This window comes from Microplitis mediator, chromosome 9 (assembly GCF_029852145.1).
Source record: "Microplitis mediator isolate UGA2020A chromosome 9, iyMicMedi2.1, whole genome shotgun sequence".
Classification (NCBI taxonomy): domain Eukaryota; kingdom Metazoa; phylum Arthropoda; class Insecta; order Hymenoptera; family Braconidae; genus Microplitis; species Microplitis mediator.
Window position 1 is genome coordinate 11,613,448 of NC_079977.1, and position 65,660 is coordinate 11,679,107.

General features: G+C 32.6%; 5 protein-coding genes across 6 annotated transcripts; 2 read left to right on the forward strand and 3 right to left on the reverse strand.

Annotated features, from left to right (window-relative positions):
- Positions 1–6,812: 6,812 nt before the first annotated feature.
- On the forward strand, positions 6,813–37,253 carry LOC130675166 (uncharacterized). 2 transcript variants are annotated; one of them, XM_057480698.1, is made up of 2 exons: positions 6,813–6,943; positions 36,334–37,253. In XM_057480698.1, the coding sequence occupies exons 1-2, from the start codon at positions 6,823–6,825 to the stop codon at positions 36,624–36,626; spliced, it is 414 nt and encodes a 137-aa protein (XP_057336681.1). In that variant the 5' UTR covers positions 6,813–6,822; the 3' UTR covers positions 36,627–37,253. The 2 variants fall into 2 exon arrangements, 1 of the variants encoding a protein (XP_057336681.1); XR_008991224.1 differs by lacking the exon at positions 6,813–6,943 and adding an exon at positions 20,628–20,684.
- LOC130675161 (uncharacterized) lies at positions 21,503–24,012 on the reverse strand. Its single transcript, XM_057480692.1, has one exon. It carries the CDS (start codon positions 23,960–23,962, stop codon positions 23,300–23,302), a length of 663 nt encoding a protein of 220 aa, XP_057336675.1. The 5' UTR covers positions 23,963–24,012; the 3' UTR covers positions 21,503–23,299.
- On the reverse strand, positions 30,995–33,590 carry LOC130675162 (uncharacterized). Its single transcript, XM_057480693.1, has 2 exons — positions 32,519–33,590; positions 30,995–32,443 (listed from the first exon to the last, which is right to left on the reverse strand). Exons 1-2 carry the CDS (start codon positions 32,688–32,690, stop codon positions 31,965–31,967), a joined length of 651 nt encoding a protein of 216 aa, XP_057336676.1. The 5' UTR covers positions 32,691–33,590; the 3' UTR covers positions 30,995–31,964.
- An 8,960-nt stretch (positions 37,254–46,213) lies between the features above and the next one.
- On the reverse strand, positions 46,214–48,423 carry LOC130675165 (glycosyltransferase-like protein gnt13). Its single transcript, XM_057480697.1, has 2 exons — positions 48,094–48,423; positions 46,214–46,849 (listed from the first exon to the last, which is right to left on the reverse strand). Exons 1-2 carry the CDS (start codon positions 48,238–48,240, stop codon positions 46,454–46,456), a joined length of 543 nt encoding a protein of 180 aa, XP_057336680.1. The 5' UTR covers positions 48,241–48,423; the 3' UTR covers positions 46,214–46,453.
- Positions 48,424–52,267: 3,844 nt separating this feature from the next.
- On the forward strand, positions 52,268–54,014 carry LOC130675159 (uncharacterized). Its single transcript, XM_057480691.1, has 3 exons — positions 52,268–52,599; positions 52,691–52,974; positions 53,068–54,014. Exon 3 carries the CDS (start codon positions 53,068–53,070, stop codon positions 53,884–53,886), a length of 819 nt encoding a protein of 272 aa, XP_057336674.1. The 5' UTR covers positions 52,268–52,599; positions 52,691–52,974; the 3' UTR covers positions 53,887–54,014.
- The last annotated feature ends 11,646 nt before the right edge of the window (positions 54,015–65,660 follow it).

A 65,660-nucleotide genomic window follows, 5' to 3' on the forward strand; every position in this document is an offset into this window, starting at 1 on the left:
CCGTGTCTTTCACCGAAAAGGTGATCTATTACTTCGCAATAAAAGATATGCCGATGAATTTCTACCTTGCATTGTCTCACGTGGATTTTCCGAAATTCGGCTACCTGGAGTAGTTGAATTTCTGTTTCTTTTATAGTAGGGTTGGAGTCCGGAACGGTACACTCTTTTATATCTAGTAAAGAGAGTGAAGTCATATTCATGGTGGGCAGGCCGCAGTCGTAGGCTAAGAAGCCGGTTGTAAATTGTAGGGTTTGTAGTATAGCTGACAGTATCGGTATGAGATACCCAAGAGCCATGGTGTTTTCCTGGTGTAGTCACTATTGATTGACTGATTGGCTGTAGTCCTACGCAATTGGAATAATTATACTGAAATCATAAATATATTTTAATGATGGAAAGGAGGTTAGTCAGAATCGGTGTCTCGAGTGTTACAAATTTTTAATTTGTCTACATGCTTTAGAGACCGTTTACCCTCTGAATCTTCTATTATAGCCGTATTGTTTTCTAGTAATTTAATAATTGTGTATGGCCCTTTATATTGAGCGTCAAATTTACCCTTTTTAGGTTCTTTTAAAAGATAGACCAAATCTCCAGGTGTGAATGTGCATGGGTTAATTTTTGTGTCGTAGTATCTTTTTGATCGGTACTTAGATCGGATGAGGTTTCTAGCGGCAAGGTTCTTCATATCGGTCATGCGTTTGATAAGATCTTCTAAGTAAACACCGTATGTTTCGGCGTGATCAGGGAAAGGAAACGAACTCGGTATTCGAGCCTTTCTTCCATATATTAATTCAAATGGCGTGAAGTTAGTGGATTCATGAGTAGATATGTTATACGAGAACATTGCGAATGGAACTAGCTTGTCCCAATCTTCATATTTGTCAATATAATGTTTGATGAATTCTGCAAGCACTATATGGCTTCTCTCAAGGGAAACATTGGTTTGTGGGTGATAGCCAGATGTAGTACGATGTTTTATTTTAAAAGTCTTGGCAATAAGATAGAATACTTTACCCATAAATGATCTATCCTGATCACTTAAGATAATGCGTGGTGAGCCATACTGTAAAATAACGTTACGGACCAAGGCGTCAGCAATCGTCTCTGCTTTAATGTCAGGTATTGGTACGGCAATACAATACTTTGTTAAGTTGTCTTGAATGGTCAGTATGTGTTTGTTACCAGAGGGGGTAGTAGGTAGTGGCCCGACGGTGTCTATAGAGATCTTATCGAAGGGCTCAGTAGGTGTGTCCGTAATTATCATTGGTTCTCGAGTTTTGACCCTGACCAGTTTTTGTTCTTGACAACTTGAGCATGTCCGTATGTACTCTGCGATGTCATCTTTCATATTTGTCCAATAAAATCTTTTTCTTATTCGTTTATAAGTTTTAGTTACGCCCTTGTGACCACCAGTTAAGCTTTCATGATATTCTGATATAATGTCTCGACGAATTTCGTCACTGGGTATCGTTATATTACCCCGACAAATTGTAATTGAACAATCACATTCGCCTAATGATTGTAAGAGTACATCAGATATTGTCGATTGGCTCAAATTTTCCAGCATGTCTCCTGATTTAGAAATTCTAAGATTTTTGAGTCCATATATGTTTATGATGTCTTTTACTGTTTCTAACACATTTTTAATGTCGTGAGTAGAATGATCTTCATAATGTTTCGCTTTCAATACTGCGCTAAGTATTTTGTGATTTCCGTGTGTTGTAACTAATACTTGTTTTACTCTAGGTCGTTTGATTTTGAGATCCTGTGGATCAATTTGATTCAGATCAATTAGTAATTGAGAGATAGGAGTTGTAAAATCACAGTCGGCTGAGATAAAGTGAAGATAGTTATCTTTGAAATAAGTCAAATTTTCATTAGTATATCGAGTAATGAGTTTTATTGGGTGATTTTCAATGTCTGGATAGTAGAGTTCTGATGGTATGGTTGATGATACTTTCCTGGGTATCTGTGGTACAGGTCGTGGCTCAAGTTCCTCGTCTTCAGCGTTGTTTTCATCCTGACCTTCTGGTATAGGTGGTAAATGCTCCGAACGTCTATTCTGGTGTTTATAAACAGGCTCAGCTTCTTCTTCACTTGATTCTTCTGTAGTGCTGCCGTACGGTGTTGACATTCTGACTGGATGTCTAAACGTTATAGATTCGCGATTTGCAGATTTATCGGGTCCTTTACTCGTAGTAGGCCGTTGAATTCCCTTTGGGTCCCACCAAAATTCATTTAGGTCTTCTGTATCTGTAGTTGGAGGTGGGGAAATGTCCACAATATTTTTATTATTTATCTCAGGTGGCGGAGCAACTGATTCTAGGTCTTCTTCTGAAGATTGAGTTCCGTCATTGAATACAAATCTTAGAGTTTTGGTGTAATTAGTTATGGGGGGTGGAGAATGAACTACAGGTTTCCTAGGAGGTAATTTTGGAACGAGACTGGGGAAACCACTGTTTCTACCTCTCGGTACTGGAGGGGGTTCAGCTGGGGGTTTTAAAGGAGGCCGTCCCCTTTTTTTTTGCGGGAGCGTTTGCAGTAGTAGTTGCAGCTGGCTTAGTTACAGCCTTGGATTTCATATCTACTGGCCTCTTGTGCGCCGCAGGGGTCGGGTCAGGTATCCCGTGGTGTATACGTTTTACTCGGTCTGCTATTGTTTCCGTTTTTTCTTGGGTTCTTTGACGAGTAGATGAAGCGATAGATGATGCTGTCCTTGGGTTTTCCTTTTTATTTGCTTCATACGACATGGGTAGTAGTACGGGAAGTACCTGTGCTTCTATTGGGTTGCGAGATAATGCGTCGGCATTGGTATTAAGTCTTCCCGGTTTGTAGAAAAAGTCGTACTCGTATTCACGTAGGCGCGTTCTCCATCGTATTAGCCTTTGTACTGGAGGTTTTACTGAATCTATCCATTTAAGTGGCTCGTGGTCGCAAACAAGAGTAAATTTCCGACCATACAGATAAGGGTGAAAATGAAGTATACTGTAAATCACGGCTAGACACTCCTCCTCGGTAGTTGTATAATTTTTCTCAGCTGGTTTAAGAAGTCTGGATAGATATGCTATAGGCTTATCTTCTCCAATCTTTCCTTGGCTAAGGATAGAACCAATAGCGTAATCAGATGCGTCGGTAGTGAGGATAAATGGTTGAGTGCCTTTCGTAAATCGTCAAAACTTTGTTGTTGATTATCAGTCCATAAGAATGTCTGAGACTTGCGTAGTAAGTCTGATAGTGGTTTTGCACGCTTTGAAATGTTTTCAATGAATCTACGGTAGTAGCCGGCTAGGCTTAAAAATTGTCTGATATTCGTAACACTTTTGGGAGTTGGAAATTTCTCTATTGCTTCAGTTTTACTGGGATCAGGGCGAACGCCATTATTACTAATGATGTGTCCCAAATAGGAAACTTCTGTACTTAAACATTCGCACTTGTCTGGTTGTAGTGAAAGACCGGCATCAGATAGTCGTTAGAAGAGACTTCGCACTCTTGCTCCGTGATCTGCGAGAGTTGCCGCAAATATGACAATGTCGTCGAGATATACGAATAGCTCTGTATCTATCAAGCCTAGTAGGATCAAATTCATTACCCTTTGGAAGGTTGCTGGGGCGTTTTTTAAACTAAAAGGCATTCTTATAAATTCATAATGACCGCTAATAATTGTTATTGTTTTTGTTAGCATAGTTGTTGTTACGATTGCCTCTACCAAAGTAATTGTTAGTGCCCTGGAAATGCGGAGGTTGATATGCATAATATGGTGGATACATTCCAGGTGGATTGGGTGGTAGTTAGGTGAAGGTTGAAGGTAATCACCGGGTTGTCGGTTCTGTGGTGAATTTCTTCCACTATAATTATAACCATCTCTAGTTGGGGTTGTATCACGCCGCTTAAAAAGAAATCTATTATCTTTGCGTGTTTCATCAGAGAACCTAACCGTATGTGGAGGTCGTCTGTCCTCGTCATCGAGTTGATTAGTTTGTGTATATCTTAAGTAATTTGAATTTCTATGAACCGTTCCTTTTAGGTCTTCTTCTAAGCGTAATGATATTTTATATGCATCTTCCAAAGATGTTGGATTCTGCACGCTTACACCGTAAATAAGATCATCGGGTAACCCACGTTTAAAAGATTCGAGGGCTAAACCGTTCAACATCTTTTCCATAGCGGTTGCTTCTGCTGCGACATTAAAACTTTCTTTTAATGAAGCTAGCGCGTTAGCGCGAATTTGTTGAATGCGGTTATAATAACTTGAAACTGATTCGCCTCTTCTAAGCCGGATGGCTTGTATTTCGGCACAATATTGAGGATATGTTTTTCTTACTGAGAAGTATTCTCTAAGAGTTGCTTTTAATTCATCCATTGATGCTATTGTTTTATCTGCTACTGCGTCCCGTGCAGTATCTTTCAATTTACTACATACACCTTTGAAGAAGGCGTCTCTTAATCCTTCAGGTATGTATGCATAACCATTTTCGACGTCTTCAAAAAATGATTTTAATGGCATATTTTTGCCATCGAAACTAGGCACTTGAAGCATAGCTTGTTGAAGTGCCATTGTTTCACCCATACTTGTAAGTATGGCTTCCGTAATATTTTGATGATGAGTTAAGTTCTCCATTTTTAATAATTTATATAAATTTTAACAATCAAATAAAATCCTTTCCCTTTTTAAAAAATGAAAGTAGAGAATGCACCAGCGGATCCCACCGCTGTCACCAAATTTTTAACTGTCACGTCCGGGGTGGGTATTTTAATACTTAAATTAGATAATTCGCGGTTATCGATGCACAATAAAGAAATCAAAGAAAATAGCGGGCTACCTTGTTCCCGTTTAATTAATACGCATCAATTTAGACGTTAAAAATATATTAAAGTAACGTACTCAGTATCGAGGGTGGTTGCATACATGTGTCGTAACTCGCGCTTATTATGATTAGTATTTTATTTGCCTACCTTGATGGACGTGATTAGTTTGATAGTAATTCGCCGAGCGGATGCGAATTCTATCGGGTTCCCAATTTCTTTACCCTGCGTGGCTATTAGGGTATTAGGAATGAAAGAGAGGTGGGCTGCCGGATAGACCTCGAGAAGTCTTATTCTCTACGATTTGGGAAAGTGAAAGGTTTTGTGGAAATGATGAAACTTGTTTTAGAGAAAGAGAAGAATATATTCTGTTACCAGTGTGTTTACAATGCTTATTAATTCCTGTTACAATCTAGTGTTAGTAATGCGGTAGGTTTTTAAATAGTGCGTTTGCTTACCCTTTTGGGTGTGACCCGTGAATCTTCTAGTCACTTGCAATGAACAATTCTATTCGCGACTCGAATCAGATTCGGAACGTACTCACAAGTTGAGCGTAATTCCTTTTAGCGAATCGACTCCCGCACCGTACTCACAAGTTGAGCGTTGTGTGCGGAAATACTACTCACACGGAGCGTTAATTCGCCACAGAGTCCAAATGGGGTACACATCAGTGTTTTGATCACCGAAGAACGTACTCACAAGTTGAGCGTAATTCTTTTATTAGCGAATCAATCGCAGGGTACTCACAAGTTGAGCGTTGCTGCTGCCACCATGGGGCTCAATTCGCTTGGTGAATCAACTTCTCTGTGCCAATTAGACCTGGATGATGGTATTATTCGAGCGTAGAACAGACTTGCTTGCACTACTGAGTTTAGTCTTTACTTGGTTACAACTGAAGCGACTGACTGTCTTTGGAAGATTCTCGGGGGTTTATATACAACTTTTAGGAGTCTACTGCGCACCCTGAGTCTCTGGAAAAGATGTTTTAGAAGGTAAAGTGAATGTATGGTACCAAATGGGGTAGGTTACCCTTGGACATTCACTTCGTGACGCCACCAGATCTCTCCAATGCTTTCACCATAAGTGGGACATCCGAGAGATCTGGGTCCCAGGGTTGTTTTTCGTTAGAGATCTCAGTGTTGCGATATCAAACACTCAATGATTTTAATATTTACGTAGCAAACGTCACATTATTTAAATGGGAAATCAAAAATCACAATGAGCGACCTCTTAATATTAATATTAAGGGCTGAAACTTTATCAGGATTTTTTTTTTCGTCATTTTAAACAATATTTTCGTAGTAGCTAAAAAAAAAAAAAAATTAAAAGTTTTTTTTGGCCCACCCTAATATATATTTATGGGATAGAACCGACTTCTGTGGACACGATTGCGTCTACGATTCTTATCCGATCTTAATGAAATTTTTTACACTTATCTTATGTGTAATTATTACGGTTGATTTCGAACATGGGCTGAATCGGTCGATTAGTTTAGAACTTATGGCTATTTGAAATTTTAACGATTTTTCGAAAAAAAATCATTTTTTAGTCACTTTTAAAGTCCCTATAACTTTAAAACTAAAACTCATAGATGATTTTTGTAAAAAGTATTTTAAAGCTTAATTAATTAGCTTTAATTTATGACCTTTGACTTTATATTTTAACCATTTCTTAAAATAATTTGATAGCCTTGAAAATTTTAATGGATTAAAAAAATGTTGAAAATATGGTTTTTATTCCACATAACTTATGCTTGTCCCATTATAATACAATTTTATCTGTTGTATTTTATTGCAAACAATATAACCTGTGATTTTCACAGCTATTTTATATTTTAAAAGTATTTCTTTTATTGTTTATGATGATTCAATCAAACCTGTACGTCCTACTATTATAGCTGGTATTGTCATCGTAGTAGCGATTACAATTATGATCTCATACTTATCAACTCTTCTATTGGCTCCGTGCACGAAAATGCTAATACTATAAAATCATCAGTGTGAGACGTATACATGCATAATGACATCGCCATCAACAAGGAGGATCGGAACTTCTGGAGGGCAATGCGTATACACAATACACATTTACTTCAATAGTAGTATACGTAAGCGTACGGAGCCAATACATTGTTTACGTGAAGGTTAGTTTGATACATTACCTGTATAATGTTTTGTCTAATCAACTATCCGAAGTTTTCTATCGAAAATAGTCATTGTCTTTATTTACTCTCACTCTTAGAAAACGAGCCTATTTTCATATCATCACTATACACTAACATATACACAAGAAATGTATACATGAAACTTTTTATATAGATTAATTGGAAAATCTACATTTCATTTCGGCTGCCGAATGGCCTTTTTATTTTTACTAATAATTTCGCCTGTCCCTTGAAAGCAATAATATAGGTCAAATCTAAACTCTCTCAAAACAGATTTAAATAAACCACCATAAGCTTTGTTTTTTTTTCATCTGTCTCAAATCAAAGATTCGGAAATAAAAGCACAGATGTAAATTTATCACTGTGAGTTAACATAAATCGTTAATATAAAACAATCCTATTTATTTACTTTGTCATCAAAGTAGCTTATCTGATCGGAGAGTCACAATGACATAACTTAATTATCAATGACGTCAATTATTTAATTTTCAGTATAAAGTCCGATAGATTCAAGATTGTGGATAGACCGCAACAAACTAAGTCGATAAAATAGAAAGAAGTATACACTTCGTCAACAAAGTATCAAATCTGGACTAATTTCAAGATGTCATTCGCTTTCTAATAATTTAAGTTATCAATTTGAGGCTATAAACTAGATTGTTAAACCAAAAATTTTTAATTCAGATATACGTCTTTGTCGACAAAGTAACTGATCCTCGATTCGAAGGTCGATATGATGCAATCCTATCTTACATATAAATTCGCCTATCTGTTCTAAGCAATAATATTGTTCAAATTAAAACTCTTTTGGAATTTTGGTTTATATGAAACACTAGAAAATTTTTCGTTTTTCATCCGTCTCAAGCCAAAATATTCGGATATAAAAACATAGGTGTAAATTTATTACTGTGACTTAAATTAATACAATAGAACAATTAAAATTATTTACTTTTTCAGCAAAGTAACTAATCTGATCGGAGAGTTACAATGAGAACTCAGTGCTTTTCGTCAAATATTTATTTAGCAGTATTAAGTGAAATAGATTCAAGAATGTGGATAGACCACAACAAACTAAGCCGATCAAATAAAATGAAGTATACACCTTGTCAACATAATATCAGATCTGGATTAACACTCCAATTTAATATGTCATTCGCTTTTTAATTATTTAAGCTATACACTTTTGGCTCTAAACCAGATTGGTAAAAAAAAAATTTCTAATTCAGATTCATCTACTTGTCGACAAAGGAATTGATCCTCCATGCGGAGGTCAATACGATGCATTTTTTTTACAAATAATTTTCCTTATTCACTCGAAGCAAATATAAAGTTTAAATCTAAACTTTTTCGGAGATTCGATGGATATGAACCACCACAAACTAGATCAATGAATAGACAATTAAAATGATCGATTTTCTCGACGAAGGAGTAGTTCCAATCCAGTGTAGTCGACGACAATTTAATTTTTTTTTAACTTCTCGCGAGGTATATTGTAAAGTGTAAATTTTCCAAAATTCAGGAAGTTATTGATTTCACCCCGATTTTCGAAAATCGAATTTTCATCAAATGTCATCGTTTTGAGGTCCAAGAAAGCTATTTTGACTATTTTCATGATGATGTCCGATTATCTGTGTGTGTGTTTGTGTGTGTGTGTGTGTGTGTGTGTGTGTGTGTGTGTGTGTGTGTGTGTGTGTGTGTGTGTGTGTGTGTGTGTGTGTGTGTGTGTGTGTGTGTGTGTGTATGGATCTAAACTCTCCATATCTTTTTAATGAATTGACCGATTGAAATGTTTGAGGTGGCAATGAAAAGAGTTTATTGTCTGTCAACTTTCCTGAAAATTTTAGATTGATCGATAAGATAGACTCTAAAATATTGAAGAAACACAAAAAAAAAATTTTTTTTTAGTTCTTCTTAAATTTTTCAGAAACGGCTCGATCGATCGATTTCAAAATCTACTCAGGTTTAGAACACAGTAAAGCACATAAATTTCCACCTCAACCATCTTAATCGGTTAATGCCTTCAAGAGATATCGTTGGCGAAAGAAATGGAGGAAAACGGTTTTTTCCATTTTTCTTTGAAGTGACTTATTTGATCAATTCCTAAATCTAGGCAGCTCTAAAATTTAATAAAACGCGTCGATTACCACCTCAACCATCAAAATCAGTCAATTTGTTCGTGAGATATCGTGGGAAAAAGAAATGCTGAAAAACAGATTTTTTTTAAAACAATGGCATACAAAAGTATTTTCGAGCTCGAAGGGCTCGAAAATTTATTCACAACAATGTTTTCGAGCTCAAGGAGTTCGAAAACAGCGGGAAGTTTTGGAACCGGCCCGCAGGGTCAACCGATAGACTGATTTTTAACTTCCCGTTAAGAAAATTGAAAATTTTCAAAAATTCGGGAAGTTATTGGTTTTGGTCCGATTTGCAAAAACCAAATTTCTATCAGATTTTGACGTTTTGAGATTCTAGGAAGCTATCCTGACTAATTTCACGATGATGTCCGAGTGTATGTATGTGTGCACGTACGTACGTTCGCACGTACGTTCGCACGTACGTATGTATGTATGTAAATATTAATAACTCTTGAACGGATTAACCGATTTTGATTTTGAAGCTGTGAAAATTTGAGCTTAATCGGTAGGGTGCGTTCGGCAATATTTCAAAAATAAAATTTTTTCAAAAATGTTTTTTTTGGATAACTTTTAATTTGCTCGATGGATTGATTCCAAAATCTAATCAGCTCTCAAACTTTATAAGCCGCGTCGAATGCCACCACATAAATCAAAATCGGTTGATTCGTTCGAGAGAAACCGTTGACGAAAGAATTCAAAAAAAATTTTTTTTTTTTTAATTTCTCAAAAACGGCTGGATAAATCAATTTCAGAATTTAATCAGCTTTAAAACTTGATAAAACGCGTTGAGTGCCACCTTAACCGTCTCAATCGGTCAATTCGTTTACGAGATATCGTTGATTAAAAAAATAGTGAAAAACGTTTTTTTCGGATATCTACAAAAAAATTCAATCATTTGATTTCAAAATCTGAAAAGCCCTAGAACTTAATAAAATGCGTCGATTGCCGCCTCAACCATCATAATCGGTTAATTCGTTCGCGAGATATCGTGGGAGAAATAAATGCTAAAAAATGTTTTTTTTTAAAACAATGGTATACAAAAGTTTTTTCGAGCTCGAAGAGCTCGAAAATGTATTCACAATAATGTTTTCGAGCTCTTTGAGCTCAAAGAGCTCGAAAACAGTGGGAAGTTTTGGGGGCTGGCCCGCAGGGTCATCCGATAGACCGATTTTTTTTTACTGTCTCAAGTCAAAATATTCCAAAATAAAAGCACAGGCAAGCTTAGTGCAATCCTTACACTATAAATTCGTGTCAGATTATAACTCAATTCTGATAGAAGACTATTGTTGAAAATAGTTGCCTATTGCTTGTTCAAAATCTGCATAAGTATCTGCTGTAACTTACTGGTGCAAGAAATGCGTTAGACACTGTTTTATCGTACCGTGCTTACGATATCTTTAATATTCGTGAGTACGATACTATGAGCAAGACATATACAAACCTTGACATAGGTTTCTTGATACACAATCTTGCAAAAGACACATACGTCAAAAAAAGACAGTAGCAGCTACAGATCTTGCTCAAAATACTTACCTCAGAACCTTGCTCAAACACGTGTTATTAGGGTAATTTTCCTTATTCGTTCTAAGGAAATATGTAGTTTAAATCTAAACTCTCTTGGAGTTTTGATATAAATGAAACACTGCGGACCAGACCAATGATTAGAAGATTAAAATGATCGACTTTGTTGCAGAGGTAGTAGATATAATTGTGTGTGTCTCATCACAGTTTCATTTTTTGTTTCAGCCTTCTCAAGCCAAAATATTCAGAAACAAAAGCACAGGTGTAAATTAATCACTGTGTGTCTAATTGTAAAAAAAAAAAAAAAAAAAATTAATTAATTACTTTGTTCACTAAATAGCTTATCCGATCGAGGAATATCAGATCTAGACTAATAGTAAAATTAAAGATCTTATTCGCGGTCAACTATTCGATTGATTCAAAAAAGTACAACACAGTCACGATCGTTACGAAAAGTTACCGATAAAAAAAGTTTCATGAATAGTTGAAAAAATATAGCAGTGTTCCGTTATGAACCACCCATCAAGTCTATGACTCGGCTTCATTGGATTGAAAATTGAAATTTGATTTTTTGATTTCTTGACAAAGAAACTTATTAAGTCGTTCTATCTATTTGGAGTGACAATCAGGGAACAGCGTATTGTTTATACCTACCCTGCAGAGATTTCATTTTTTACCATCGCAAACATAAGAATGTTCAGTGACGCCAAATTCAATGTAGGAAAAAGCGTGGAAACGATTGAAGAGTAGGGACAGTTGCTAAAACAAGCACAACTGAATAGTAAACTTCGTTATGGCAATAATAGAGAACATCAACTCCAAATTTTTGTTGAAAGCTAGAAAGACAATGGAGTAGAAAAATGACTTAAAACTAATTTATATCTTAATTATTCTGAATTAATAAACTTATTGTGTGGGCAACGCAAATTTAAAATTACATCGACACAATGTTTAGAGTAGCACCGCACTTTGACAATATTTGTCAAGTTATAACGATAATGATTGCAACGTCAAACAAAGCGCTGATATTACCTTTCATAAACTGATGTCATATCAAAAGTCAAGCCGTAACATGGCTTTAGAATATTGACGTAGTGACAATAAAAAAAAAACACAGCTGGACTACAAACATAAATTCTAGATCTGATTTCTTACTTTGTCGACGAAGTGAGTGATTTTAATTTTCTTTGTTGCCATCTTGGTAATTACAATGATGCTTTGTAGATTTATTGATGAACTGCGTAGATACTCTGATTGAAAAACCTATTTGAAATAATTAAAACACGATCCGAAACAAAGTAGGCAAAATTTACTATATATAGATGTACACTTTAGCATGGATTAAATCATTTCAAATGAGATTTCTGAATCAGGGTAAAGTGATCAATCACTATCGTTAAGTTAGTCGAACTAGTACTCATTTTGACTTTTTGCACAAGTGGCTAACAAAAAAACTTCCGGTAACTGACGAAAAAAACAAAAAAAAAATACAAGTAGTCAACAATCGCACATTATGTACATTTGATTGTTAACTTTGTCAATCGAATTCTAAATTATATCTTGTAATATTATGAATTGGTTATTTGATAACTTTGTTAATAAATAAAGTCTTTTGCAGTCAATTCCATGCGTGACTGTACTTATGTCAATTAAAAATTAGAACAGATACACGTTTATATATATGTTTTTTAAAAAAACATTTCAAAACATCCAACCGAGGCATTTCCGAGGTAACTCATTTGTGATGAAAGAGAATTTCTATTACTAAATTCAATTATATATTAGTTACTATAGTATTGTCTGTATTATCTAGGCTCTGATAGTTCTCCGATAGCCCTCCATCAGATAAAAATTCTGGCTTTATTGTCATATTCATTCATAGCCGACGTATATAGAGTGATAAAGGAAAAAGCTATTCAAGAGCAGGCTCAGGGATTTGATTCATTTGGTGAATGCTTTGAAAGCTATTAGCTAGGTAAAAGAAAACCTGAAATCGTATTAGTATTTAAAATGGAAATATCAACAGATATTATACTTTTGGAAGCGATTGAACTCCAAATTTTGTAGTTCAGGAAAAACTCCAGAAGACACATACGATGAAATGAACAACTTTAGTGTAATTCGGTGAATTATCGCAAGAATCGAAGCAACGATAAAAATGATGGAGTCAAAAATGTACACGCAAAAAAATAAATGATAAATTTTATTCGGATTTTCAATGGATTTTTTATTGTTTGAACAATAAACCCGCATCAAAGAAGGTAATTCATAAATAATATGATATTGAAAGCGAAAAAGTATAAAAATGATTCTCTAAAATATATTGATATGAAAAAAAAAAAAAAAAAACAGTCACTCTTGGTATTCGAATGTTATTTTTTGAAATGATAAAATACGTCATCATGACGTATAGATATAGCCGCGCATCAGTAATACTTTACGTTAATTCTTTCACATACATTAAAAACTTACAAACACGAGTAAAATTTTATTGTTTCAAACTCCAAAAACTGATGCGCTTAAGATATACTTTTTGACAATTTGGAGAAAGTGATAATCATATACCGTTGTACATAAAATCAATTATTCGACATTGAAAATTCTATTAAACATACTGAATATTTTTTTACTATTTTACTATAAACTCTAATGTTCCAAACACCGAATGTTGAAGCTAAAACATTAAATAATTATGATTTCATTTTTTTATCTACCAAACAGTAATTTCTATTACTTGTAACATGATTTATTTACATATAAACTTTGAACTTCAATATTTAAATTAAGATTATTGTAATATATTCAATAAAACCACGAAATTACTGTTCGAAATGATATTAAATTGTGTCCACATTCTAAATTTTCAGTTATCAATCACAAATTTTTATAATTCGTTTTTTTGCGTGTACAAACAAAATAAGACTTCTGTGAAATGAACTATAATCGGTTACTTTGTTGACAAAGTAAATAAATTTTTTTTATTGTCGTCATTATTTGGGATAACGTATTTAGCTTCTCTAAACTTCTATTTCTAGCGGATAATGATATTACACTTGTGGAGTAAAAAAAAGGCATCATAACTAAAAAAAACATTTCATCATCACCAAGAACTTGCCTTTTTTCTTCTACTTTGTCAACAAAGTGGTGACATATTTTATTTTTTTACCAATTAAGCGCCCATTGGTGTATCGGAACTTCTATTCTCATCGAATAACGGGGGAAACCCTAGGTTAATAGAGAAAATTACTAAAAAGCCATCATTACCTTAGCGGATCCATAAACATCCTGTAAACTTATTGTAAACTCGATATATACCTAATGTCAGTGTAAATTAGGGGTTTATTTGGTACATACCTGATGCATATTGAGTATACACAAAATACACTCAAAGTTTACACTGCATTTACACGGTGTATATGCGCACGATATACACAGAGTTTACACCGAGTATACACTAAAAAAATTTTTGAAGTCCTCAGAACTAAAGTTGTAAAGAAAATTTTTTTTGAAAAACAATAAAATTAAAAAAAATCAAATTTAAAAAAAAAAAAAAATAACATTTTCAAAAAAATTAACATATTCAGGAAAATTAAAAAAAACACACACATACATACATACAGTCATGCAGGCACCATCGTAAAAACGGTCGGAGAAGCTTCCTAAGACCTCAAAACGTCGAGATCTAATGAAAACTTAATTTTCAAAAAACGGGGTGAAGCCAATAACCCGAGTCGAAAAGTTTCAGCATTATTTCAGACTTAATAAACTGCTAGCCAACGTTTAAAAAAAAATAAAGAGTGGCTATTTAACCCGAGTCGATAAGTTTCAGCATTATTTCAGACTTAATAAACTGCTAGCCAACGTTTGAAAAAAATAAAGAGTGGCTATTTAAAATACATTATAAAATGAGCCTGAACTCACACTGAAAAGTCTTCATATTTCACTTTTCAGGACCTTCAGGTTAAAATTAAGCTCGAAAATAAAATCAATTAGTCAGGCTATTCAGTTTGACCCTAGCGTCAAATCAGGCTCTTCAGCTTGAAAATAGTTTAAAATTAAGGCTTTTCAGGTTGATGTTAAAGAAATAATAATTACCCAGGTAAAGAAATAATAAATTGTTTTTTTGGGCCGACGTTAAGTTGGAGGTGAGGATTTATACTGTTAGTACTATTATTCTATTTGATTAAATAAAATAGAAATCATTGAAATTATTTAATAGTCCAAGAACAACGAATTATGTATGGTCATGTATGGAAATTGGAATTAGATGGTTGTCTATGACCGAATATGACCATATTTAATTAAATTAAAAAAATAAAATAACAGATTTGGTTTACTCTCTTTTAAATTTTTTGTTCAATCATTTTGGTGATGCAGGGACTGTTAGATATGTGAATAATTGAATTTCTAAACGAATTAGAGAATTTTGGATTCAGAGAAAAAACGCTACACTTATCAAGGACTGCACACACATCAGTCGGATTCGAACCCGGGACCCTACGCACGAAAGACCGACGCCTTAACGACTAGGCTACGCAACCGACAGTGACTACTCAATTTAGTTGTATCCTACACAAGATCGAAAGAATACATTCACTTTTACAGTCATATCAAGCTGTTCAGCTTGAATTCATGCTTAAAAAATTATTAAGTAGCAGGTTGTTCAGGTTAGGAATAAGTTCAAAGTGTATGCTAGTTTTAAGCTGAACAACCTAACAGCTTGAATTCAATATTGCATGCCTGAAGCGCGAGCGTAGGTATGCTCTACTCTCGCCTAAAAATATATAAACTGGAGTCCGTCAGAGTTTTATTTAAATCAATAATAATATAGTAGTTAAAGTAAATCGGCCTTTATACCTCAATTAAAGAAAACATCAATGGTCATTTTTCTAAACAATAAACAGCTGGTCCAACACACAATTTGGATAAAAAATGAATTTTTCAGAAAAAATCCTGTAAAATACATGTAACACTCTTCTTGTAATCTCCATAACTTTCGGAAAACAAAACTAATTCTTTTAAATTTTATTTCAATATATCCGTAAATTCGTTCTAACAAACTGATTAAAAAACCACAACTCTATTATTATTCGTTTGATTATAAAATAATAAAATGTGTACTGTCAAAGCTAAAAAATTTACATCTCAGGCTGCCATATATAAAAAAAATATATAAACAGAATTAGTGAAGACCTGCTTCTTCTATCGGAGCGTGCTAGATGGCGTTAGCAAAGATTTCCATTCTATCCGCGCGAATTATTTAATATTTCCTATAATAATTTTCTATTATAATAAATTAGTTTAATAGTTCCTTAAATGTAAGCAAAAAAAAGAAAAAAATAGGAGTCTTTATGAAAAAATTAACAAATCGTAACGTTAACATTTAATCTAAATAATTCGTGTATGACACCACCGCTTAAAGCATGCTCATTTGGATTTTCCAAACTTTCTTTTTCATACTTTAACAGGCTATTCAGTTTCAATTCAAGCTAAAATTTTGTTAAGTAGCAGTTTATTCAGCTTGAAAATAAGCTTAAAAGCTTAAGCTAGTTTTAAACCGAATAACCTACAGGTTATTCAGCTCGAATTCAGTGTCTTTTTAATGCTATAGTAGGCTGTTCAGTTTTGAAACAGCCTGAAAATTCCACGTAAGTTTGAAGCTTAAGCTTGTTCAGTTTGAATCCAGCTTCAATTTAATCCCACTAGCAAGCTGATCAGTTCAATTTGAGGCTCAATTGAGCGCAGTCAGTTTTAATTGAGGTTCAGTTCAGCGCAGTCAGCTTCATTTAATGTCCAGTTCAGCCTAATCAGTTTGAAATAATGCTGAAACTTTTCGACTCGGGTAACTTCCCGATTTTTATAAATGTTCAATTTTCTTAGTGAAAAGATAATAAAAAATAAAATTTTGCAAATAAACTTGAGTAATAACTGTTTTTTTGTTTTTATTCAATAAAAAAATATTTACTCAGTGGGGACTAAATCAACTGAAAATCATCCTCGCATTCACTCCACAAATTTTTTACAGTGGACAAGTGTTTATAATTCATCGTTAATTAATTTTTCGTAATTCAGTGAGTGAAAGTATATTTTATATAAAAAAAAGTCACACTTGAAAAATTTTTGACTTCGCTTACAGCACTCAGAAAATTTTATGAAAATACTCTCTAAACTTGAAATAGTTAAATTTTCACTGTTTTTCTCAGTGATCAACTAATTCACAGGAAAAGAGTAAATTTTATGTATAAATAGTGAAAATTTTACTTTTTACACAGTAGATTCAAAACATTACTTTTCAATAAGTAATTATCATGAGAACTATTTACTACTAATAATTACAGTGAATTTTACTGTTTTCATAAGTACATCATTTCACTGGGTAAATGACTGTATATGCACTGATTCCAAGTGGCCGACTTTTAGCTATGGCAAATGGTGAATATATACTGTGAATTAGTGATAATTCACTATTTAAGGTTTAAAGAGTAGGAGAAAAAAATTTTTGTTGTAAACTTGGTGTTAGTCTGAATGTACCTACATATTTGTTAGACGAAGATAGTTTCATACCGAGGCAATAAAATAATTTTGAAAAAAGTTAGATCATCGTCATGACTTCTGGGACGGGTCTGATACTTTGGTAACAAATTCGATCATTTCATTTCTTATTTTTAACTATTCATCTAACGGTAATTTATTTACATCTGTGCTTTAATTTGATGATATTTTGGCTTAAGACAGCTAAATAAACTAAAAAAGGAAATTAAATCTTCATCACACACACTGGGTCGGATGTACTACTTTGGCGACAAAGTCGATCATTTTAATTGTCTATTCTGCGGTGTTTCATTTACATATAACCTCCAAAAGACTTTGCATCTGATTTATATTGTTTCTCTGAACTGTTCGACAAATTATTTGTAAAGAATGAATGTATCATAGTGACTTACAATGAATAGCTAAAATAATTAAAAAGCGAACAAGATCTTTCATTTGACTATAAATTCGGATCTGGGACTTAGTTGATAAAGTGAATACTTTTTTTTTCTATCAACTTAATTTGCTGTAGTCTATCAACAGTTGTGGTGCTATTGAATGTTATACTGCTGAAAAAATTGATTAATAAAAAGAACTAAGAAATGTCATTTATGAACTTCGGATCAGATCAGCTTCTTTATCAACAAAATGGATAATTTTAACTGTTCCCGTTAATGATTTATATCCCAGGGGTTTATTTATACCGATGCTTCTATTCAATGATATTTTGGCTTAAGCATCGAGATTAAAAATTTGATGATGACTTATTATGTTTGGATCAGATTGGCCATTGCATGGACAGAATGAAAAATTTGGATTTTCATTTTGATCTACCTTGCAGTGGTCTATCTAAATCTTCACCCTTATATAAGCCAGCAGTACAGATTCTGTGTAATAGTAACAAATTAGACAATTGAAATATTAAAAATATTAAAAAATTCGATGATCAACGTTATGTATGCTCCTATTTATGAATGTTTCGACAAAGTTATTGATATTTTCAAGGTTTAATCTGCAGGAATAACAGAAAGTTGGAAAAAAGTTATTCAAAAAATGATTCCTATAAATACGGTATTTAATATTTTACTTTGTTAATAAAGTACCTTACTTGTATTAGTCAACAATTTACGTGGTATTATTCCTAATGATGGTATTTCTGTTTGCCTACAAAATTCATAAATTTGTGTTAGAAAACAGTGGGTCGATCAAATATACGGATCTGTTGAAAAAACCGTTGATATTAAGAAAGACAATTAAGCTACAATTGTAGGTATGCTCGAATGGGTTATTAAAGATATAAGCATCGTTCAATTCGTGGTTGATAGAAAATCAAATGTACACCGTTAAACATCAAACAGCATTTCCCTGTTTAGAGAATCTCATAGGATCCGACAGATTCTCATACATTCCGATAGAGATTTTATAAGAATGAACGAGTTTTATGAGAAGTGCTATAGTTAAGTATAGGGCCTTATACATACGGCTATAAGAATCTATCGGATTTTTTAAGTAGGGTTACCAGACAGTTTACTGGATAACAGCGTGAACATAAAACTTTTCAAAATTGACGGTGACGATTTGAAGTTGTTATTATCGAGATCGAGATTATTATTAGACCATACCGACAAGAATTTATCAATTATAAGTTGAGATATTATTGCTGACAAGAATTAAATTAGTCTGAGATAAGAAAAATAAGTCATTTTATGGCTGAAAAAAATTGTATAGATTTTATGAGAAATATAAATTGGATGTGAAGGTGGTTCTTATACATATTAGATTGTGCCAAAAAAAATCAATAATTTTTATTCGGTATCATAAGGAAATTTTAATGTATGTAACCGAAAAAAAAAAAAAAAAAAAAATACATTGCAGCCACTAGAGCTCTGTATCTCAATAAAAGAGCTTGCGCTCATCTTGATACAATGTCTTATATTGAAATAATATAGAAAACATTTTTTTTTTACTTTCGAACATTATAAGGGAAAAAAAAAATATAGATTTTATTTAACAAAGTCTAACATATAAATATTTTTTCGAGGACACACTCTCAAAGGCTTAGGTAGAATGAAAGAAGATGCCTGTTACAATTGGAGGACTCAGACCAGAGAAACACGTCAATGCTTTTTGGTAAAGAATTTTATTTGCTATAGAAGCCATAACGTTGCTACCTCTGGAAAAAATTTTTTCATCAACTTGATGTTCATACTTAGGTTTTTTTTTTTTTTGATATTTTATTTGTTCACTAAAAAAGTCCTGTAATTTTTTTTAGAAGACTCAGAGAGAATAAACACATCAATGCTTTTTTGTAGGGAATTTTATTTCCGATAAAAGCCATGGCATTGCTACGTCTGGAAAAAATTGTTTCATCGACTTTATAAAAATACTTTGGTTTTTTTTTATGGATATTTTATTTGCTCACTAAAAAAATCCTGTAACTTTTTTTTGGAGGACTCATAGAGAAAAAAAACATGAATGCTTTTTTGTAGGAAATTTCATTTCCGATTAAAGCCATGGCATTGCTACCTCTGGAAAAAATTGTTTCGTCGACTTGATAAAAATACTTTGGTTTTTTTTTATGGATATTGTATTTTCTCACTAAAAAAAGTCCTGTAACTTTTTTTAGAGGACTCAGAGAGAAAAAACACATCAATGATTTTTGGTAGAAAATTCAATTTGCAGTGTATGCTATGCCTTTGTTTCTGTTGAATGCGATGGTATTGTAACCTTGACGAAAGTAGTCAGAATTTTTCTTTAATTTTTATTTCGCTCAACTTAAATTTACAATTTGTACCAGATTTCAATATCCATGAATTTCTTTTTTTTTTAATCCAGTATTTTTCCTTATATTTATGTTGTAGCTTCCTCAATCTTATCTAAGTTCCTATATTTTTTCATCCATCAAAATTGTCACGGTGCTTTTAGAGTTTTCCTCACAATTTTTAATTTCGAGGTTACTGCCTCGTGTTTTATTAGCGAAATTCGAACATAAGGTTATTTACTGTGACAGTTCGATCATATTGAATTTATGGATACCAACTTGAAAGACGCACTGTCCAGTACTGAATGGCAGGAGGTAGTCAAGAAAATGGCGCAGAATATTCTACCGGTTACCAAGCGCACGGTGGCCACGCAAACAATTGAAACCTGGCTAGCAACAGTACCAGAACCAGGGTGTCTCAAATGCAAAGCTACGGACCACGCAGTTCAGAGGGGCCGGTTACTGCACAAACTGCAGGAGATTGGAGATAATAACAACACATGCCCATACCAAACCTGGCGTACCGATGGCTACAGAGCCATGAGGGGATATTGTCGCCGCTGTTTGACACAATATCCATTTATCAACGCGACATGTATAGAGTGCCGACGACGTGCCAATCTGGACAAAGCAGCGAGAGAAGCATACTTGATTTTGTCACCATAACCAGATTAAAACCATAACTCAATCTACGTGTTACTTGCAGAGAGACAAGATAGAAAGCAGACCAACCAATAAAACAATATCAGCAATAGTATACATTTATAACCAGGTTTTTAATTTGTTTAATATTGAGCTTTCAATTTTTGTTCCTAATTTTATTTTTTGTTTTTCTTTATTTATTCTCTACAAAATACAAGCACGTGATTTTCGAGTACCGATTTTGACGTAACTGCTCAGTGAGCTCAATGTGATATTAACTAAGCAAAGTATTTTTAGTTTTTATTTTTCATTTTTATTTCTAGTTCCATTTTTATTTCTATTATTATTATTATTTTCTTTGATTAGTTTTGTACTTAGCAGTCCCAAATATTAGTAGTATCAGTATTTAATAGAAAATGAGCTACCCACACGAAAAAATATATATTTCGGCAAAATAGTATATATCTGGCTTAGATCTTTAGTATTGTCGTATGTATGCTATTTTACTGGCATATATTCCCGGATATATATTTGCTATAGCAGGGTCAGACTCAAGAAAAGCTGCATAACTTCATCTAATTTGCAGGTGTACGTAAACCCAAACGTAACAGTGTGTGTGTGAGTGTGTGTGTGTGAGTGTGTGTGTGTGTGTGTGTGTGTGTGTGTGTGTGTGTGTATGTATGTGTGTGTGTGTGTGTGTGTGTGTGTGTGTGTGTGTGTGTGTGTGTGTGTGTGTGTGTGTGTGTGTGTGTGTGTGTGTGTGTGTGTGTGTGTAAATTTCTTATAACTTTTGACCTAATCAACCAAGCTGGATGGTTCCTACTGCAATCAGAGGAGTTTGTCAGTCATTAACTTTCTCAAATATTTCAGATCATTTGATCCTGTAAGCTCGAACATATTTGCGAATCACGAAAAAAAATTTGTTTTTTTTTTATTTCTACCATTCATAAATCAACCATTTCCAAAATTCAATTAGCCCTAGAACGTAAGAGAGTACGCCACTTGCCACATCGAAAATCAAAATCGGTTTATCAGTTCAAAACCATCGTCGAGGACAAGTTTAATTAATAATAAATGTCATCTTTCCTGAATGAATCATAATGTGACGTACTAAAATGTATTTGAAATCATATCAACTCTTTATTTTCATGGTCTCCCTTGATCACTTCATAATATGATTCGATTCGTTTTAGTTATAGTATTCTTGGAAATCTTATCTATTAACGATTTGATTTTGGTCAAAACTAAATTAAATCTTTATTTCGATCTCTTACATTGTGTAATGGGTGTGCTCATTATATTGGTTTAGGTTGTGGTCCCAATATAATAAGTGTCCAACACATATGCAAAACTTGAGGCGTTCTGCGAGCCTGTCTGACTGTCTCAGTATCTCCAGGTGAGGGTAAACCCCGAGTGGACCACGCAGTGAAAAATGAAATTTACGAGAGAGAGAATTCGCTGAAGCTTACACTTGTAAAGAGAAATGTTCAGAAATAATTAATATGTAATATATAGAAAATGAATGAGTCTGGCATTTATTCAAGACGGGTCGTCTTACAAAATTTTAATATGACAGGTGAACAATAAAATTAGAATGGATGATGAATTTGACTCGACAAATGACTTTGAAAAGATTTTATACTGACTCTACTAGTATAAGATTATAAGTGACTCTATTTTAACAATATTTCTCAATGACTCTATTTTAACAATATTATAATGACTCTATTAACAATTTTATACTCGAGAAAACTCCACTCACTTCAACACTTTTGCTCCAACAACTGTCCCGTGACTTCCGCCGATCTCTCCAACAAGACACCAATAGATTTCTCTGGTCCTCTAGCCTCTTAGAACCCAATCCTCAGGTACCAGGTCCCAAGTCCACTCCCAAGACCCAATCCTCCAATAATCCACAGTAATTTATAATAAACAGAATAAGCTTTCACTCACCAGTGGGCTTATAAGCTCTTGGCAAATGGCGTGTGTGTGAATAAATTTACACTGGATGTTGAATGTGGATTATATAGTCGTATAGATATGTATGAGTGCGGGAAATGCGTCCGTCTCTGATGAATGCCAAAACCAAGAGAACATCTCTCGAAAGTTGCCGAGCCTCGTACCCCTCACTCGCAGGTTGGCCAACGTCTACAAAACAAAACTGCTCTAAAACTCGACAGCAGTGACCCCAGCGACGAGTAGATTGTTTGTTTATCGGCCGTTGTTGTAGAAGGAGGTCGCTCTCGTTTCGGTGCGAGTCGAATTTGAATTTAAATTTGAAAGATATAAATTTCGCCCGTTACAATTGATTCTTGCCTGAATACATTTATGTTTTTGAATATAATCGTGAATAATATTTTAACAAATAATCGTTCAATATTTATTACCGATTTTCAAATTTTTAAACTTCAACATAAAGCGCAACTCGTTTGAGCTTGAAAAGCTCATGAAAAACAATTACATTCAAAAGTATTTTAGAGCTTGACGAGCTCGGACACATCAAGAAGTTTTGGGGCTGGCCTGCAGAGCCAATCGTTGCTTCGATTTTTTTCTGAACTATATTTTTTAAAAATAACTTTCCTGCATAGATTAGTATATAGCAGTTTTTTTTTGGTTTGTTACTCTGAAGACAAGTTATGGTATTTTTCATCACAAATGATTTAAACTATTGAAACCACACACAAACCACAAACAAAAATTCAAATATTTGTTTTTGCTTTCTTGTAAATACAGTTATACATCAATTTATTTGTAAAATGAGTTAGCATTGTTCCAAAGTGCTTCGCTGATTACGTAAGTTTTGTCATCAAGTGATTTACCATTCCTAAAATCAAATCTTAAATGAACGTATGCAACTGAATGGTCAAACAAATCATTAAAATAGTACGCTAATAACGGTGAAAAATACGAGGAAAATCGTTGAATAGTTTTTGTATGACATCGAGGTTGTGTGTGATGAGCTACAATGACCGTAGCCCAGGAGTAAAAATCAGCCAGTATATAGTAAATATTTGGAAAGTCGCTCCATCCATAATAGAATAGCTCTATAGTCACTGCAAAATAAGTGCATTTTGTTCGAAAACAATTATCATTTATTTCATTATCATCAGATATGATTCTAGAACCATTATCCGCATCAACATCAGACACAATGTTAGGATAATCCACTATGTCATATGCAAAGCCGGCTATATTTCGATTATACACTATAAAAGTTGCAGTAGATTCGTGATCATTGTCTTTCCAACGTGATAATATGCTGTCTATAACGTTATGTTCTATTGTTATGCTATACAGCTCTTTGACTGCCTCTACAATTTCTAGCAAAAATTCATTCGTTATTTTGGTCTCAAAATATAGTGAGAATTCATCACTATCACGTTCTTTAAGACTTGTAGAAAACATCATTGATTAGAAGTGTCGTACACAATTATTTGATTATAATAGTCTAAAATATAGAATATAGAATTGATAAAAAATTACGTTTTTTTATAACTGTCGACATAACAGTGCTATTTTTATGGCAAAGACATCAACCGTAATGTATAATATAATTTAAAGAATTTGTTCATATTGCATTTGATGACAAGATCTCAGTATTAATAGAATCGACGCTTACAGTGAAAGTATCTCAGGTTTCCGCTTCTGATTTCACTGCAGCTAAAATATGTTACTTTACGTCGAATTCCAAGAGACCTTTTTTTTCTTTTCTGTCGGCGGAAAAACATTTGTGGCGGGTAAAATTAGCCCCTAAACTTGACTACGTTAGGAAATTCATAGCTACGACCACACTGGGGGTCTGGAGCAGAGCCCCCCAGGACTAATCCCAGTAGCGACGACAGCGGCACCAAATATCCTTATAACGCTAGACTGAGAGTTCGAACCGGCAGTTCTTGCTTAAAGTGCTCACCGCGCTATCAAGGTTGAACATACACCCGGAACATCTTACCCTTTTAACGTAAAAAGCTAGGATACCAGAACTATGACTCTACGATTGTGCCTGAATTTTCTGCAGGTTGTACGGCCATCCGTGCAAAAATAAACGTGAATAAATAATGAGACTTCTATCCCTAAGCGACCCCAGCCCCTAAGAGGTGTCGAAACTTTAACGGGGTAGGACGTAAGATACCTCCTTGATCATTGATCCGTTGATCGAGCTACCTAGTACATTCTCATTGCAAGGGAATAATCACATATACATACAATTTTTCATATAATTTCAGGTACAATTATAAAAGAGCCTTTTAAAGTAGGGTGGGTTGAAAAAAAACTTTTTTTTTGTTTTTCTTAGCATGGGGGTAGAATTTGTACCTTACAAAAAAAAAAAATTTTTCAAGAAAAAAAAAATTTTTTTACTCAACCTTTTGAGGTGGCCCACTCGTTTTTTAAATAAATAATTGATTAAACGGGGTAGTTCTAACGAAAAAAATTTTTTTTTGTCCAAAATCGTGGAAAACATCTAATAATTGTCGAATGTGATTTTTTTTTACTTCACTTTCATTTTAATTCAAAAGAAAATGCTTTTCATTTTTGAATTTTTTACTTAAATTACGAAAATAATAGGAAAAAAAATTTTTCAACTCCTGACTTTCAATTAGCTTTCTAGGGGACACCCTACCGATTCTAGAACACCATGTAATTTTTTTCGTTGGGACTACCCCGTTTGATCAATTATTTATTTTAACAACGAGTGGGCCACCTCAAAATGTTGAGTAAAAAAATTTTTTTTTTCTTGAAAAATTTTTTTTTTTTATAAGGTACAAATTTAACCCCCATGCTAAGAAAAACAACAAAAAAGTTTTTTTTCAACCCACCCTATTTTATAGGTTAAAAAAAAAAACAAAGAGAGAATAAAACATTATAACTGAAAATCAATAGGTATGAGCTACACATTATGATAGGTCATTCAAAAAGAATAAATGCTCTTAGAAAGCAGGCGTTTAGTATAAAATGGTATACTGGTTTTATGTATGGGTAATTGGGGTTTAAGATGTCATGGATTGTAGGCGCTGGTCCGAAGTTGGTGGTGATGTAGTGCTGCCGAAGATTTTTGAGCTGTGGGCATCTTAGGAGCAGATGTTCAATGCTGTCCTTTTCACCAAGATTGCACAGCGGGCAGCTTTGTGGATATTCAAAAGTGTACTTACAGTTGTTTACATTTATTGTACAGTAGTAGCAGCTAGCCAATCTGAGCTGAGCGAAAACTCTTAGTGTCTGGAGATTTGTTCTTCTTCGCAGATAACTGGAATTTGGATCCGTTGGCGTATAGTGGGTTTGGAGATAGTGGGAGTTATTAGAGAGTCTGAGATCTTGCTGAAGTAGTGAGTTTTTGTACATGTTTAAGAACTCTTCTTCTCTTAAGCACAAGGTGTAAAGGTTTAGTCTTTCAGGGCTCTGAGCTATTTCAGGCGAGACACTTTCGATGATCGATAGAAACTTCTTAAACCAGTTTGTTTTCGCTGTGCTGGTGTCAGTTTTAGCAAGATCAGCTAGCCTGTACGAGCATATTCTTGGTAATCTTGAGTCATTCATCATTAGAATTCTAACTACGTACTTCCAAGTGTTTTTAACCACCATATATGCTAAGTGTGTTCTTTTGAACTCTATTCTAAGTAGAGCGTTTGCCGTTGTCCTGGGTAGGCCAAATACTTGCTTAACAAGGTCGCATTGTATTTTTTCGATCAGCTTCAGATTAGATAGTGCCCATATGGGTGAGGCTGTAGTAGCGTCGCAGCAACAATGCTACCAAAAAGTTTAAAGATGCTCTCCACAGAGTCAATCCTGGACGCATAAATAATAGACAAGACCATGCACAGCGCAGATTTGGTCTTCTTGATGGCGTTTATGGCTGTCTGTTGGCTGAATCCACTTGACAAGATGGTTAGACCGAGATACTCGTATTTTGCAGCTATTTCAATAGACTCGTGATTGAAATTAAAGGTTAGTTTGCTCGTGATTCTGCCAGCCTTGCGACAGCAAATGATTTTTGTTTTTTGTTTGTTTACTGTAAGTTTGTTCGTTTGGCAATAATTGTGCAGGAAGTCTAGCTTCCTTCTCAAGTCATTTTCTGAGCTGCCTAGTATAACTAAGTCGTCTGCGTATAATAATACTGGTATATCGGAAGTGCCATTTATATTTATGCCTTCTCAGCCGTTCTCTCTATATATTTGGTTTTAAGGTCTGCGATGTATAATATGAATCATAGAGGGCTCAAAATTTCACCTTGGAGTACTCCTTCTGCTGAACTAAAACCGCGGGTGAATTGATTATTGCTCTTGATGTAGAACGATGCCGAGTCGTATATGGGTCATTCCATGTCAAATTGACAAATTTTTTACCTAACCGCCTTTGATTTCGCTGAAAATTTTCTATCTTTTCTACCCCCCGAAAGTTATTTTTCAGAATTTTTTCAAATTTTTTTTCCCGACTCAAAAAAAGTTATGAATTTTTGAAAAAAAACCGCTCTTTCATTTTTAAAATGCCAGAACTTTTTCAAAAATTGACCGTTTGGGAACTTTTTTTTTTCAAAATTTTTGTTTTTAAATGTAGTTTTCGAAAAATAATATGAAAGAATTTTCAGAATCCCAGATATATGAAATATTTTAGTTTTTTTGAAAAAACCGTAATTTTCTCAAAGTCCGACCGTTTTTTTTTTTTTTTTGCTCTCAAAATACTTCAACTAATTCTGCAATGATCTCCGTTAATCAAAAGATGTGACGACAATCGCTGCTAATTTTTTTTCTTGATTATAAAAAAATTTTTGTTGAATTTTTGCTGATTTTATATAACTTTATTATGAAATTTTTTTTATTTCCTCATGAAACCTCAAAAGTTGAAAAATAAAATTTTATTGGAGAATTTCAAGTGATTATCGTCTCAGAAATTGTTATTTTTTTCAAAAAAGTAAAAAGAAACGACTTTTCATACTTTTAAATAAATTCACCGTCTCTTAACATCTTAAAATAAATTAATAAAAGTGTAGGGCCGGATAGCTCAACTGGTAGAGCAGTCGGCGCGATACCGAATTGGTCTGGGTTCGATTCCCAGTTCGGGCTATCTATATTTTTCTCAATTTATCTATAAATTGTCTTACTGAGAAGGTTATTTGCTTGTTTGCATGTTTAGGTTTCCACTATATTTAAATATAAAAATAACTTTTAAACCCATTGTATTTTTGAACACCGAACTAACACCGAAGTTGTACAATTTGAGCCATAGCAGCTTGTGGTTTATGGAGTCAAATGCTCTTTTAAAATCTACGAACAGAGCGTATAGGTTAGCTTTGTCTTGTCGCGGGCGAGATTGTATGGCTGTTGATAGATTAAAGAGATTGTCCATGCAGCTTTCGTTTTTCTGAAAACCTGCTTGAGTTTCCGGTATGACATTGTTTGACTCGGCCCAAATTTCTAACCTTCTGTTGAGCATGAACGTAAATAATTTAGAGCAGTGGTTTATTAAGGCTATTCCATGATAGTTCGCGGGGTTTAATTTGCATCCTTTTTTATGTAGCAAGGTAATCGTGGACGTGAACCAGCCAACCGGGATCATTTCGGACACAAGTACTTTGTTAAACATGCAAAGTATATATAATTTCCAATTTTGAGGCAGCGGTTTGTAGTATTTATTCTTGATGCAGTCGGGACCTGGGGATTTATTTGGTTTGCTACATTTAACTTCTCCATTGTAAATTTCGTATCAAGTGGTGGGTCAAATGTTCCAAAGAAGGTGTACTGGCCTTGATCATTTGGCACGGTGTGTTCAGCGTAGAAATTTTCCCAGATGTTTATGTCGATTGGATTGTTATTCGGAGTGGATTTGTTTTTAAAGCGTCTCACAGTTCTCCAGAATTCGGCTGGGCTTTTTAAATTGGCTAGACTGTCTAGTGTTCCGTTTATAAACTAAGCCTTTTTTAATTTGACGATAGCTTTGTAGTTCTTTTTCTAAGATTATTTTTTGCAGTTTTGCAGTCGGTGTCATACCAGGGCTGGGTTTTCTTCTTATATCTTTTTGATTTATTTTCTTTAGTCAAGCCGATAAGGCTGGTGGCAGATTTCATAACTTCTTGAAGATTATGGCTGAGATCAGTTGTTGACATATTAGAAAAATCCACGCAAATTATATGGGAGTTTCGCACATATGACTTGAAGTCCTCCTTTTTGTCTTGTTGTCAGGTATATTACTCTTCCCGGTTCATCGTAATTATCTGAGCTTATGTCGCATTCAAGCGTACTCGACAAGTAGATTCGTAGTAGCAGCGGGAAGTGATCTGAATCATTTTTATATTGGAGTACCTCTAAGTCGACAATTTGTTCAAACGCTTGTACATTTGTGATTACGTAGTAGATAGTGCTGCATCCCTTACTGATATGCGTGATTTTACCTGGTGAATCGCTAATTGTTCTTCTGTTTATGAAGTGCATCGAGTTGTTTTGGTGAAAAGAGTATAATTTATGTCCCCTGGTGTCGATTGATGTTCTAAGCTCCGTTAAATCTGTGCCTATAATGAGGTCTTCAGAAATGTCATCTAGGTTACCAACATGAGCGTTAAAGTCTCCGGTGAGTATAATTGGTGGATATCCAGTGGTTTCATTTATCTCGTCTAATGCCTGCTGGAGTATGTCAAGTGAGGCAGCCATGTTGCGAGATGGTCTAATGTAGACACAGGCTAAAACAAAGGAAGACAGACCGGCTATAATTGCGATACCACCACTTGTATGTCCCATGCTTTTTTCCTTGACAGCTGGAGATGTAACTATGGTGAATTTATCCTAGGTATCACGCCTGGTAGAGTGATTTCGCTGGTAGCCCATGTTTCACAAATACAGTAAATATCGCTGTTCATATATAGCTTGTGATTGAAGAAGTTTTGTAGGCCCCTTACGTTCCATGACATGATTTTTAGCTATTGGTTTGGCTGTGACCAATTAGGTCTCTGCAGTTTGGCACTGTGAGTATCAACAATGTTCACCTGTCGCATAGTTTCATTATTTAGGTCCCAACTATACCACTTTTTCTCCACACACATGAGACTTTCACCGTCTTGCCTGTGTTTCTGAGTTCAGCTGCCTTTTCTTGGAGTTTTTTGTTGCACAGAAGAACTTTTTTGGGGAGTTCGTGAGTTGTAGATACAGAAGTGTGTTTTAGAACGCGTGTCTTGGTGGACATTACTGTCTCTTTGGCGCTGAAGCTATTAAATTTCACGCGTGCGATTTTGCGTTCACGGTTAATGTGTGTGACACTTCCAATAACGTTCGAAAAATCAAAATTAATGTTAAAGAAGTTGTTTGGGTTACGTAACAAATCACCCGACGACAATTCACCCGCGACATTTCACCCGAGGACCATTTCACCCGCGACATTAAACCCGAGGACCAGTTCACCCACGACATCTTTTCGACAATTGAATTTACGAATGATAATGGAACTGATAAGGTAAATATCAGGTAAACAATATATATAATGCTGTAATTATACAGTTGAAAAAAGATTTATTTGTATTTTACCTACATAAAATATCACGAGAATTATAGATAGTTTTTATTATTATTTAATTCAGTAATTTAATTTAACATAATTTTCTTAATAAGATTATACCTTCAAAACACGAGCAATATTTTTAAGATACTGCAATTTCTCATCAGCAGTATAAGACATAACGATATTTTTCAAACGATTATTATAATTCTGATATACTCGGCGTTTCTTCGGTAACAATAAACCAGTACGTAATTGCAACAGTTTGAGCTCAACAATATTTTGTTGGGATTTCAATACATTAATAAATTTACTAATATTAGCATGATTGACCCGAATCAAGTCATTAAATGAATGATGCCAACCTTCCATTCCATTATTTGACCTAATTTCATCATTAATCACACTTAAATAACAATTTCAAATTTTAATATCGAATAACGGCGAAGAGCGAGTCTTTCCATTCCGTTTCTTTATTCCAATCCATGTTGATTCATAGTAGTCTAATAATCCTGATAATATTTCATCATTATCAACGAAATATTGACTAGTAACAAGTTCTTCATATGCTAGAATTACATCATCAACTGGGACAAACGATAAAGCCATTAGCATTCGAATATTTTCAGATAGATTAAGCGTGGTATTGTATTGAGCTTGTAGCCCTTGGACTTGAACATGACGCCAAATACATTGCGTATGATGAAATAAGCAGCCGGTTATTTTCACACCAGGAAAAACTTCTTCAAATGCATTCATGTACGCTGACTCAAAGTCAGTTAACATACGTCGCATCTTAATGACACCAGGAAGCAGTTCCTTTATCTTTCGTAAAATCCCTAGATAAACTGATTTAGATTTACTGGATGACAGAACATAAACAAATGGTAATGTATGTTCACCGACAACGCCATGTATAGAATACTGTTGTAATATTAATTAAATAAAGACATGCCAGGACTGATTGGTGGTTGGGATGTTTGAAAAATACGCAAATTTGAAAATATAACAATATTTTTATTTGTCACAGCACAAAATATCACTGGGTTGCAAATTAAATAGTTTATTTAATTTATAAATACTGTTTGAATGTCTGAGCTCATGAATACGTGAATAATTGAATGCAAATTATTGAGTTGAGCTCGAGTAAATAATGAATTAAAAATAATCAAGTTGAGTTTAATTGAACACTGAGTTGAATGCAAAAATGTCATGATAATAAGTAACATGATGTCAGAGGTTACTGAGCGAAGTGAATTATTGAACACATTAATTACTATTTTTAATAGCACTGAATACATAAATATTTTTGTTATTGAGTTTTAATAGTGATGATCACTTAATTGAATTGAATTTAATGAGCTCATGATAAATTACACTGATTTTAATTTATTTGTTGAACACGTGGTAGCATGATAGCAGAGGCTACTGAGCGAAATATAACTTTGAAATTAATTAAGAAATTGAGCATAATGATAATTAAATAAATAATAAAACTGAGTCTTTTAAATTAATTGAGCACTGATAGCAAGTAAATGTTTAATAAATAATGCACCTGTTGCTTTCTCGATGATATAACCTCGTCAGGAACAGGTTGTAGAACGCTGGATTTCTTGAAGTTGTTTTATATTTATTTTTTGAGCTCTGAGCTCGCAATTATAAAAATAATTATATTTTTTGATAGAGTTATGAACCCTTAACGTAGTTTATTGATTACTTTTAATGATTTACTCGAGATGAGCGCAATTTTAATAGATTATACAAGACACGTGGTGACACTTGAAATTGTATAAACGAATAGATAATGGCGTCGGTCTTCTTGCCACGAGGCAGGATAAATTCATGCGCATGCGTCCCACAGTGCAAGTCAAGTTCCCATAGATGGACACTAGGCCCCAGTAGGTGCTGCCTCTATTTGCCGGAAGTTCAACTACATTCAAATTTGAATGTAGTTGTGATTACGCAACAAATACATCTGTTGAAACATGGCCGGAACAGTACGAAATGTCCCATCTCCACACCAAATTTCACATTCACTTAATTTTTTCAAATTAGCGTCAGTTGAAAATATCAAATAGCGATTCCGACGACTCCCGCTTTCATAGAGCAAAAATGGTTCGTTTTTGGAAGTACAGCGTAACTCGTCAGGTACAGTAAAATCAGAAAGCACCGTTTCTTTAACCTTGGGCACTTTTCCTTGTCGAGCGCGTTGTATCGTATGCTGCATAGATGCAACTGAACCCAAACGAGCAATAACAGGTGACTTAATATTTTTGACGACATTATCTATGATAGCAATTGGTCCGACATCATCATTGACGGCACGACGTTTCAAATTTGTTCGAATACGCTTGGCTTTCACATCGACTAAATCGGCGGGATGATCATGTACCGGAGGATCTCCAATAATATTTCCTATTAAATTAAATTATATTTTATAATCTATCGAAATATAAAACGTTAATAAAATATCGGAAAATATTAATTTACCATTTTTATCATCGGTTGTCGTATGAACAATAACAGAACAAGCAAATTTTCCGCTGTGTTCATTACAACGCCAAGTCACACTTTTTTTATTTAAGCTTTTACAGGTATAAACGTATCCTTCATGTATTAATAAATTTTTTCCTAGTTGGGATTTGATAAATTTCAATGGCATTTTAAAATTAATAATTGATAACACTTTATATATAACTTCAATTATGATTTTTGATCACATGTTTTGCTTTATAATATAGTACTTTAGTCTGATAGCACGAAATATATTGAAAATTAAGGTGTTTCACAATGACATACGGGATGTATCCACGATAATTAAGAATAATATTGACCGATAGGTGGCATGAAATGTCGATTCAAAAACAGTGGGAATTTACGATTGATTTTATTTGCGGGTGTATTGTCACGAGTGATTTGGTCTGAGGGTATATTTTCTGGGGGTGTATTGTCGTCGGGTGAAATGTCGTGGGTGAAATGTCGCGGGTGATTTGTCCGCGGGTGAACAGACGTGCTACCGTTGTTTGCATCAGTTGTAAGGCTGCGATCTGTCCATTCGTGGTTTTTGACGTTAATATTCATTTGTTCGGTGAGTTTTTCTTGTTGGTAGATCATATTTTCGAGCTGTTTGATTTTTACTTGAGTTTCTTCCAGCTCTGGAGTGATGCCTTGAACTGATGGAATGCTGATTTTGCCGGACTTGATATTTCCGATGTCAGCTTCGAGTTTGTCTTGTCTCGCTTTGATGCCGTCCAGCTGACCTATTAGCTCTTTCTTTACTTGTTTAATAGCCTCTACGTTGTTCTGTTGGCTTTTTTCGATTTGCTCTTCGATTTTGTTAGTATTCATATTTATTTGCTTGCTTAAATTGTTAAACATGGTGAAAATAGTCTCTGTATTGATTGACATTGAGCAATCCATGTTATCAAGTATCATGTAGGGTTCCGTATTAGCAAGTTCTTGGTGCGTGCCTTGCTCCAGTGTCTGGTTTGCTATTTCAGATGTAGACTTGGATGCATTCTGTATACCTTCGTTCATTTTCTTGAGATGCTGGGAACTGTTTTCTCATTCAGACATCGAGCTTCCGAGATCAATGTCAACTGGCCTTTTCCTTTAAAGATAGTCTTCAATGCTGCCTGACGATCCGGCTCTATCACGAGTGAAAGCTAGTGGTTTCGACAGTCTTCCTTTGGGTCTAGATGTTTCCCCTGCCGGGACAGTAGGTTTCGTTCGTCCTACAGAGGGAAGATAATTGCAACTGAGTATGTTGTTGGTTCCAGAGATGGCGTCACTGCCATCGTTGTGAATACTTTCTGTTACCTCTGTCTCACCTTTCATCATAACCTGAAAAGTGGCTTGATATTTTTAGAGCAGGATTAAAGATTACCACACAGCGTATTTTATAGAACTAATTGCTTAAACGAGAGCTCAGATAACACACTTTATTTTTTACGTGTTTTACACTTCACTTCACTTCTAGGAATATCAATTTTATGTAAAAGAATGCGGAGTATTTACGATTTGCGACCGTTCAGTAACAGGCGTAACGTGATTCCCCATCAACGTATGACATATTGCCTAGTAATCTTAACAAGTATGAAATTGAAAATAAATACATTGGGATTCATCGGACTGGACATGTCCATCTAAAGTGGTAATTTTAAGGATTCATGCATCCTCAACTGATTCTTTTTATTGATAGTTGAGGAAATCACAAGAGAATATGCTTAAAATGCACTTTGATGCACATTTCAAAGTTAGAATTTCTTATCATGAGCATTAGATTTAAAGGAACAAATTTGAACAGGAAAAATCTATTACTTTCTACTAAAGTAAACCAATGGTAATTATCCCTTTCCCGAAAGTCCGTCTCGAGGCGTATCAGTGTGAGCTGTTTGGGAATAAAACCAATCAGAGTTCTTAGTAAGGCTGTGTGAGTTACGGTTCCATCGTAGTAATGCATGTATGCGCCCCCTTCTACTATTTTAACTGTCCCTTCTCTACTAAGAGGCTAGCGCTCTCTCACTGTAAGACAAAGACGTACGATTCAAATCAAGAGTGGGGACTCAAGGTCAACCAGGAAATAGTTAAACGATTGGAATAAATAATATACGGGATTTCGTGTTCAAAAAAATCTTGAAACCGGTTGACCCTGCGGGCCAGCCCCGAAACTACCCGCTGTTGCTTAAGGAGCTAAAAAACGTTATTGCCAACATGTATTCGAACTCTTGGACAATACCTTTGAATATTCCTACATTTCCTAGCTTTCTGAAAAAAACGATAGAAAAAAAATTTTTTTTTCTACTCTTCGGTCGACGAAAATTTTCTTTTGAGACTTAAATCATATAGTTGTTTACCACGATGTAGCAGGTTGTCCTGGAATTTTTTTTTAATTTTTAGTAATCTTTCAAAAACTTGTGAAAAAAATTTTTTGCTTTTACTATGAAAAGAAATTTTAGAATTTTTAAAACATTGCATGTATCCCATCAAATATACCCGGGAAAAAAAGTTCTTATATGATAATATATAGATCATATAAAATCATATAAAGTCTTATCATGAAATTAGTCCTATAAAAACTTATATGACTTTATAAAATCTTATGTAATCTTATATAACCGGGAAAAAATGATTATACCTAATCATATATATAATAACTTATATATTGCTGGATCTCAAAATTGGCAGGATCTGATGATATATAATTATTAGGGTGCTTCATTTCGGAGCCAGATTTTTTTTTTCAAGTGCATGTGGAAAAAGCCATAGTTCAACACAAAAAAAACATTTTTCGCGCAAGAAAAAAAATTCGATGTCGATTACAGACTTAGCTTATTGAAGCGCCCTAAAAATTATATATAATCATGCATGAATAAAAAAAAAAATCTGTCTATCGGTTGACCCTGCGGGCCAGCCCCAAAACTTCCTGCTGTATTCGAGCTTCTTGAGCTTGAAAACATTGTTGTGAATACATTTTCGAGCTCATCGAGCTCGAAAATACGTTTGTATTCCATTGTTTTCGAATAGACCGTTTTTTACCAATTCTTTCCCCACGATATCTCACGAACGAATTGACCGATTTCGATGGTTGAGGCGGCAATCGACGTATTTTATTGAGTTCTAGAGCTGATCAAATTTTGAAATTGTTTGGTTGAGTCGTTTCAAAGACATTCGCAAAAAACCGTTTTTTGGCATTTCTTTTGCCCATGATATCTCACGAACGAACGAACCGATTTTGATGGTTGAGGCGGCAATCGACGCGTTTTATTGAGTTCTAGAGCTGATTCGATTTTGAAGTCGATTGTTTAAGTCGTATCTGAGAAATCAATAAAAAACTAAAAAAAGAAAAAATTTTTTCCGTAATTCGCTGATATTTTCGAGTCTACTTGATCAAATGATCTGAAATTTCCAGAAAAGTTGATGGCCAACAAGCTCTTTCGATTGCCACCTTAACCATCCAAATCGGGTCATTAGTTAAAAAGTTATAGACCGGTCACACACACACCCACACACACACACACACACACACACACACACACACACACACACACACACACACACACACACACACAAGTGGGTGGACGTCTATCTGAAAATAGTCAGAATAGCTTCTTAGGACTTTAAAACGTTGACATCTTATGAAAACTTGATTTTCGAAAGCCGGACCGACATCAATAATTTCCCTTTTTTTGCAAATTTTCAATTTTTATCGTAGGAAGTTAACAATCTAAGATTAACGCTATTCAACAGTTAAAAATGAAATTACGTCTGAGTGAAATTACTATTTCCATATTTTTTTTTTTTAGGCAAACATGAAAAACGTCGCTGGAGAGAAGAAGAAAAAAACATAGTTATGAAGGAATTTTCGAAGTATCTTAAATCGACTAAAGGTCCTTCAACGGATGAAGTTGAAGCTCTTCAAAATAAAAATCCTTGTTTAAGCCAACGAACAGTTGCACAAATAAAAACTTGGTTTAACAACCAATCAAAAGAAGTGAGAAGCAATGATTACAGTAAAGAAAAAATTTCGACTCCAAAGGTTAGAAGTATTCAGTCAGTTTGTATAAAAAATCTTCCACTTCATAAAACTAAAAATTAATTACATTCTATGATTATTCACTGTAAATTTTATCTTTAATTATCTTAATATGTACTGGGCTAGATATAATAATTATTATCTATTTGTTATTCGAATTGAATGATTATACTTACATTATTACTTGTTACTTCAAATGTTCAATAAGGAATTTTTACGATTTTGTTAATAATATTCGGAAATTTGATTCAAATAATTTGATTCTTAATGGAAATATTAACATTAGATGTTTTAAAAATAATACATGAAAAAAAAAAACAAAAGGATTTCTTGGCGCATAAAATTTTTACTCATCCCAAGACAATGTTTACTTGCTCTACGAAATCAGTTGAATTATAAATTGAAAACGAAAATTTTCTCGGGGCGAAAAATAATTATCTTGAGCCAAAATACAATTTTTTCTAGTTCGAAGAAAATTTTGGTTTATATTTCATATTGAGAAATTTTTCTTGCCCCAAGAAATCCTTTTTTCCCATGTTTGTTTAAAGAGAAAGACTGATAGTTAAAATTGGTTTTGTTTAATACTAGTCGGTGTTAATGAATTTGGTATTGATTAATTTTTTGATTTATTCATATCAAATCCCTCGCAGATTTGAATCACGGTGGGAACACCGTGAAAGTGTAAACATCGTGGATCCACTGTGGTTACACGGTGGGTTTGTTCCATTTCACCACCGGATATACACAGTGTATCCACTGTGATTACGCGGTGTATCCACCGTAATTACGCGGTGGCTTGACCACTGTGTATACACGGTGTTCCCACTGTGATTACGCGGTGAATCCACCGTGATTCCACGGTGGCTTTGTGCTATTTCACCACCGTGTTTCCACGGTGTATCCACCGCGTAATCACAGTGGAAACACCGTGTATACACGGTGGTCAAGCCACCGTGTAATCACGGTGGATACACCGCGTAATCACAGTGGTAAAATGGAACAAACCCACCGTGTTCCCACCGTGATTCAAATCTGCGAGGGTATACTATAATTAATTTTTTTAACACTAATTACTAAATGAATTGATTTGTTTATTTGTTTCAAATTGCCATTATTTACAATTAATTTTATTTAAGTACTGTAATACTCTATCTACCATAACTGGGGTAATTGATGTTTGTCAAACGAACTCTATTAGCTCAGGAAGTTTTCTTGTGGATTATTTTTATTTACTATCAAATGTAGGAATTACTATTTTCCTCATGAAGTCATATTTTTCTTAAGTGAATCCTAATAGCCAAAGGATTTCGTTTGTAGATTACCGTTAAATTATTTTTATTTACAATGAAATGACTAAATACATTACTGATTTTATTTATGTTACTTTTAGGAAAATGACGTTATGATAACATGGTAGAAGATATTACTTGCAATGTTTGTTAACCAAATAAAATTTTCTTTACCATTATTTTTAACGTATTATTTTTAGATATAAATTACATTGCTTGTTGGATTTTTCTAACACAGTATTTTAAAATTTATTGATAATTTACCATATTTATTATTTTGTAAAGATCTGATGAAACTCTCTCTCTCATCAGAGTGTAAAAAAAATTTTATCCGAGAAATTAATGAGTCACAAAGTAATTTCTAATGAAGGTTCAAGGGTTTTGTGATTTTTCAAAAATTGGACCAAGAAAAAATACAGTACATAACTGTTCGGATGCTACATCTCATTATAAGAATTATGCATTGCTAATCGATAGTTGATAATGACAAATAATGGTTTAATTTTACTCTTCATTTACAACTACCGAATTATATTTATTTATCACAGAAATTCGCAGAACATTAAGCATTTAATCGACAAATTATTTTCCAAAAGTGCTGGTTCAATATTAAACTTTTATGCAAATCAGCTAGAGCTTCAACCACTCTATGGGACCACGAACTTAAAGCTATGACGACGACGAAGGTTACTGTATTTTTTGCAGATACATCAATGATTGTTATATTTATATTGATATTTTATGACAAATTATTACGTTCATTGGATCGTTAATCCAAAATTTAAATTTTAAGGATTCAATCGACAAATCTTTTGGAAAAGTCGATTATAAAAAAAAAGTAAATGCCAATTTCTCTGTCAAAATATCTCCAAAACTATGATAGATACGACAACAACGAATTGGAACAATCTGGATCAAAATTACTTAGTGTACTAATAGTTTTTGATGAATGTGCTCGTAAATTCGAAAGTTTGGCTAAAATTATGACTGTTATCACTCGATCGAGTAAACTGTGTTAAAATTGATTCAACAAGAAACTATAAATTTGTTCATTCGATTTCCTCCTATACCATGATAGATATGTTGAACATAAATCAGTACAACTTGATCTAAAATTTGATTAGGTTCAGAAAGATTTATAACAAACTGGTTTGTAAAATTAATAATTTAGCCCTGATTTTGATTTTAATTGACAAGCCTCTTAAAAAAAGGCGATTATACGAAAAATTGTTAATTTAGTCATTGGATTTTCTCCTGAAGTACGAGAGATACATCTAAAATGAGTTGGTACAATTTAGTCTAAAGTTTAATCGTATACATAAAGATTCATTACGAAATTGACAGTAAATGGAATAGTTTAATTAAAGTTTTCATTTTTATGACTCAAGTGACAAATCTGTATGAAAAATCTGTACGATTTGAAGTTTTTTAACGTCATGAATCATCTATAATCGTAAAATAATATTGCAATTTCTGGTTGCGAATGAAGATTAAAAACGATTAAAAATTTAATCGTTTTTAATCATCTTTAATCATTAATTGACGTTTCAAAACAATTAAAACATTTTTAATCGTCATTAATCGTAATTTCTAATCAGGGATTTGACGCGACTTATAAAGTTTTAAAGCCGACTAAATTTTAGAATCAATCCATCAAATAAATTACAAGTTATCTAAAAAAAACGTTTTTAAAAATTTTATTTTTTAACTATCTCCGAATGTACCGTACTGATTATGCTGGATTTCTAAAAAATGGTTGGAATTAATGAGTCACTTTAAACGCCAACTCAAAAAGCCAAATTGGTTTATCCGTTCAAAAGTTAGAGAATATTTACACACATACGTACGTACGCTCATACACACATACATACAATCGGACATCATTTTGAAATTGGAACAACTTAGAACCTCAAAACGTCAATATCCGTTTGAGATTTGATTATCGGAAATCGGACCAAAACCAATAACTTTGTGGTGATGTAGTGATGCCACGAAAAACATAGAATCCCCGTAAATTGAATAGTTTGGCCACATTTTTTATTTTTATGACTCGATCGACAAATCTATGTGGAAAAAATATTTGATTAACAACATGCCTTTTGCATTTTTGTAGTCACAGCTTAAATATCGTCGATTGATCATAATTTTTTTAAAATTTAGTGCTTTTATTAGGGTGTTTGAAGAAAAAAAAAATTTTTTTTTCGCTGAAACTGATCGAGAAGTTTCACCTAGACATCAAAATACGCCTGTGAAAATTAATGCTCTTAATATTAACATTAAGAGGTTCCGCATCGCACTTTTTATTTGTCATAATAATACCATGGAAACAAATTTTTTTGCGTCTTCGGATTTTTATAATTAGCTAACGATAAGTCGTAGGATGAATTTGCAGACATGGTTTGGTAGAAGGTTGAATGCTCTATAAAAATGGTATCTTAAGATTTTTTGATAAATCCATCTGTTTTAAGTTATTTGGGCTTAAAGTCAAATTTATGTCAAATTTTGAGGTTTATTTTATTTTTTCGGTGAAACCATTAGGCTTATCATAAAATGTCATATAGATCTTTTTGTAGATAATTTTATTTCTTAAAAATTATCTTTCATAAAGTTTCTCAAAACTCCACATTGTTTTCTAGTTATTTTCATTTTAATGTCAAGCTTATAGAAAAATAGTATTCTGATCAATTTTCAGAGCTTGACATAAAAATAAAAATAACTAGAAGAAAATGCGGAATTTTAAGAAACTATGAGAGAGATAAGTTTAAGGAATAAAGTTATCTACAAGAAAATCTCATAAAATTTTGTGATAAGTCTGGTAGTTTCACCGCAAAAAAATCTCAAAATTAAATATAAATTTGACTTTAAGCTCAAATAACTTTTGAACAGTTACATTTATCAAAAAATGATAAGACTTTCGTTTCAGAATAATAAATTCTCTACAGAAGCTATTTATGAAAATCAGAAGACGCAAAAAAAATTTTTTCTATGTTATTCTTATGAAAAATATATTTGTACGATGCGGAATCTCAATGTGAATATCACTAGTCCTAATTTTCAGATTCATCATTTTATATCTAAGTGAAACTTTTGAACCTGTTTCATAGAAAAAAGCATTCGGATTTTTTTGAAACACCCTAGTGTTTATTCAATAATTTTTATATAGTTTTAAATCCTCGACTTAGATATTGCGAAGTAATATAATAATAATAATAATAATAGTGCATTTTGAATAATCAATGAAAACAATTTCAACTGAGTCTGCATCTTAACGATAAATAATATTTCTATCATTTTAAATATTGTCAAAAAGCCACTATTTTTATCTACTGACTTAAAGACCATTAAAACTTTTACAGGTAACCGAAAAATACATATTTCGGATTTAGTTTAGCTTTACAGTTATTAAAATTTATTTTTCTACAAGATTTTTAAAGAACCTGCGAAAAAATGTTCACGCATGACCATGCCTGTTCATGAATGATCATATCTGATGTTCAATATGTTCAAGCCTGATCATACATGGGCGTGCCTGTTATGTTTGATCAAGCCTGGAAGAAGTTAAAAACCTCCAGCTCTAATCAGGTCTGATATGTTAGTTCATGTCTGACTAACCATGAGCAAGCATGGTCGTGTCCAATGTTATAAAGTGATTCACACATAATTATGCATGTCCATGCCCGATATTTTGAACTAAATTTTAAAAAGTTAATTAGCGATAATTATAGGTAAATTTAACCTTTAGTAAGTTTTCAATCATGGCCAAAATAATTTTATAAATTGAATAATAAAATATACCGTTTATTGACCATTTACGAGGTTAACGATTGGAATCAATGTACACACAAAACATTAAAAAAATTTTTTCGTAGCATAGTTGGTCGCTTAAATAGATAGTTGCCCACAAGAAACTTCATATAATACTCTTTTTTATAACTTTTATGATAATTAATTTACATTATAGATTATTTATATGTTCTAATTTAAGGTATATTTACAACTTTCAATGAGGTGATTATAAGAAATTTACTTTGTTTCAGACCCGGAAAAAGTTATTAGACCTAATCAGATCTTTACAGGCACGAGTCACTTGAACTTATATCGACAAAATAAATGACTGGATGAATTATAACTGATCAGACATAAACAGGTGCAAGTCTTCAGATCTGACCAGACATGAACAGACTTGATCAGATCTGATCATACCCGGTCATTTTTCATGTCTGATCAGGTCTGATCATTTTTTTCTGGGAAAAAATAAATTGTCGCGTGGGGTAAATAAAAATAAGCTGTTGTAAATTTTCTTACGTTCTCATTCAAAATTTTTGCTGAACTTTGATAGACACGCTAAGAAAAGATAGATACAATCTGGCTGCAAATTATAGTGCCCACAAAATTGTCTGAGATAGATATGCCCGTAAACTCTCCGATTTTGCAAAAATTTTCAGTTAAACGACTTGATGAACAATTTTTATAATAGTAACCGGCTATTATGATATTTGAAGTTTTCGGTCAAAATTCTCGCTGAATTATGAAAAACACTCTAAAAATAGATAGATGCAGTATGACTGCGAATCGTTTTGTCTACAAAGCCGTCTATTATGAATTGGTCCGTAATCTCATCAGTGGTAATGTTATAATTTTTATTTGAAGGATTTAATCGACAAATGTGATGGGAAAGTCAGGCGTTCTGAATTTTGTGAAAGCGTCAGTCAAGATTCTCGCTTAATCATGAACGATTTCTTAAAAAATATAATAATACAACATTGTTGCTAATTGCATTATCTAAAACATTTTTGATGATAAATTTGGCTGTAGTTTCAGTAGTTTCACCACAATTTACAGTTAAAAGACTTATAAGACAATTTCTATGAACAAAAGAGCTTTTTTAACTTATTTTAGGTTTTCAGTCAATATTTCCATTGAAGTATAATAGAAACGCTAAAAACAGATAAATATAATCTGATTCAATGATTTGTCACGATGATCCGATTTGAGAAAAAGTCAGCTGTTTTTAATTTCGTACAGTTCTTAGTTTAAATTTTTGTTAGGCTCTGATAGTTGCGGCCAAAACAGCCAGACAAAATCTGATTGCAAATTGAGTTGTCAACAAGAATTACCGACAAATCCGTAATAGACAATTTTTAAGGCAAACAAATATGTAGACAGAATGCATATATTTATTTTTAGCGTATCTATCATTCCCGTTTGACATGAATGTCAGAAAGACATCTTCTCGATATCAGAAAGATAGCATAATTTTTTAGATAACTTTATGATACAAATAATATGTCTTTCTGACATTTATGCCGAGTGGGTTGTTTAACGGTAATCTTGATTGAGAACCTTACTAATTCAGAACTACGCACTTTTCCATAATATTTGTGCATCAAATCTTTCAACCGAAAATTTTAGCGACATCACTGGACGCGAAAAATTCACGATAGACGACTTTGTAGACGATACGATCTGCATCTAAATTCTATCAATCTATTTTTCGCCTATATATCATATAGATCAGCAATAATTTTGACTAAGAATTTTACAGGATTCCGAACGGCCGTTTTCTCACCCCACATGGCATTAATCACAAATAAAAATTTTGGCGAATTTATCGATTTTACCGACAAATCTATACAAGACATTTTATTGGCAGAACCATTAGCAGTCAGATTGAATTCATCCATTTTCAGAGTGTCTATCATAGCTTATCAAAAAACTTTTCTAAGAACCTTAGAAAATCCAGAACGCCCAGCTTTCCCATTATATTTGACAATTGAGTCCTTCAACTAAAAATTATAGCAAAACTACTGAGTTTACACAAAAATTTATAATAATAAATTTTGTAGACAAGACGATTTACAGCCAGATTGTATTTCTTAGTTTTAGCGTATTCGTCATAGTTGAGCAAGAACTTTGACTGAACAATTCACAAATATCAGAACAACCGTTTTTTTAAAAAACGATTCTATCAGAACTTTTTCCAGAACTTCAGATTACACCAGTCCTGATGTTCACATTAGCTGCAAGTCGATGGAAATCTATAGCTAAAATTAGTCGTCAATTTTCCTAGAAAAACTTAAAAACTTGATGGTGCCAATAGTTGATGCTAACTAGTAATCAACATATGAATAAAATTTTACCCTTCAAATTTTCTTCCGCAACTTCCTGGGTTAACTCGTCTTCGGATTGCAACGGTAGATTTACACCAATTAATTTTTAATACTGTACTCATGCTTTAGTCAAAACTTGGATTTCAGAAACTTGAAGGAAACTTAATGTTAACCTGAATGAAAACACCAAACAACAAGTTTTGATAGTGTGAGTGTGGCTATCCGAGACGTTTCTGATATCGGTTTACAGACAAAAATTCTTGACTCAAGATAATTCTTCTTCAAATAAGAAATTTTTACGTAGTAGAATGAAAACTATCTATATAGATAGCTGCTACGGCAATACGTGTTGCTACATTAACAATTCGCGTTGTTATACTTACAATACGGATTGCTATATTGACCGTTTGGATTGGTATATTAACCATTTGAATTGCTACATTAACAATTTGGATTGCTATAATAATAGTAATCTATAGGAATCGTTAATACAGCAATACCAAGTATGGAGAATATAATCAAAGAATATGGTTAAATTGACAATATTTTATGGAATATTGGAGATAATTAATTCAGCGATTTAGTCTTGCCAAGTTAGCGATACATTTTGATATGACAACCATCTACCATCAGCACTACTTCAGATGGTTAAAATAATCACATTTTTTTTTCAGTGTACATTAATTATATGATTATCATAAATAAATTAATGTAATCAAATAATGTTAAATAATCTCTTAAGTTTTTTTTAACCCAATGTGTTTTTATGAAAAAATATTTTATTTTCATGCCAAAACCATTTTAAGAAAGATTCATACGATCAGTTCAGCATTTAACCAAAATGTCGTAAACAAAATTTTTTTCAGTTATTTGCAAAAGTACTTTACGACACCAAAACGGTCTGGGTTCAATTTCTGCGTTGAGCGATAATTGTTTTTCTCAATTTTTTTTTGAATACACAACTCATTAAAGAGAGTTTATTTTAATTCTCTAAAATGCTTTTGAAAAAATTTACCTGCTTCACAGCATTGTTGATTATATTTGAACTAAAAAATGATGGTTTCGATTAAAAAAAAAAATATATTTTTTAACCTCACAAATTTATTTGCTCCACTGAAGAAATTCATTACTTAGCTGAAAATTTTTTTTTTGCGACAAAAAAAACTTCTTGGCCTACGAAAGTTTTTCTCGATTTAAATAATTATTTTTCTTACTGCAAATACTTTTTTGTTTTAGCTCAAGACATTTTTTCGTGACTCAGTAAGGTAACAGCCTTCAAACAAGAATGAAATTGCTTGAGTTAAGAAAAAAATGTTCTTAAACCAAGACAAAAATTTGTTTACTGAAAATTTCTTTCAGACGAAGAAAATAATGTCTTCCGTGACGTTAAGGCGATTTTTTTTGGTTCAAGATTCCCTTTTTCATCTGTGTTCTATTTAGCCCACAAAAATATGACGATTAAACTAATGGCTAGCTTCATGCAAAGGATTTGATTAGTTTTTGTATGATTTTTAGCATTTTTCAATCGATATTAAATTAGTTTTCAGATAGTGCGAGCAATGAACAAAATATTCTGATAATGCCTATTGTAATAACAAATAAGATCAACGTACAAATAGTAAACCAAGATTAGTTAGCTAAAAATTTATTTCGATAGATCATAGTTAAATTATTGATTAGATGGATTTTTATCAGTTTCTGATAACAATACTTCTCATCAGAGTACCAGTAGATTCGGTAATATATATTAGATAAATAGTAAACAAACAAGCACCTGACTTATGTCAATCGTCTCATGGTTAGCATTGCGCATAACCGGAATGCGCGGCGTAGCTGCGCCATGACTACTAAGGTATTATAGGTGCTCAAAAGTGCCATTGTGTGAATTTTTTTTTTCATTTTTGGGTATACTAAAAAACGATGATTACATAGCTTTACATTAATATTTTGAACGTATGTACGCAAAAAAAAAAAAGTAAAAAAAAAGGTCCTCAAAAGCCACATTACATAAATATATATATATATATATATATATATATATATATATATATATATATATATATATATATATATATATATATATGTATATATATATATATATATATATATATATATATATATATATATATATACATACATAGATATAATAGTATATGAAATTGAATTTCATAGTTTATTATTATTATTATAATGATTATTATTATATCGGTTCCAGTAGTACTAACATCACTAAATATTTTTTGATTTCCATTTCATTTAATATCACGAATTTAACTTTCTTACATAGATTACAAACCCAACGACAGTTATAAATTTCGCGCGAGCAAGTCATGTGAGATGCTATTCAGCAAATGGAACAGATTACCTTGGATTTTGATATTTCTTCTTCGCACACTCGACAACAACAATTTTTATTATCATCTTCATTACGTGCATTAAAATCATTGTCATTTTCATTATTTTCATAAGTATCATTATCATTTTTATTATCTTAGCGAGTATCATTGGCATTTTCGTTATATTCATTCATATCGTCATCTTCGTTAATATCATTGTCATTTTTATTAATATCATTATCATTTTCATTATCTTTGCGAGTATCATTGGCATTTTCATTATGTTCATTCATCTCATCATCTTCGTTAATATCATTGTCATTTTTATTAATATCATTATCACTTTCATTATCTTCGCGATTATCATTGGCATTTTCATTACATTCGATCGTATCATCATCTTCGTTAATATCATTGTCTTTATTTTTATTTTTATCAATATCATTATCATTTTCATTATTTACATTATTTACATCATCATTGTTATTATCACTATCATCTTGACTCTCGATAAGCTCATCAGTACTTGATGTAGAGTCGAGAAAATGTATCTGAAAAATTTTAGTTACGAAACAATTCAATTAAAATCCTGATTGTATTACACTGATATAAGGACTTTTTTAGCATTAAAAAGATTTCTCAATATTTAAAAAATTATTGATATTTTACAAATAGTAAAAAATATTTGTAAAATATCAAGAACGCAGTAAACGCATGACCTTAATTTGACGTCATACATAGTTCATAGAAATGTCACGGCATCTTATATATTTGACATCAATTTGACGTTCTACATGACTTTAGAATGATGTAAGAACTTATGACATTATATTGACGTAAGCATGACTTTTTTATGACGTCACAGTTATGACTTATATATTACGTAGTTTTGATATAAAATCTACATTACATTACATTATTGTGTATCATACGTGATTTCAAAATCACACATTTATGTCAGTAGCAAAGTCACGGTTATACGTCATATGGATGTCACTCTTAAATCGTCTCTTTACATCAGTGGCAAGTCAGTATTTTACGCAATAGTGATGTGATTTTTGAGTCATAGTTTTTTATCGCCTACTCATTAAAATAAAACAATCATGGAATGAATTTTTAGGAATGTGTAAGCAACAACTTAATGTAAAACATTTTTGGGGCCAAAGTAATCAATAGACTTGATAATAGATTATTCAGAGGTCTTATATTAAATCATAAGCGTGAGCATAAAAAAATTAACTTGATTATTTTAAATGATATACCGAAAATATCATTTAAGATGAGAAAGAAAATGTTGCTAAAGTTTGAAATCCTTTATTATCAAGATTATAAAGTTTAGAAACAATATTGTCCAATCGATTAAATTTCATACAATTTTGTTAAATTATTTAATGTTTAAAGAAATTTTATATACGATTTTCTGAATTTCACATCACAGCAAACAAAATTACAAAATTTGATGAAACTTTGTAAAATTTTAATTATTTATTTATTTATTTTTTTAAAATAATTTTTCCAGATTGATAATTTTTACATCACCTATGTCATATAGACGTCATTAAATGTCGCATAGACATCACATTTATGTCATGTTTACATCATAAGTTTTACATCACAATCTTACGTTAAAAAGCGCAAATAATGAGTAAAACCTGATTCATCTATGACTCATATTTTACGTAAACCCTGACATAGCGTAACGTCACTGTGATGTCAAATTTACGTCAATGTGTTCACTGGAAAATTTTTTTGAATGCTAAAAATCATCTTATCAGTGAAGGCGCTGTCAACTTACTTTTTCGCATTCGTGATTGTGATGATTACTAAATTTATTTATGGCGAGGTATTCCTCACCTATCGAGTGGACAAGATGGATGCTGAAGAACGCTTCACATTTTTTTTTGCCACTGCCAAAAGAAAGTGCTATCATTAAAATTATCATTTTGTATTTTAATTAATGGTTTGTAAGAGCCAGTTTTTCAATCTAGCTTTTTTTTAACGGTATGAAATTATTAGCAATAATATATCCATATGGATGTCATAAATAAATAGATATACTCAGCAATAATAATTAAATTTTCATGTAAAACAAATACAGTTTCAAATACAGGCCTTCAGAATGTATATGTGTATATTTTCAATTATAAAAAAGTTTATATTGCTTGAGAATTCTTAAAGAACAAACTTTGAAAACTCGTAGAGATTAATTAGAAATAAAAGAAAATATGTGTTCAATTATATATATAAATTTCAATTGAAAAACAAAAAATTAAAGCTTATTTTTTACATTGGTGTCAATATAAAGTTATTAATTTACCTATAATTGTAGGTCATTCCATCAACATCAGGAATCAAAAGGAAATCTCCACCAGCAGTTACTATTAAAGACAGTCGGGTAATTTTTTTTTTCCGTTTTTTTTTTTCATTAGTTTTCTCAAGATTTCTCTGCATCTCATTGTAAATACATTGAAAACAATATTGTTTTTGTTGTTTCTTCATTAACTAGCAGGTTTTCTTTTTTTTTTTTTCATTATTTTCGTTTTAATAGGGCTCATAAAACAAAAGTTACGGAGCTCTATTAACGACTTAACGAGTCATTTTTGTAAATAATTGCATTTCTTATAAGGTCTTTAATTGCGCAATAATGAAAAAGAAGAAATCCTGGTAACGAAGAAAAATAAGAAATTGTTTTCATCCTAAAAATTCGAATTTTTTCCCTACGTTTCAACATCTATAATTTTATTTCTATCAATTTTAAACGTATGACACAAGAGATGTTTTTTTATAAAGAATTTAATTTCCTAGAAGATTTCAGAATTCAAAAATTAGAAAACCATAAATTTTCACATAGTTATTTACGAAATAGAAAAAAAAAATTTTTAATGTATTTTAAGTGAGGAAGAGGAATTGGGACAGCTCAATTTCTAATATGCAGAGATAAAAGTTTATGAGGACTTTTTTGTTTTATTAGAATAACTTTTGCAATGTATTTAATCAAGAACAAAAAATTTTTTTCTGACACAGTCTAGTGAACATACTTTAAAATTGATGCTAATAGCCATATATAGCGTAAAATATATTTTTATTGTGGTAAGTCATTTTTTTTTCTATATTTTGTAGGCAGTCGAACCTGATGGACAAAGCTGTAATTAAAATACACTTTTAAAACAGAATACGCTACTCATGGCATAAATTAAAAAATTAAAAATGCAAAACCAACAACTACAAATTGGAATAACTCATAATCCACAGTAGCAAGAGCAACCACCACAACAACAACAAAAACAACATCAACAGCAGCAACAACAACGACAACAACAACTTCACTACCTAAATTACCCACCGGTAGTACCGTTACAAAATGTAAACCCCGTAACAATTTTTCCTGATGGCAGGTTCCATCTAGGTGACGATTTGTATATCTTCAGTTCTGCATATGAAAATGCCACAAATGCAAACAACTCCACTAAATTTATAACCACAATGGCATATGCAGTCTGGGGGTATGAAAATTTAGCAACAAAAACCGTACGCATGCAAGCCAATACAAAACCTGGAAAATCTGAGCTAACTCCTCGGAAAAGAGAATTAATTACGCAACATTTTAAAAAGTACCTTCAAGAAAAAAATGTTCATGAACGAAAAATATTTTACGAGTTACAAAATGTAAATACATATTTTGGTAGGGCCATTACGGGAGCTGAAAAAAAAATTAAAAATAGGCGAGCCGGAAATAATTAATCACTATCGTTATCATCATTATTATCATTACTTGTATGATCATTATTATTACTATTATTATTATCATCATTTTTTTAGGCTTGATTAACTGGCAAACATCCGATTTATTTTAAAAAGTTCTACTTATTTATTTGGTGATATTTTATGAACTCATTACTCAAATTGTAATTAAAAGTGTTGGCTTTTGTTTATCAATATAGTTGATAATTTTTATTATTAATTTTATTTATCTGATTTTTTATAAAAATTTTGTAGACAAATATCGTTTAAAAAATTTTTGATCGAAATCTAATAAATAAAATTCAATTATAAAAATTGTCAAAGATATAACTAGACAACAATATTAACAAATGCATGAAATTTTCGATTACAATTTAAAGATATGAATAATGGACTCACGAAAGATCACCAAATAAATAAGAGAAAAATTCTAATAGACATCAGATGCTTGCCAGTTAATTGAACAACGAAAATTTCAATACTCGCTGCAGAGAGTCGTTTAGATTTTCGAGACGTCCTGCATAGGACTCCCGTCAATCCCTAGATATTTGTACGACTCTCCGGCGTCAAGATGGTCAATGACGTTCCCATCTACTAACTCGATATCTTCGCGCAAATCAGAGCATTTACCCTTCACCAGATTAACGACCGCACACTTGTCCAACCCAAAAGCCATGCCGCCATCCCGTGTATACTCCCCTACGATATTCAAGGCTGTCTGAAGGTGTTCCTCATCGGGAGCATATACCTTCAGATCATCCATGTAGAGTAAGTAGGTGATCGAATATTTCCGATCAGTTGGTGGGCCCACTGAGTATCCACGGGTACGGCGCAGCGCAACAGATATTGGCAGCGGTGAGATGCAAAATAGCAGAGGGCTCAGGGAATCTCCCTGGAAGACACCTCGTTTGTACTGTACAACTTCGGTCACACGTTTGTCGTTGCCACATGATATGTGGAACCGTATTCGCCAAAGTTGCATCGTACGCTGTATGCATCCCACTGTATCACGATAGATTCCAAGGCATTTGAGCAAAAAGAGAATGAGCTCATGAGATGTTAGTAGATCGTTGTGTCATTCAAGACGCGGTCTACTATCAGCGCAACCTGTCAATGGCCTGGATTGACTACCGTAAGGCATTTGATTCAACATTTATTTTCTTAGCCGGTGTATAGCTATAGCTATAAGTATATAGATATAGGTAGCTATCGATATATCGATATATCGAACTACCGCAACCACGCAATTTTCAGTGTTAAATCATAAGTTAAACAAAATATAATTATTTTATCACCCTCAATTCTTTTATGAATTCAAATGTATCATTCAGGGGTATCTAACACAAAATTAGCCAAATTATTCGCGTCGCGAATGCCAACAATTCCCGGGGAGTTTACAGGTAACAATGCATTAAAGGGGAATACAAGAGTACTTACTCGATTCTCTTCCAAATTAATCCGTAACTCGGACCGGAACTCAGTCACCCGGTGAATTTTAACTCAACTTTGGCAGCGTGACCACGAATATTAACAAAATTAATTGATAAACCAAAAAAGTATCAACAACGTAAAATGAGAAACAGCGTCTGCTCAGTATCACTTTCCGTACCTTTCTGAGTACTTTATGGGCCCGCCACTTGTTGGCCACCCACGTGGCGCAACAATCGCCCTTAATTATAAATATCATTGTTACCTAGCCCCGGGCCTTTAAACTAATTAAATAAATTATAAAGACAATTTTTCCCCACCTGAATGATACAAAATAAATTAAATACATATATTTAGTATGCATCTATACCAAAATGATAATTGTAAAACATATATATTATTAAATAATAATTATTTAACACCGCATGTTATCCATCGATATTGCAGGGGGAAAATATCGATTTTTCCCCTCCTCTATGGTGACTATTTTTCATTTGCACAATACCTGGATATACAATTAAATCAAAATAAAATAAAGATAATAGTTGGGGCATAATGTGACCACACATTATGTCCCCTGAATAACGCCAAATCATTAATATTCCCTTATCAACAATAAATAATAAGTATAATTATTTTTAAATTAAAAATTAAAATTTATGCACACACGTGCTCTCAGTCATACCGCGCGCATGCGCGAGCAAACGCTGTCTCACCGGCATGGCAAGGAAATGCCCGCGTAACCATTCAAATTTAAACTTACATACTATTTTTATTACTTAATTCGAATTAAATATTAATTTATTTGAATGGTTACGTGACAGTTCTATCCACAGACATCGCAAACGATCAAGAAGTTCAATTGTATTCGAACTAAAAAAAAATTTACAAAGTTGTCCTTCTTTAGTACTACACTGGGATGGCAAACTGCTCCCAGATGATGATTCAAAAAAGATTGAACGACTACCAATTATCGTATCCGGAGAAAGTACTGAACAACTTTTGGGTGTTCCAAAATTACACCCTGTGACGGGGATTAAACAAGCTACTGCTATAGTTGATATTTTAGATGATTGGAAGCTGGAGAATAGTATAAAAGCGATTTGTTTCGACACAACAAGTGTGAATACAGGTAAAATGATGTTCATCAATCGTTCGTATTTTGCTAGTTTCGATAAAGTGCATTTAAAAAGTATTATTTGACACATTTTGATTTTATTTAGGTGAATATAACGGAACATGTCATTTACTCGAAAAAAAGTTAGATAAAAATCTTGTGTACTTCGCTTGTCGCCACCATATTTACGAACTCGTCTTAAGAAGCGCTGCAGAAGCTTGTTGGCCCCTGACGAATAGTCCAAATGTTCCCATTTTTACTCGCTTTAGGAACAATTGGTCAGAAATTGATCAAGAACGTTTTGAAATCGGAGTACAAGATGATTTTATTTACACTCACATTAAAGATGAGAAAGACAATATTCTACAGTTCATTTCTGATCAAACTAATGTAAATAATATTTTAATAAAATCATACTATTTTTTTAAATGCAATTTCTTATTAAACGTTAATTTATATAATGCTTTTTACAATTTTTTTTAGATGCATCATCCCCGCAATGATTACAAAGAGTTATTAAATTTATGCTGTATCTTTTTAGGAGGTATTCCTTCTACTGGTATAAAATTTAAAGTACCTGGAGCCGCGCACCATGCAAGATGGCTTGCAAAAGCCATTTATTGCTTAAAAATATATATGTTTAAGAGTCAATTTCATATCAGAGCAGATGAGGTATCAAAACTTCGTAGAATATGTTTATTTATCGTCAAAATTTATATAAAAGGTTGGTTTAGTTGTCCAAGTGCTATTAAAGCTCCGAATCAAGATCTTAATTTTCTACAAGACCTTATAAAATTTAAAAACATCGATGTAAAAATTTCCGACGTTACTGCTAAAAAATTTGCGAACCATCTGTGGTACTTATCGGAAGAAATTGCCTCACTAGCTTTCTTTGATAATTCTGTGCCACAGGAAGTAAAATCAAAAATGGTTGAAGCAATAAAAACGAAGGAAAGTCAAACTGACAAAAAACGTATTGACGTTGATCGTGGCAACTTAGATTTATTGTGTATAAAAAATATTAGTGATTTTATAACGAAGAAGTCTATGACTTTATTCGAACAGTTTGAACTTTCAAGTGATTTCCTCAATTCACCTCCTTCACAGTGGCTTAGTGATCAAAATTATCTAACTTGTTTATCGTTATTACAAAATGTCAAGGTAGTCAACGATATAGCTGAAAGAGTAGTTGCTTTAGTTGAAGAATTCGTTCAGTTTGGTTCTAAAGACGAAGAACAAAAACAGTATTTATGGAAAATTGTACAGTATCATCGAAAATTATATCCTTCGTGCAATAAATAATATTATATTATAAATCCAACTAGTCAACAGTGAACATCAAAATGTATAAATATACTAATTGTAATTAATTTCTGTTTTACTCTAAATTTCGTTTTGTTATTAATTCGAAATAATGTTAAATTCGAAAATTTTCGGTGAATAACGAAGAATATTGAGTTAATTAATTGATAAGTTAAAATAAGAAATTTTTTTCTGTTATTAATTGATTAATTATTTTTTTCCTCCTCTTCGGCCCTCTGTAACTTCGTTCCTGTTGAGTTTAGAAAAAAAATGGACATGGACAATTTTGTAGAGAATTAAATTTCCTATAAGATAGTCAAAAACAAAATTGGAAAAAAAATTTTCTTCGTGTCGTTATTTTAAAAATAAAAAAAAAAAAATTTTACCATGTTATTTAAATGGGAAAGGAGACCCCCCTTTGCGCCAGCTCAATTTTTGAGATATTGAGCTCAAACTTTAGGAAAATTTTTTTTTTATATTGAAGAAACTTAAAAGATCGGTCCAATCGAAAAAAAAAAAAAAAAAAACTTATCTTGACACAGTCTAATATATATATATATATATATATATATATATATATCAGTGCGGGAAATGCGTCCGTCTCTGATGAACGCCAAAAACCAAGAGAACGTCTGTCGAAAATTGTCGAGCCTCGTACCCCTCACTCGCAGGTTGGCCAACGACTACATAACAAAACTGCCCTAAAACTCGACAGCAGTGACCCCAGCGATGAGTAGATTGTTTGATTATCGGCCGTTGTTGTAGGAGGAGGTCGCTCTCAATTTGGCGCGAGTGGAATTTGAATTTAAATTTGAAAGATAAAAATTTCACCCCGTTACAACATTAAGCTGTAAAATTACATGTCAACAATATTTTTTTTAGCGATATTTGAAGAGTAGCGATCAGTCAACTGAAACACCAGAAAATGGCCATTTTTTAAAGGTTTTTCAAACGGATGTCAAGGATGAAAAAAAATTTTTTTTTTTTTTTAAATCGAAAATAGAGCTTGTAGGGTATTTATTCAAGTTTCTTAAACTGCCCTTTAAATTACTGTGTGGCCATTATTTGCTGAGATATCAATAATCAAAGACAAGGGATCCTTTTTCATTTGAAGACTGATATCTCAGCAGCAAACTGACGTACAGAGAAACAAAATAAAAGCAAATTGTAGCTGAATAGAATTCCAAAGCGAGCTATAGATTCGTTTTTTTCAAAAAATTCTTCCCGGCCCCGTAGACCTTCAAAAAAAAAACCAAAAAAATTAGAAAAATTTTGTCTCGACCTGTTTCTTATGATTTCGCAAAAACCGTGGCTCAAAAACATATTTTGCTGGATGATCTTGAAACTAGAGATTTCAAGGTTCAATTTGCATTTTTTGTTTTTTCGATACGATCATTTTTCACGAAAACACAGCCGGTAATGTTCATTCTTACCATTTCAGAAGGCAAGCAAATTTTTGCATGAAGTTGTCTACATGTTCACGGTAAAAAAGAACTTAACAATTATCCCAGTCAAATTAATCATAAATTGACATAAAATTTGCCTAAAAATTGACGACAACTTTTTTCTAGTCAACTTTTGGAGTGAATTTGCATTCTCATTCAGGCAGTAAATTTTCGTAAAATTCAATAGCAAGTTGTGTACAAATTGACGTAAAAAAAGGAAAAGTCCGAAGTTGACGGAAATTCGACGAAAAATTCGAGGAAAATTTTGTAGAGTAAACTGTTGCTAAAGCAAACTGTGCGATTAGGGTATATTTCTATACTAAATCTTACTGACCCTTATAGCACACCCTAATAGCCACTTTAGCTAGAAATTGAATTACCTTGACATTGAAATTGCCTGAAATTTGCTGCCGGAATATACAGACAATTTGACAGCGAAAGATGGAAAGAAAAATTTGCGGTTAATTTTTGCTCAATTTAGACGTAACTTTTTACTAAGAAAAAAAGTCGATAATGTTCATTCTTACTATTTCAGGAGGTGGCAGATTTATACATGAACATGTCATACTTATTCTATGGACGGTTACTTTGGATGAGTTTGAAGATGAGCCAATTCGGCCTATAAATTTAGAAGTTATGGTTAATTAAAATGTTGTTAAAGGCCATAGGCCGATAAGTATAGTGAATCGGCCCCAGAAAGATATCTGGCTTATGATTTCAGGGTATGTTGGTAATTATAAGATACTTCGATACTACAAGTTTCAGCTCTTCATCTAATACCGTTTTCGAGAAAATAGAAAAAAGCTGAAATGCAGAAAAAATTGATTTTCTCAGAAACCCGTGAACCGATTGATTTGAATTTTTAATATGTTTTGGGGGATGATGGTAGCTTCTAGGAAAAAAATTATGAGCTATATTGGTTCATAAGAACCTTGAATAAAATGACGTTTTTCTTTTAATTTCAATTTTGAACTATGATAGAGTTTTGGCACGATTATGAAACTATTTTTTTTTAATTCCTCATCCAATTTTCTGTGTAACTATGACTTTCACGAATATTAATAAATGGTACACCATATTGAAAAAAATAGAAAACCATTTTTTTATTCAGAAATCAAGTTATTTTAATGTTTTTATTCAATGAATAGCAGGAATGGTGCTCACTTGAATATTATTCTTGATTATGTATGTGATACCTACGTTTTAATAAATATTATTGTTCCCGCATAATAATTAGTTCATTCAGTAACTGTAAGATGGCACTGTTATTACAAGTCGGTTACCTTATTTTCTACTTTTAATTAAAAATGACATATTTACAAACCAACCTTCAAATTCACTGTTTACATTAAAAAAGCGCTTGGTTTATTTTTCTATTATCGTTTGATCCAAAATATAAAAAGGACGTATTACTCTGATTTTATTTAAATGCAAATATGTCTACGTCTAAAAATAACAATCCAAAATGTTGCGTTTGTTCAAAATTCATAAAAAAAGTACCTGGTGCTCCAAAACATATAGAAAGTAATGGAGATGCTGCAGAGTTTTCAACTATTTTCGACTGTCCAATTATAGTTGGTGATATTGTGTGCTCATGATGCCGTGTAAAAAAATATAAAAAAAACGAAACTTGATGATGAAGAAACGGAAAAATTTGGAGAAAATGAATTGACTTCAGATATAAGTGATTTGAGTGGCATGTTAGAAAGAACTGAATCAAACTTATCATCGATGATTTTGTCGCAATCAAGCTCTGATGATCCATCATATCATTTGAATCTTGTATCTCATGATACAGAAGAGTGTATTGAAATTCAAATTGAAAGAACTGTTGCTACTTACAGATACTGTTGTGTATGTTATGTTTCAAATACCAATCTTGTACTTGTTCCTCAAGATGCACGTACTCAATACTTCATCAAGCGACGAATTTTTATTCCGAATGAAAATCGATGCTGCAGAGACCATCTGATAAAAAAACGTTTTTATGAAGAGAATTTAGATAGGTTAAAGGTTTTTTTCAATTGGAGTATTTTAAGATCGTATGAACTAACCGAACTTATGGAAAACTTGGTTGTTGATTGTGACTCTACTTTGCTCGATAAAATGGATGATTTTCGAATTTCTGATGAACAACTTTATATATTTACTGGATTAAGAAGAAAAAATATAATAGAAGTACGTGATTTATTAATAACAATGAGGAATACAGATTCGCGCACGGTTAGTCAAGCACTTATTGTATTTTTATTCAAACTTCGTACTGGCAACTCAAACAAATTGATATCAGCGACTTAACAATTACCAAATGAGCAGTTGGTTTCAAAATATTGCGAACAAGTAATACAATCATTCGAAAAAGATGTATTTGGTTTTCAAGCCATGTCCAGAACTGATCTTGTAATCGGGATTTGGTTATTATTACAACATCATGCTCGGGAGATAACTAGAACCTGGTGGCTTTTTTACCGCCGGCATTGGAGTTACCCAAAGCGTATGTTTGTTAAGTTGACATTTAAAGCAGATGCAGTTACAGCGGTAAAGAAAATTTTAGGAATTTTTTTTTGACAATGATAAATCATTGCAGATACAACAAAAAAAAATTTTGAAAAAATAAATTTTTTGAAAAAAAAAAAGTTTTGAAAAAAAAAAAAAAAATTTTAACAAATTTTTTTTTTTTTTTCAATTTTTTTCGATAATCGATCTTTTTGATCGACGAAATGAAGATTATCGGTAAAAAAAAAACATTTTCAAATCGAAAAAATGAACAAAAACCGAGAAACTACCAATTATCGTGATTTTTGACAAAATCGATAAATTTAAAGCTTCGGGGCACTAAGAAAGAAAAATTGCAGCGATTTGAAATTTTCAGGGTTTTTTCAAGACACGTTGAGGTTGGAAAAAAGACGAAGATATCCTTTGTTCATTCGTTATATCCAAAGTTATAGCAAGATTTCCGAATATCCTCAAATTTGTGAATTTTGACCTGTTTTTTACTAAACAATATCGCTTTAAAAAAAAATTTTTCTATCAAATGCCACTAATTTTGCCTTATAGAGAATGTTTTCCAGTTTTCAAAACCCTGCTTCCATTCTCTGTACGACCAATACATTCGGAGTTATTGATTATCAAAGCCAAAATGGACTTTTTTGCTTTGATCAATGATAACTCGGCGCCAAATCGTCGTAGAGAATTTTGTCAGGCCACCAAATTAAAGGGCATAAAATTTTCTAGAAAAGTCAGACACTCGGATTATTCAAAAAAATTTATTGTCGCCCATAGAGGTATTGAAAGACCGGCAAAAATTTTGATAATTTTTTTTTCGTTGGTTTTCTTATGATTACTCCGGAACCGTACATGATAAAAAATTTTGAGGTCCAGATCTGAAAACTAGAAACTTGAGGCTACAATTTGCTTTTTTTAGTTTTTTTATACGACCATTTTTCACCGAGTTACAGCATGTTGAAAATCACCTAGAAATTTCGGATTTTTTATCTATCCCTTAATTTCTGTGACCAGTGTATATATAAAATAAATGACAATTTTATTTAACCAATTTACCCAGACAACAGACCCCACTTTACAATAATTAATTAAATAAAACCGCGACAATAGTTAACGACACGAGCTAGTGAGAGTGAAGTTGATCTTGATAATTTACTGACGCCAAAATGGCGAGCACAAAACACTGACTCGACTTTATAATTTATCTTGAATTTACTTTATAATTTTCAGTTACAATATTATAATAGATTTTCACTCTTGACTTTATAAAAACTTCTAATTTATTTGCTCTCCAACTGAGAGTAATTATTTATATATTAAATCCAATTTATCTAATCCAAATAATAGTAATTAACATTACTGGAGTAAGAATTAATTTATATAAACTTTATAAATTGAAGACATCTACGTCTCGTGACTCAGCGATCTTTGCACGTTTCGCATCCAAATCAGCCCAGGTCCACATCTCCAAGTTTCTGTCGTTGACAAAATTCCAAATCTCCAAAACTCCAACCAAACAAACTCCACTGCCTTCCTGGACTTCACAATACATTTTCACAAGGTGTATAATGGCCGTAGACTGCTTCCAAATTAATTCCAAACAGGTATCGAGTAGAAATGAATTTATGTGATGACAAGTATAACAATGATAAGCGAGGTAAGCTCAACTGTAGCTGACACAGAATTGTCCGTTCTGCCCCTTGGCGAGTCGGTTACTACCGCGTACTCTAGGCTAGCGCATGCGTCCTGCAACTTTGCCTCGTGGCAATTTCCAATTGGCGTAAGAAGATGTTAAATTATCCCTCGTTGTCCAGTTACCGTAGGCAGCCACCAGGTTCTAGTTATCTCCCAAGAGTGAAAATCTATTATAATATTGTAACTGAAAATTATAAAGTAAATTCAAGATAAATTATAAAGTCGAGTCAGTGTTTTGTGCTCGCCATTTTGGCGTCAGTAAATTATCAAGATCAACTTCACTCTCACTAGCTCGTGTCGTTAACTATTGTCGCGATTTTATTAAATTAATTATTGTAAAGTGGGGTCTGTTGTCTGGGTAAATTGGTTAAATAAAATTGTCATTTATTTTATATATATATATACTAGGGTGATCCAAGAAATAACAAATTTTTTTTTTTTCTTCCAAACAGGTTCAAAAGTTTCATTTAGATAAAAAAAGACGCCTGTGAAAATTAGAGCTCTTAATATTAACATTAAGAGGTTCCTCATCGCACTTTTCTATTTCCCATAAGAATAACATGGGAAAAATTTTTTTTACGTCTTCTGATTTTTATAAGTAGCTAACGATGCGTCATAGGAATAATTGGCAGGCATATTTTTGTAGGGAATTGAATGCTCTACAAAAAAAGATTCTTATCATTTTTTGAGGAATCTATTTGTTCAAAAGTTATTTGAGGTTGAAGTCGAATTCATATTAAATTTTGAGATTTTCTACTTTTTCGGCGAAACTATCAGACTTATTATAAAATATCATCGGACCTTTTTTGTAGACAATTTTATTCCCTAAAAGTTATTTTTAATAAAGTTTTTTCGAATTCCGCATTGTTTTCTAGTTATTTTCATTTTAATGTCATGCTCACAAAAAAATAGTCTTCTGATCGATTTTAAGAGCTTGACATTAAAATAAAAATAACTAGAAAACAATGAGGAATTCGAAAAAACTTTATTAAAAATAACTTTTAGGGAATAAAATTGTCTACAAAAAAGGTCTGATGATATTTTGTAATAAGTCTGATAGTTTCGCCAGAAAAGTAGGAAATCTCAAAATTTAATATGAATTCGACTTCAACCTCAAATAACTTTTGAACAAATAGATTCCTCAAAAAATGATAGGAATCATTTTTTGTAGAGCATTCAATTCCCTACAAAAATATGCCTGCCATTTATTCCTATGACGCATCGTTAGCTACTTATAAAAATCAGAAGACGTAAAAAAAATTTTTCCCATGTTATTCTTATGGGAAATAGAAAAGTGCGATGAGGAACCTCTTAATGTTAATATTAAGAGCTCTAATTTTCACAGGCGTCTTTTTTTATCTAAATGGAACTTTTGAACCTGTTTGGAAGAAAAAAAAAAAGTTTGTTATTTTTTGGATCACCCTAATATATACACTGGTCACAGAAATTAAGGGATAGATAAAAAATCCGAAATTTTTAGGTGATTTTCAACATGCTGTAACTCGGTAAAAAATGGTCATATAAAAAAACTAAAAAAAGCAAATTGTAGCCTCAAGTTTCTAGTTTTCAGATCTGGACCTCAAAATTTTTTATCATGCACGGTTCGGGAGTAATCATAAGAAAACCAACGAAAAAAAAATTATCAAAATTTTTGCCGGTCTTTCAATACCTCTATGGGCGACAATAAATTTTTTTGAATAATCCGAGTGTCTGACTTTTCTAGAAAATTTTATGCCCTTTAATTTGGTGGCCTGAAAAAATCCTCTACGACGATTTGGCGCCGAGTTATCATTGATCAAAGCAAAAAAGTCCATTTTGGCTTTGATAATCAATAACTCCGAATGTATTGGTCGTACAGAGAATGGAAGCAGGGTTTTGAAAACTGGAAAACATTCTCTATAAGGCAAAATTAGTGGCATTTGATAGAAAAATTTTTTTTTAAAGCGATATTGTTTAGTAAAAAACAGGTCAAAATTCACAAATTTGAGGATATTCGGAAATCTTGCTATAACTTTGGATATAACGAATGAACAAAGGATATCTTCGTCTTTTTTCCAACCTCAACGTGTCTTGAAAAAACCCTGAAAATTTCAAATCGCTGCAATTTTTCTTTCTTAGTGCCCCGAAGCTTTAAATTTATCGATTTTGTCAAAAATCACGATAATTGGTAGTTTCTCGGTTTTTGTTCATTTTTTCGATTTGAAAATGTTTTTTTTTTACCGATAATCTTCATTTCGTCGATCAAAAAGATCGATTATCGAAAAAAATTGAAAAAAAAAAAAAAATTTGTTAAAATTTTTTTTTTTTTTTTCAAAACTTTTTTTTTTTCAAAAAATTTATTTTTTCAAAATTTTTTTTTGTTGTATCTGCAATGATTTATCATTGTCAAAAAAAAATTCCTAAAATTTTCTTTACCGCTGTAACTGCATCTGCTTTAAATGTCAACTTAACAAACATACGCTTTGGGTAACTCCAATGCCGGCGGTAAAAAAGCCACCAGGTTCTAGTTATCTCCCGAGCATGATGTTGTAATAATAACCAAATCCCGATTACAAGATCAGTTCTGGACATGGCTTGAAAACCAAATACATCTTTTTCGAATGATTGTATTACTTGTTCGCAATATTTTGAAACCAACTGCTCATTTGGTAATTGTTAAGTCGCTGATATCAATTTGTTTGAGTTGCCAGTACGAAGTTTGAATAAAAATACAATAAGTGCTTGACTAACCGTGCGCGAATCTGTATTCCTCATTGTTATTAATAAATCACGTACTTCTATTATATTTTTTCTTCTTAATCCAGTAAATATATAAAGTTGTTCATCAGAAATTCGAAAATCATCCATTTTATCGAGCAAAGTAGAGTCACAATCAACAACCAAGTTTTCCATAAGTTCGGTTAGTTCATACGATCTTAAAATACTCCAATTGAAAAAAACCTTTAACCTATCTAAATTCTCTTCATAAAAACGTTTTTTTATCAGATGGTCTCTGCAGCATCGATTTTCATTCGGAATAAAAATTCGTCGCTTGATGAAGTATTGAGTACGTGCATCTTGAGGAACAAGTACAAGATTGGTATTTGAAACATAACATACACAACAGTATCTGTAAGTAGCAACAGTTCTTTCAATTTGAATTTCAATACACTCTTCTGTATCATGAGATACAAGATTCAAATGATATGATGGATCATCAGAGCTTGATTGCGACAAAATCATCGATGATAAGTTTGATTCAGTTCTTTCTAACATGCCACTCAAATCACTTATATCTGAAGTCAATTCATTTTCTCCAAATTTTTCCGTTTCTTCATCATCAAGTTTCGTTTTTTTTATATTTTTTTACACGGCATCATGAGCACACAATATCACCAACTATAATTGGACAGTCGAAAATAGTTGAAAACTCTGCAGCATCTCCATTACTTTCTATATGTTTTGGAGCACCAGGTACTTTTTTTATGAATTTTGAACAAACGCAACATTTTGGATTGTTATTTTTAGACGTAGACATATTTGCATTTAAATAAAATCAGAGTAATACGTCCTTTTTATATTTTGGATCAAACGATAATAGAAAAATAAACCAAGCGCTTTTTTAATGTAAACAGTGAATTTGAAGGTTGGTTTGTAAATATGTCATTTTTAATTAAAAGTAGAAAATAAGGTAACCGACTTGTAATAACAGTGCCATCTTACAGTTACTGAATGAACTAATTATTATGCGGGAACAATAATATTTATTAAAACGTAGGTATCACATACATAATCAAGAATAATATTCAAGTGAGCACCATTCCTGCTATTCATTGAATAAAAACATTAAAATAACTTGATTTCTGAATAAAAAAATGGTTTTCTATTTTTTTCAATATGGTGTACCATTTATTAATATTCGTGAAAGTCATAGTTACACAGAAAATTGGATGAGGAATTAAAAAAAAATAGTTTCATAATCGTGCCAAAACTCTATCATAGTTCAAAATTGAAATTAAAAGAAAAACGTCATTTTATTCAAGGTTCTTATGAACCAATATAGCTCATAATTTTTTTCCTAGAAGCTACCATCATCCCCCAAAACATATTAAAAATTCAAATCAATCGGTTCACGGGTTTCTGAGAAAATCAATTTTTTCTGCATTTCAGCTTTTTTCTATTTTCTCGAAAACGGTATTAGATGAAGAGCTGAAACTTGTAGTATCGAAGTATCTTATAATTACCAACATACCCTGAAATCATAAGCCAGATATCTTTCTGGGGCCGATTCACTATACTTATCGGCCTATGGCCTTTAACAACATTTTAATTAACCATAACTTCTAAATTTATAGGCCGAATTGGCTCATCTTCAAACTCATCCAAAGTAACCGTCCATAGAATAAGTATGACATGTTCATGTATAAATCTGCCACCTCCTGAAATAGTAAGAATGAACATTATCGACTTTTTTTCTTAGTAAAAAGTTACGTCTAAATTGAGCAAAAATTAACCGCAAATTTTTCTTTCCATCTTTCGCTGTCAAATTGTCTGTATATTCCGGCAGCAAATTTCAGGCAATTTCAATGTCAAGGTAATTCAATTTCTAGCTAAAGTGGCTATTAGGGTGTGCTATAAGGGTCAGTAAGATTTAGTATAGAAATATACCCTAATCGCACAGTTTGCTTTAGCAACAGTTTACTCTACAAAATTTTCCTCGAATTTTTCGTCGAATTTCCGTCAACTTCGGACTTTTCCTTTTTTTACGTCAATTTGTACACAACTTGCTATTGAATTTTACGAAAATTTACTGCCTGAATGAGAATGCAAATTCACTCCAAAAGTTGACTAGAAAAAAGTTGTCGTCAATTTTTAGGCAAATTTTATGTCAATTTATGATTAATTTGACTGGGATAATTGTTAAGTTCTTTTTCACCGTAAACATGTAGACAACTTCATGCGAAAATTTGCTTGCCTTCTGAAATGGTAAGAATGAACATTACCGACTTTTTTTTTACGTAAAAAGTAATAGGTATTTACTACTCTAATAGTCACTTTAGCTCAAAATTGACGGTAATTAGACAATTCAAACTACCAAAGTTCGCTGTCTGATTTGCCGACAATTTGACAGCAAAACTAGAATAAAAGTTTTTTTGAATTCTCCGTCAATTATCTGTCAATTTCGGGATTTTTCGTTACTGACGATAGCTTGTATACAAGCTATTTATGTTTCTTAAGTTTTTAATTGACTGACAGGTGGAGGCACTTATAACCACTGAGGACGTCACCACTTCCTTGATATTTTTGTCAAATATCCGTCAAATTCAGGCTTTTCCGTCTTTGACGACAATTACCCTGTTGCCACACCTTACTCAGTAAATTCTGCAGTGAAACATTTTCGGCTACTTAACGAGAGAGTTGCTGGCAAGCTTGGCTGGATAATACTGTTCTTTTATTTGCTTCAGAATACGGCAGTAGCTTGAATGTAACTTTACAGAAGAACTTGCTGTCAATTTGGAGTGAAACTTTCAATCAACTTAACGTCAATGTCTGACATTAACAGTTGTAGTCAAATTGAATTTCAGTTACAGACAATTTACTGTCAACTTAACTGTTTTTGTTTGCTCTCCAACATTTCTTTTTTAAGTTGGTTTCAGAATATGGCAGTGGCTTAAAGTTCACTTGCAGTTATGGTGGCTATCAGGGTTCCCTAGTAGCCGCTTCAGCTTGAAATTGACAGTAATTTGACATTGAAATTGCCTGAGATTTGCTGCCTGAATCTGCCAACATTTTGACAGTAAAAGTTGGAAAGAAAAATTTGCGGATAATTTTTCTTCAATTTAAAGGTAACTTTTTACGACAAAAAAAAAGTCGGTAATATTCATCCTTACTATTCTCATTGTTCTTACCAGAAGGAAAAAACATTTATACATGAAATTGTCTACAATTTTACGGTAAAAAAATACATAACAATTTTTCCAGTCAAATTAACAATAAATTGATGTACAATTCGCCTGAAGATTGTCGAAAACTTTTTTCTAGTCAACTTTGAAAGTGAGTTTGCATTCTAGTTCGCGTAATAAATTTACGTCCAATTGTATAGCAGGTTGTACATAAGTTGTCGTCAAAAACGGAAAAGCCCGAAGTTGT

What these genes read in the sequence shown, in the direction of transcription:
- LOC130675166 (XM_057480698.1), top strand. Translation starts at nt 6,823, where the DNA reads ATGACATCGCCATCAACAAGGAGGATCGGAACTTCTGGAGGGCAATGC. An exon ending in AATACATTGTTTACGTGAAG is followed by an intron (nt 6,944 to 36,333) that starts GTTAGTTTGATA and finishes TTTTTTTTTTAG; the next exon opens with GCAAACATGAAAAACGTCGC.
- LOC130675161 (XM_057480692.1), bottom strand. Translation starts at nt 23,962, where the DNA reads ATGATGTTTTCTACAAGTCTTAAAGAACGTGATAGTGATGAATTCTCA.
- LOC130675162 (XM_057480693.1), bottom strand. Translation starts at nt 32,690, where the DNA reads ATGCCATTGAAATTTATCAAATCCCAACTAGGAAAAAATTTATTAATA. An exon ending in GACAACCGATGATAAAAATG is followed by an intron (nt 32,444 to 32,518) that starts GTAAATTAATAT and finishes TTAATTTAATAG; the next exon opens with GAAATATTATTGGAGATCCT.
- LOC130675165 (XM_057480697.1), bottom strand. Translation starts at nt 48,240, where the DNA reads ATGATAATTTTAATGATAGCACTTTCTTTTGGCAGTGGCAAAAAAAAA. An exon ending in ACAATCACGAATGCGAAAAA is followed by an intron (nt 46,850 to 48,093) that starts GTAAGTTGACAG and finishes AAAATTTTTCAG; the next exon opens with ATACATTTTCTCGACTCTAC.
- LOC130675159 (XM_057480691.1), top strand. Translation starts at nt 53,068, where the DNA reads ATGCATCATCCCCGCAATGATTACAAAGAGTTATTAAATTTATGCTGT.